The sequence below is a fragment of the Lolium perenne genome, chromosome 6 (assembly GCF_019359855.2).
Source record: "Lolium perenne isolate Kyuss_39 chromosome 6, Kyuss_2.0, whole genome shotgun sequence".
Taxonomy (NCBI): domain Eukaryota; kingdom Viridiplantae; phylum Streptophyta; class Magnoliopsida; order Poales; family Poaceae; genus Lolium; species Lolium perenne.
The window spans coordinates 87132304-87199922 of NC_067249.2; the positions used below are offsets into that span (position 1 = coordinate 87132304).

At 40.5% G+C, this 67619-nt stretch overlaps 3 protein-coding genes, 1 long non-coding RNA gene and 1 other non-coding gene across 6 annotated transcripts; 3 read left to right on the top strand and 2 right to left on the bottom strand.

Annotated features, from left to right (window-relative positions):
- Nucleotides 1-5375: 5375 nt before the first annotated feature.
- On the top strand, nucleotides 5376-9086 carry LOC139832242 (uncharacterized). Its single transcript, XM_071821898.1, has 7 exons — nucleotides 5376-5681; nucleotides 5784-5999; nucleotides 6576-6839; nucleotides 6953-7594; nucleotides 7672-8154; nucleotides 8258-8540; nucleotides 8642-9086. Exons 5-7 carry the CDS (start codon nucleotides 8108-8110, stop codon nucleotides 8855-8857), a joined length of 546 nt encoding a protein of 181 aa, XP_071677999.1. The 5' UTR covers nucleotides 5376-5681; nucleotides 5784-5999; nucleotides 6576-6839; nucleotides 6953-7594; nucleotides 7672-8107; the 3' UTR covers nucleotides 8858-9086.
- Nucleotides 9087-29255: 20169 nt separating this feature from the next.
- On the bottom strand, nucleotides 29256-31155 carry LOC127321063 (uncharacterized). Its single transcript, XR_007863829.2, has 2 exons — nucleotides 30751-31155; nucleotides 29256-29820 (listed from the first exon to the last, which is right to left on the bottom strand). It is a non-coding gene; the product is annotated as an uncharacterized lncRNA (long non-coding RNA).
- Nucleotides 31156-33303: 2148 nt separating this feature from the next.
- Nucleotides 33304-38652, top strand: LOC127321066 (protein HIGH CHLOROPHYLL FLUORESCENCE PHENOTYPE 173, chloroplastic). Of its 2 annotated transcripts, XM_071821899.1 has the most exons (17): nucleotides 33304-33462; nucleotides 33995-34210; nucleotides 34291-34452; nucleotides 34629-34679; nucleotides 35051-35185; nucleotides 35423-35446; nucleotides 35597-35708; nucleotides 36097-36222; nucleotides 36314-36363; nucleotides 36491-36649; nucleotides 36733-36828; nucleotides 36934-37049; nucleotides 37199-37322; nucleotides 37511-37624; nucleotides 37741-37821; nucleotides 37956-38150; nucleotides 38327-38652. In XM_071821899.1, exons 1-16 carry the CDS (start codon nucleotides 33397-33399, stop codon nucleotides 38100-38102), a joined length of 1779 nt encoding a protein of 592 aa, XP_071678000.1. In that variant the 5' UTR covers nucleotides 33304-33396; the 3' UTR covers nucleotides 38103-38150; nucleotides 38327-38652. The 2 variants fall into 2 exon arrangements, 1 of the variants encoding a protein (XP_071678000.1); XR_011747027.1 differs by lacking the exons at nucleotides 37956-38150; nucleotides 38327-38652 and having other exon boundaries at nucleotides 37199-37326; nucleotides 37515-37624; nucleotides 37741-37822.
- On the top strand, nucleotides 33815-33886 carry TRNAQ-CUG (transfer RNA glutamine (anticodon CUG)). The gene has a single exon. It is a non-coding gene; the product is annotated as a tRNA-Gln (tRNA).
- Nucleotides 38653-38935: 283 nt separating the features above from the next.
- LOC127321067 (uncharacterized) lies at nucleotides 38936-39806 on the bottom strand. Its single transcript, XM_051350109.2, has 2 exons — nucleotides 39342-39806; nucleotides 38936-39247 (listed from the first exon to the last, which is right to left on the bottom strand). The coding sequence occupies exons 1-2, from the start codon at nucleotides 39612-39614 to the stop codon at nucleotides 39230-39232; spliced, it is 291 nt and encodes a 96-aa protein (XP_051206069.1). The 5' UTR covers nucleotides 39615-39806; the 3' UTR covers nucleotides 38936-39229.
- Nucleotides 39807-67619: the final 27813 nt, after the last annotated feature.

Sequence of the window (67619 nt, forward strand, 5' to 3'; positions counted from 1 at the left end):
AGAATGAAATATTTGGTTAAAAATTGCCCAACCCATGGACTGACTACTTGGATGATCATCCAAACCTTTTATGCAGGACTGAATTTTTCTTCGCGGAACCTATTGGATTCAGCTGCTGGAGGTACCTTTATGTCCATCACTCTTGGTGAAGCAACAAAGCTTCTTGATAATATGATGATTAATTACTCTGAATGGCACACGGAAAGAGCTCCACAAGGTAAGAAGGTAAATTCTATCGAAGAAACCTCTTCCTTGAGTGATAAGATTGATGCTATTATGTCTATGCTTGTGAATGATAGGACTAATGTTGATCCTAATAATGTTCCGTTAGCTTCATTGGTTGCTCAAGAAGAACATGTTGATGTAAACTACATTAAAAATAATAATTTCAACAACAATGCTTACCGGAACAATTCTAGTAACAACTATAGGCCATATCCTTATAATAGTGGCAACGGTTATGGTAATTCTTATGGGAATTCTTACAACAATAATAGGAACACACCCCCTGGACTTGAAGCCATGCTTAAATAATTTATTAGTACACAAACTGCTTTTAACAAATCTGTTGAAGAAAAGCTTGGGAAAATTGATATACTTGCTTCTAAAGTCGATAGTCTTGCTGCTGATGTTGATCTTTTGAAATCAAAAGTTATGCCTCATGAAAATCATAATAATAAAATTGTTACTACAGCAAATGACATCCAAGTTAGAATTAATGAGAATATAAGATTGATGGCCGAATTGCGTGCTAGGTGGGAGAGAGAAGAAAATGAAAAAGAAGATAATATAGCTAAAGTTTGGACTATTACCACCACTAGCAATGCTAAAGCTCCACATGTTGCTGCACCTCCTACTAATAATGGTAAAAGAATTGGTGTTGGCAATGTTTCCACTTCTAATGCAAAGCGCGAAAAACTGCCTGAAACTGCTAAAACTGCTGAAACTGCTTGTGATAAAACTGCTGAAATTTTTTCCAACATTGGGGATGATGATCCCATTGCTTTAGATTATAATGGTTTGGATTTTGATGATTGCCATATCTCTGAAGTTTTAAATTTCTTACAAAAACTTGCTAAGAGTCCTAATGCTCGTGCTATAAATTTGGCTTTCACGAAACATATTACAAATGCTCTCATAAAAGCTAGAGAAGAGAAACTAGAACGCGAAACTTCTATTCCTAGAAAGCTAGAGGATGGTTGGGAGCCCATCATTAAGATGAAGGTCAATGACTTTGATTGTAATGCTTTATGTGATCTTGGTGCAAGTATTTCCGTTATGCCTAAGAAAATCTATAATATGCTTGACTTGCCACCATTGAAAAATTGTTATTTGGATGTTAATCTTGCTGATAATTCTACAAAGAAACCTTTGGGGAGAGTTGATAATGTCCGCATTACCGTTAACAATAACCTTGTCCCCGTTGATTTTTTTGTCTTGGATATTGAAGGCAATGCATCTTGTTCCATTATATTGGGAAGACCTTTTCTTCGAACTGTTGGTGCTACCATTGATATGAAGGAAGGTAATATTAGATATCAATTTCCTCTCAAGAAAGGTATGGAAAACTTCCCTAGAAAGAGAATGAAGTTACCTTTTGATTCTATTATTAGAACAAATTATGATGTTGACACTTCGTCTCTTGATAATACTTGATACACACTTTCTGCGCCTAGCTGAAAGGCGTTAAAGAAAAGCGCTTATGGGAGACAACCCATGTTTTTACTATAGTACCTTTATTTTATATTTGAGTCTTGGAAGTTGTTACTACTGTAGCAACCTCTCCTTATCTTAGTTTTGTGCATTGTTGTGCCAAGTAAAGTCGTTGATAGTAAGGTTCATACTAGATTTGGATTACTGTGCAGAAACAGATTTCTTTGCTGTCACGAATCTGGGTCTAATTCTCTGTAGGTAACTGATACGTCCAATTTGCATCACTATTTTATATCATAATTTGCTGTTATTCATTGATATATTTCATATTGGGACACAATACTTATGTTATTTCATCTATTTTGCATGTTTCATCATTATTGGAGGATCAAGCACCGGAGCCAGGATTCTGCTGGAAAAAGCACCGTCATAACGCAATATTTCGGAAGATCAACTGTGGAAGGAAATTATACCAAAAATCCTATTTTTCAAGATGACGAAGGAAGCCAGAAGGAGGGGCCTGGAGGACCCAGGGTGGGCCCACACCCTAGGGCGGCGCGGCCCATGCCCTGGCCGCGCCGCCATGTGGTTTGGGGGGCCCACGACCCCTTTCGCCTCCTTTTCTTCGCGAAATCCTTCGCCCCGAAAACCTAAGCCACAGAGGGTACCTCGCGAAGAGTTACAGCCGCCTCTGCGGGGCGGAGAACACCAGAGAGAAAAGAGCTCTCCGGCGGGCAGGAATCCGCCGGGGAAATTCCCTCCGGGAGGGGGAAATCGACGCCATCATCACCGTCATCGAGCTGGACATCATCGCCATCACCGTCATCATCATCTCCACCATCATCACCGCCGTCTCCACCGCTGGACACCGTCACCGCCGTAGCAATTTGGGTTTGATCTTGATTGTTTGATAGGGGAAACTCTCCCAGTATCGATCTCTACTTGTTGTTGATGCTATTGAGTGAAACCATTGAACCAAGTTTATGTTCAGATTGTTATTCATCATCATATCACCTCTGATCATGTTCCATATGATGTCTCGTGAGTAGTTCGTTTAGTTCTTGAGGACATGGGTGAAGTCTAAATGTTAGTAGTGAACTATGGTTGAGTAATATTCAATGGTGTGATATTTAAGTTGTGGTGTTATTCTTCTAGTGGTGTCATGTGAACGTCGACTACATGACACTTCACCATTTATGGGCCTAGGGGAATGCATCTTGTATTCATTTGCTAATTGCGGGGTTGCCGGAGTGACAGAAACCTAAACCCCCGTTGGTATATCGATGCAGGAGGGATCGCAGGATCTCAGAGTTTAAGGCTGTGGTTAGATTTATTCTTAATTACTTTCTTGTAGTTGCGGATGCTTGCAAGGGGTATAATCACAAGTATGTATTAGTCCTAGGAAGGGCGGTACATTAGCATAGGTTCACCCACACAACACTTATCATAACAATGAAGATTATTTAGCCGTATGTAGCGAAAGCACTAGACTAAAATCCCGTGTGTCCTCGAGAACGTTTGGTCATTATAAGTAAACAAACCGGCTTGTCCTTTGTGCTAAAAAGGATTGGGCCACTCGCTGCAATTGTTACTCTCGCACCTTACTTACTCGTACTCTATTCAACTGTTACATCAAAAACCCCTGAATACTTGTCTGTGAGCATTTACAGTGAATCCTTCATCGAAACTGCTTGTCAACACCTTCTGCTCCTCGTTGGGATCGACATTCTTACTTATCGAAGATACTACGATACACCCCCTATACTTGTGGGTCATCAGTAACTCAGAAAATTATGCCAATTTACATGAGTGATCCTCAGATATGTACGCAACTTTCATTCAGTTTTAGAATTTTCATTTGAGCAAGTCTGGTGCCTCTTAGAAATTCGTCTTTACGAACTGTTCTGTTTTGACAGATTCTGCCTTTTATTTCGCATTGCTTGTTTTGCTATGCTTGATGGATTTTTCGATTCCATTAACTTTCAGTAGCTTTGTGCAATGTCCAGAAGTGTTAAGAATGATTATGTCACCTCTGAACATGTAAATTTTGATTGTGCACTAACCCTCTAATGAGTTGTTTTGAGTTTGGTGTGGAGGAAGTTTTCAAGGATCAAGAGAGGGAGATGATACAACATGATCAAGGAGAGTGAAAGCTCTAAGCTTGGGGATGCCCCGGTGGTTCACCCCTGCATATTTCAAGAAGACTCAAGCGTCTAAGCTTGGGGATGCCCAAGGCATCCCCTTCTTCATCGACAACATTATCAGGTTCCTCTAGTGAAACTATATTTTTATTCCATCACATCTTATGTACTTTGCTTGGAGCATCGGTTTGTTTTTGTTTTTATTTTGTTTGAATAAAATGGATCCTAGCATTCTTTGTGTGGGAGAGAGACACGCTCCGCTGTTGCATATGGACAAATATGTCCTTAGGCTTTACTCATAATATTCATGGCGAAGGTTGAATCTTCTTCGTTAAATTGTTATATGGTTGGAAACGGAAAATGATACATGTAGTAATTGCTAAAATGTCTTGGATAATGTGATACTTGGCAATTGTTGTGCTCATGTTTAAGCTCTTGCATCATATACTTTGCACCCATTAATGAAGAAATACATAGAGTTTGCTAAAATTTGGTTTGCACAATTGGTCTCTCTAAGGTCTAGATAATTTCTAGTATTGAATTTGAACAACAAGGAAGACGGTGTAGAGTTTTATAATGTTTACAATATGTCTTTTATGTGATTTTTGCTGCACCGCTTCATCCTTGTGTTTGTTTCAAATAACCTTGCTAGCCTAAGCCTTGTATCGAGAGGGAATACTTCTCATGCATCCAAAATCCTTGAGCCAACCACTATGCCATTTGTGTCCACCATACCTACCTACTACATGGTATTTCTCCGCCATTCTAAAGTAAATTGCTTGAGTGCTACCTTTAAATTTCCATTCTTCATCTTTACAATATATAGCTCATGGGACAAATAGCCTAAAAACTATTGTGGTATTGAATATGTACTTATGCACTTTATCTCTTATTAAGTTGCTTGTTGTGCGATAACCATGTTCCTGGGGACGCCATCAACTACTCTTTGTTGAATATCATGTGAGTTGCTATGCATGTTCGTCTTGTCTGAAGTAAGGGAGATTTACCACTAAAATGGTTAGAGCATGCATAATGTTAGAGAAGAACATTGGACCGCTAACTAAAGCCATGATCCATGGTGGAAGTTTCAGTTTTGGACAAACATCCTCAATCTCATATGAGAAAATTAATTGTTGCTACATGCTTATGCATTAAAGAGGAGTCCATTATCTGTTGTCTATGTTGTCCCGGTATGGATGTCTAAGTTGAGAATAATCAATAGCGAGAAATCCGATGCGAGCTTTCTCCTTAGACCTTTGTACAGGCGGCATAGAGGTACCCCTTTGTGACACTTGGTTAAAACATATGCATTGCAATGATAATCCAGGTAATCCGAGCTAATTAGGACAAGGTGCGGGGAGGGGCGTTTTGGAACATGGGTCCATATGATCCCTATATCTTGACCATTGAATGTTGTCTTGGGATCCGCTACAGTCTGTTATTACGGGCAAATACAGCGTGCAGAAATTCGAAAGACAGAGAGGAATACGACGAACGGGACGGCCGGCGTTGGTTCAAGTTTGACGGCGGGGTTTGCTGTACCAGTGGCCCATGTTCTGGGGCACGGTGGAGGACCAGGACAAAAGTAGTCCAGATCGTTCGGTTTTGGATACCCCAGAGCAGAAAGTGACATTTCGAGAGAAATCTGGTGGCCGCCGCCGCCGGCCCCTCTGCGCAAGCCCCGGCCCCCGCCCACCGCCGCGCCGCCTCTGGCCTCTACGCAAGCCCCCGCCCGCGCATCGCCTCGCCGCGTCTGCGCGCCACCAACCCGCCTGCAGCCCCTCGAGTCTGTTATCTTCTTCCTCGCGCGAGGCTGTCGCCCGTCTCCCGGTTGCGCCAAGTTTTTTTTTTCGGACCCATGGATTTCCCCATGGATGCGGTGAGCAGGTACGCGAGTTTTTTTAGGCTTTGGCGTGTGATCTGTTGTTCGGATTCCATGTGATACATGGCCTACTGCTGATTTTACGATTTCCAAATTCTGGGTTGTAGTATGCCTATATACGTGCAGTATCCATCTGATGCAACGCTGATGAGCTTACAAGGGGAGGACTCGGTGAGCAGCAATGCTGGTCCGGCGGCGGCGGGTATGTCAGTTCTTGGAGACCTGGTGGCCGAAGGAGCTGGCGGTGTGGAGGATGCGGTACCCGCTGATTCAGCAGAGTCCACTGGGCACGGGAATCCCAGTTCGCCTGGCTGGACAAAAAGGTTAGATTCAGTAAAATCTTTTTTTTTTAGCCCACTACATGTGAACCGGTGAAAAATATGTGTGACTCTGTTTCGGAAGTGTGTCTCTGCAATAAAAAGGTGCACATATTTCCTAATGGGGAATGGAGCTGATACTTTTGGGCATGAAATGGATTACGAATAAGAATTAATTAGTTGGGGGTACGGCAAAGGCTGGATTGAATTATCTAGTTTTGTTGTGTACTAGGCTGAAGACATTATTCATTCCCCTTTTGGCACATGTTGAGGTAAGAACAGATTTTTTTTTTGACGGAGCCTCTGGAATGAACAATGATAGGAATCATGTGTGCATCATGAAAAGTTGCTAAATTATGTAGAGAAAATTGAATTTTTTCTGTGGGCGTATGCGAGCGCACCGTAGGAGTTACTGCTGTAGGTAACGAGTATTAGGATGGTCTGGCGCAGGAATGACAGGATACATATTGCCAGTTAGAGGGGCGCGGAGATAATACATGATCTTATTTAAGCAAAAAAAAGTGTCATTGCTGTTTTTAGAGGTGCTACATCTGATACCACGAGTCACCATTTTCTTTTCAGGTACGGGTCGGCTGTGCCCTGCCAGACAGAACTCATTGCGTGGACATGCAAAGCGCACTAGAGAAATTGGTCCGGTGTTATCCAGAGAAGTTGGGAGACAATGTCATTGACCCTTCGCTTGGTACAAGTTTCGACTCCCTGAGTGAAGCCTACGATTTTTATAACTTGTACTCCTGGGAGCATGGCTTTGGTATCAGATATGGAAAGAGCCGGTTAAACGCAGAGAAAACAAAATGCATGCTAGAAATCGTCTGCGGTTCCTCGGTAAGGGCCTAGAATAAAATTTTGCAGTGTTCGTAACAATTTTCTAATCTTGGTCGCGGGCTTGCGGCAAATGAGTAATAGAAATGCCAATTTGCTGTTGTTGTGCGCTGCAGGGGAAACCCACTGCGGAGAATACAAGGTCCTGTCGGTGTGAATGCCCTGCCATGATCCGGCTGCTGAGGTCCGTAGATAATGGTTGGCACATTACAGAGCACCGGGTCACTCATAACCTTGTGCTGACTGAGACGTGAACATAGACATGTTCAGAAAGGACTTGGTGAAACAGCTAAGAGCCAACAAACATTAATATTGGCAAGGTTTACAACATCATTGGTAGCTTCTTTGGAAGCGTTGACAACCTACCGTTCACGAAGCGATCACTTCGTAATTTGTGTGGCCAGCTTAGTCGAGAAGAGGCCAATGATGATGTAAGAAAAACAATTGAAGTTTTTGACCAGATAGGTGCGAAGGACCCAGATTTTGTGTTGAGAGTCCAGGCTGACACGGATACCAAGATCAAGAACCTCGGGGCGGCTGCAATATAATATTTTGGTGATGTCGTAACATTTGACACGACATATAGAACCAACCTGTGTGACATGCCTTTCGGTCTATTCGTAGGTGTTAATAATCACTTCCAGAGCGTGATTTTAGGAGGGGTGATGGTGAGGGATGAGCAGGTGGAGAGCTTCGAGTAGGTGTTTACAGAATTCATCCGCATGATGGGGGTGTGCCTCCAATGACCATACTCACAGGTGAATTCATTTTCGTTCATGTAGTGGAAATGGTTATTCTTATTACAACTTTCCTGATGTAGCGAGTCTTTGTGCAGACCAGTGTCGAGCAATGGATGTAGCCAGCAATGGATGTAGCCATAAAGAAAGTCATGCCGAAGAAAGCGAAGAAAGCACATCGTTGGTGCAAATGGCACGTGCTGAAGAAAGCGAAGGAGTGCCTGGGGCCATTATTCACAAGGTGGCATGCGTTTCGAGCAGAATTCCACAAAGTGGTAAATGAAATGTTGACGGTGGATGAGTTCGAGCAAGCTTGGGACTTGATGCTCGAGAAGTACCAGCTTAGGTCACATCCCTACATGACACAATTATATGAGATCAGAGAGAAATGGGCTAAGTCTTATTTCAAAGTGGTTTTCTGTGCAAAAATGACTAGCACGCAAAGAAGCGAGAGTGCGAACAGTATGCTTAAGAAGTACATACCCAAAGGTTGTTCGATGCACATGTTTGTCCGTCAGTACATGAGGTTGCTATATGACCGTGAAGCAGATGAAAGCTACGAAGAGAAGCGTACATAAGTTGTAAGTAACTTCTCCCGTTTTAGCAATACTTTCTACCTCTGTACGAAAAACTGAACTTAAGACGTAGAATTGTCATCTGATGATTGAACTTAACTGTGTATAGCGGGGCTGTCGTGCGATATAATTTTACAATTGAAAGACATGCCAGTAAGGTGTACACGAGATCAATGTTCGAGCAATTTGGGAAGATGATCTTCGAAGCATGCGCATACAAGGTGGAGGAGGTGGAGAAGAACAGACTTTACAGAACCACACACACAGATGCCTCCAGGCGGGAGAAGTGGAGCAGAGTATTTGATGTGAATATACTAGATGAGGGGAACAGTTCGATTGTGAGTGCGGAATGTTTGCACACATGGGGGATGCTTTGTGGGAATGCTGTGAAGGTATGTTCCATTTATCCTGATACCTAGACTGAAAAAAGTGGGCCAGTGTTTTGTATCGGTTTTGCCTAGAAAGCCTGCCTGATTCATTTTTTTTGTCTCAGGTGATGGATTATGTTGGAGCAACTGAGATATCTAAAAAGCATATCCTCAAGCGGTGGACGAGAGATGCAAGGGGTGTGCTTCCGGAACACCTGCGGCACTACCAGCGTGACCAGGCAGCAGGGAAACATTTCACAAAGAGGCATTCCATTCTATACATACAAGCAATGGAACTTGTTAGGCAGGAGATACAAGTGCCACAGCTTGTGACAAGTTAGCAGGCCTATCCAAGGAGAACCTTTTCTACCATGGCTTTCGAAGAAACAAGGGATGGCCTTGGCTTGGAGGACAGACCATCATGGGTGGGTCTATGTGTATTTTTGGGTATTCAGGTGAATACCCAAAAAAATTATTAAACTTTTCAAATTATATTATACAACTACCAATTATTATCTACATTGTATAAAATGCAATCCAAGTATTGACACTTGGTTTGTCTGTTGGCTAGAGGAAGATAGCATGCAACAACACGTCTTGGGTTTGAACCCTGATTTTCTCACTATTTTCCAACTTTTGTTTGTAATTATTTATTTATTTTGAATACCCATTTATGAAGTCCTCGGCCTGTCCATGTTGACTAGTGTGAAGGATGGTAAGCGAAAGGTTGGTGACTGCTCCATGGAGAACAGTGGATCAGTTTCTGGTCACGCAATGGCTGGTTTGACAGCTCAGAGAACAGTGGATCAGTTTGTGGTCACGCATGGTCCACTTCGTCGATGGACTGACGGACCTGGAGCGGGATAACGTCTGGTTTGCTTTAAATGAGGACACTGTGTGGCAGAGATGTACTGTTCAAAAACTGATATACGTTGTGGAATACTACCCACTATACTGTCTAGCACACAGATCACGACAAAAATGAATGGTCCAGATATAGGGATCATCTGGACCCGAGTTCCGTTTTGAATTTCCGAAGGTGCGGGCACTATTAGTATACTATGCATGAGGCTTGCAACTTGTAAGATATAATTTACATAACACATATGCTTTATTACTACCGTTGACAAAATTGTTTCTTGTTTTCAAAATCAAAGCTCTAGCACAAATATAGCAATCAATGCTTCCCTCTGCGAAGGGCCTTTCTTTTACTTTTATTGTTGAGTCAGTTCACCTATCTCTCTCCACCTCAAGAAGCAAACACTTGTGTGAACTGTGCATTGATTCCTACATACTTGCATATTGCACTTGTTATACTACTCTATGTTGATAATTATCCATGAGATATACATGTTACAAGTTGAAAGCAACCGCTGAAACTTAATCTTCCTTTATGTTGCTTCAATGCCTTTACTTTGAATTATTGCTTTATGAGTTAACTCTTATGCAAGACTTATTGATGCTTGTCTTGAAGTACTATTCATGAAAAGTCTTTGCAATATGATTCATTTGTTTACTCATGTCATTTACATTGTTTTGATCGCTGCATTCATTACATATGCTTACAATAGTATGATCAAGGTTATGATGGCATGTCACTCCAGAAATTATCTTTGTTATCGTTTACCTGCTCGGGACGAGCAGAAACTAAGCTTGGGGATGCTGATACGTCTCCGACGTATCGATAATTTCTTATGTTCCATGCCACATTATTGATGATATCTACATGTTTTATGCATACTTTATGTCATATTTATGCATTTTCCGGCACTAACCTATTAACGAGATGCCGAAGAGCCAGTTGCTGTTTTCTGCTGTTTTTGGTTTCAGAAATCCTAGTAAGGAAATATTCCCGGAATTGGACGAAATCAACGCCTAGGGGCCTATTTTCACACGAAGATTCCAGAAGACCGAAGGGAAGACGAAGTGGGGCCACGGGGCGCCGCCACACTAGGGCGGCACGGCCTAGGGGGGCCCGCGCGGCCCTAGCGTGTGGGGCCCCCGTGAGGCCCCCTGACCTGCCCTTCCGCCTACATATAGTCTTCGTCGCGAAACCCCCAGTACCGAGAGCCATGATGGCGTGTAACTCACACGTTCGTTGGGAACCCCAAGAGGAAGGTATGATGCGCACAGCAGCAAGTTTTTCCTCAGAAAGAAACCAAGGTTTATCGAACCAGGAGGAGCCAAGAAGCACGTTGAAGGTTGATGGCGGCGGGATGTAGTGCGGCGCAACACCAGGGATTCCGGCGCCAACGTGGAACCTGCACAACACAACCAAAGTACTTTGCCCCAACGAAACAGTGAGGTTGTCAATCTCACCGGCTTGCTGTAACAAAGGATTAACCGTATTGTGTGGAAGATGATTGTTTGCAGAAAACAGTAGAACAAGTATTGCAGTAGATTGTATTTCAGTAAAGAGAATTGGACCGGGGTCCACAGTTCACTAGAGGTGTCTCTCCCATAAGACAAACAACATGTTGGGTGAACAAATTACAGTTGGGCAATTGACAAATAAAGAGGGCATGACCATGCACATACATATCATGATGAGTATAGTGAGATTTAATTGGGCATTACGACAGAGTACATAGACCGCCATCCAACTGCATCTATGCCTAAAAAGTCCACCTTCAGGTTATCATCCGAACCCCCTCCAGTATTAAGTTGCAAAGCAACAGACAATTGCATTAAGTATGGTGCGTAATGTAATCAACAACTACATCCTTAGACATAGCATCAATGTTTTATCCCTAGTGGCAACAGCACAACACAACCTTAGAACTTTCATCATCGTCCCAGGTGTCAATGCAGGCATGAACCCACTATCGAGCATAAGTACTCCCTCTTGGAGTTACAAGCATCTACTTGGCCAGAGCATCTACTAGTAACGGAAAGCATGCAAGATCATAAACAACACGTAGATATAACTTTGATAATCAACATAACAAGTATTCTCTATTCATCGGATCCCAACAAACGCAACATATAGAATTACAGATAGATGATCTTGATCATGTTAGGCAGCTCACAAGATCCGACAATGATAGCACAATGGGGAGAAGACAACCATCTAGCTACTGCTATGGACCCATAGTCCAGGGGTAGACTACTCACACATCACACCGGAGGCGACCATGGCGGCGTAGAGTCCTCCGAGAGATGATTCCCCTCTCCGGCAGGGTGCCGGAGGCGATCTCCTGGATCCCCCGAGATGGGATCGGCGTTGGCGGCGTCTCGGAAGGTTTTCCGTATCGTGGCTCTCGGTACCGGGGGTTTCGTCACGGAGGCTTTAAGTAGGCGGAAGGGCAAGTCGGGAGGCGGCACAGGGCCCCAGGACCACGGGCCGGCGCGGCCAGGGGGTGGGCCGCGCCGCCCTAGGGTTTGGGCACCCTGTGGCCCCACTTCGTATCGTCTTCGGACTTCTGGAAGCTTCGTGGAAAAATAGGCCCCTGGGCGTTGATTTCGTCCAATTCCGAGAATATTTCCTTACTAGGATTTCTGAAACCAAAAACAGCAGAAACAAGAATCGGCACTTCGGCATCTTGTGAATAGGTTAGTTCCAGAAAATGCACGAATATGACATAAAGTGTGCATAAAACATGTAGATAACATCAATAATGTGGCATGGACCATAAGAAATTATCGATACGTCGAGACGTATCAGCATCCCCAAGCTTAGTTCTGCTCGTCCCGAGCAGGTAAAACGATAACACGAGATAATTTACGGAGTGACATGCCATCATAATCTTGATCATACTATTTGTAAAGCATATGTAGTGAATGCAGCGATCAAAATAATGTATATGACATGAGTAAACAAGTGAATCATAAAGCAAAGACTTTTCATGAATAGCACTTCAAGACAAGCATCAATTAAGTCTTGCATAAGAGTTAACTCATAAAGCAATAATTCAAAGTAAAAGCATTGAAGCAACACAAAAGAAGATTAAGTTTCAGCGGTTGCTTTCAACTTGTAACATGTATATCTCATGGATATTGTCAACATAGAGTAATATAATAAGTGCAATAAGCAAGTATGTAGGAATCAATGCACAGTTCACACAAGTGTTTGCTTCTTGAGGTGGAGAGAAATAGGTGAACTGACTCAACATTGAAAGTAAAAGAATGGTCCTCCATAGAGGAAAAGCATCGATTGCTATATTTGTGCTAGAGCTTTGATTTTGAAAACATGAAACAATTTTGTCAACGGTAGTAATAAAGCATATGCATCATGTAAATTATATCTTATAAGTTGCAAGCCTCATGCATAGTGTACTAATAGTGCCCGCACCTTGTCCTAATTAGCTTGGACTACCGGATCATCACAATGCACTATTTTAACCAAGTGTCACAAAGGGGTACCTCTATGCCGCCTGTACAAAGGTCTAAGGAGAAAGCTCGCATTGGATTTCTCGCTATTGATTATTCTTCAACTTAGACATCCATACCGGGACAACATAGACAACAGATAATGGACTCCACTTTTATGCATAAGCATGTAACAACAATTAATAATTTTCTCATTTGAGATTTGAGGATATATGTCCAAAACTGAAACTTCCACCATGGATCATGGCTTTAGTTAGCGGCCCAATGTTCTTCTCTAACAATATGCATGCTTAACCATAGGGTGGTAGATCTCTCTTACTTCAGACAAGACGGACATGCATAGTAACTCACATGAAATTCAACAATGAATAGTTGATGGCGTCCCCAGTGAACATGGTTATCGCACAACAAGCAACTTAATAAGAGATAAAGTGCATAATTACATATTCAATACCACAATAGTTTTTAAGCTATTTGTCCCATGAGCTATATATTGCAAAGGTGAATGATGGAATTTTAAAGGTAGCACTCAAGCAATTTACTTTGGAATGGCGGAAAATACCATGTAGTAGGTAGGTATGGTGGACACAAATGGCATAGTGGTTGGCTCAAGTATTTTGGATGCATGAGAAGTATTCCCTCTCGATACAAGGTTTAGGCTAGCAAGGCTTATTTGAAACAAACACAAGGATGAACCGGTGCAGCAAAACTCACATAAAAGACATATTGAAAATATTATAAGACTCTACACCGTCTTCCTTGTTGTTCAAACTCAATACTAGAAATTATCTAGACCTTAGAGAAACCAAATATGCAAACCAAATTTTAGCATGCTCTATGTATTTCTTCATTAATGGGTGCAAAGCATATGATGCAAGAGCTTAATCATGAGCACAACAATTGCCAAGTATCACATTACCCAAGACATTTATAGCAATTACTACATGTATCATTTTCCAATTCCAACCATATAACAATTTAACGAAGGAGAAACTTCGCCATGAATACTATGAGTAGAAACCAAGGACATACTTGTCCATATGCTACAGCGGGGCGTGTCTCTCTCCCATAAAGTGAATGCTAGGATCCATTTTATTCAAACAAAACAAAAAACAAAAACAAACCGACGCTCCAAGAAAAAGCACATAAGATGTGATGGAATAAAAATATAGTTTCAGGGGAGGAACCTGATAATGTTGTCGATGAAGAAGGGGATGCCTTGGGCATCCCCAAGCTTAGACGCTTGAGTCTTCTTAGAATATGCAGGGGTGAACCACCGGGGCATCCCCAAGCTTAGATCTTTCACTCTCCTTGATCATGTTGCATCATACTCCTCTCTTGATCCTTGAAAACTCCCTCCACACCAAACTCGAAACAACTCATTAGAGGGTTAGTGCACAATATAAATTGACATATTCAGAGGTGACACAATCATTCTTAACACTTCTGGACATTGCATAATGCTACTGGACATTAGTGGATCAAAGAAATTCATCCAACATAGCAAAAGAGGCAATGCGAAATAAAAGGCAGAATCTGTCAAAACAGAACAGTTCGTATTGACGAATTTTAAAATGGCACCAGACTTGCTCAAATGAAAATGCTCAAATTGAATGAAAGTTGCATACATATCTGAGGATCATGCACGTAAATTGGCTTAATTTTCTGAGCTACCTACAGGGAGGAAGACCCAGATTCGTGACAGCAAAGAAATCTGGAACTGCGCAGTAATCCAAATCTAGTACTTACTTTACTATCAAAGACTTTACTTGGCACAACAAAACACAAAACTAAGATAAGGAGAGGTTGCTACAGTAGTAAACAACTTCCAAGACACAAAATAAAAACAAAGTACTGTAGGTAAAAAAAACATGGGTTGTCTCCCATAAGCGCTTTTCTTTAACGCCTTTCAGCTAGGCGCAGAAAGTGTGTATCAAGTATTATCAAGAGACGAAGTGTCAACATCATAATTTGTTCTCATAATAGAATCAAAAGGTACCTTCATTCTCTTTCTAGGGAAGTGTTCCATACCTTTCTTGAGAGGAAATTGATATTTTATATTACCTTCCTTCATATCAATAATAGCACCAACAGTTCGAAGAAAAGGTCTTCCCAATATAATGGGACAAGATGCATTGCATTCAATATCCAAGACAACAAAATCAACGGGGACAAGGTTATTGTTAACGGTAATGCAAACATTATCAACTTTCCCCAAAGGTTTCTTTGTAGAATGATCAGCAAGATTAACATCCAAATAACAATTTTTCAGCGGTGGCAAGTCAAGCATATCATAAATTTTCTTAGGCATAACAGAAATACTTGCACCAAGATCACATAAAGCATTACAATCAAAATCTTTAACCTTCATCTTAATGATGGGCTCCCAACCATCCTCTAGCTTTTTAGGAATAGAGGCTTTGCGCTCTAGTTTCTCTTCTCTAGCTTTTATGAGAGCATTTGTAATATGATGTGTAAAAGCCAAATTTATAGCACTAGCATTAGGACTTTTAGCAAGTTTTTGCAAGAACTTTATAACTTCAGAGATGTGGCAATCATCAAAATTCAAACCATTATAATCTAAAGCAATGGGATCATCATCCCCAATGTTGGAAAAAATTTCAGCAGCTTTATCATGACGATTTCAGCTTTTAGCAGTTTCAGGCAGTTTCTCGCGCTTTGCATTAGAAGTGGAAACATTGCTAACACCAATTCTTTTATTAGTATTAGTAGGAGGTGCAGCAACATGTGTAGCATTAGCATTACTAGTGGTGGTAATAGTCCAAACTTTAGCTATATTCTTCTCTTTAGCTAGTTTTTCATTTTCTTCTCTATCCCACCTAGCACGCAGTTCAGCCATTAATCTTATATTCTCATTAATTCTAACTTAGATGGCATTTGCTATAGTAGTAATTTTATCATCTAAATCCTCAGGTTTAGCAGCCATTTTATTAATTAAAGAAGATTGTGATGCAGACATGTATGAGATTCGGGTTTCAGCATTAGCAAGTTTAGTTTGCAACCCCGAGATCTCCCTATTCAGATTTTCAAGTTGATTCCCTATATTCTTCAACAAGGTAGATTGCTCATTCATAGTTTTAGTAAACAATTTATTTTGCTCATATTGTGATTGCATAAAGCTCTTGGTGGATCTTTCAATTTCTAGCATCTTTTCTTCATTAGGTGAAGCATATCTACCATAAGAATTACCATTAGCAGGGTATGGCCTAGAATCATTGTGATTGTTATTTTTAATGAAATTCACATCAACATATTCTTTTTGAGCAACTAATGACGCTAACGGAACATTATTAGAATTAACATTAGGCCTACCATTCACAAGCATAGACATAATAGCATCAATCTTATCACTCAAGGAAGAGGTTTCTTCGACAGAATTTACCTTCTTACCTTGTGGAGCTCTTTCCGTGTGCCATTCAGAGTAGTTGATCATCATATTATCAAGAAGCTTTGTTGCTTCACCAAGAGTGATGGACATAAAGGTACCTCCAGCAGCTGAATCCAATAAATTCCGTGAAGAAAAATTTAGTCCTGCATAGAAGGTTTGGATGATCATCCAAGTAGTCAGTCCATGGGTTGGGCAATTTTTAACCAGAGATTTCATTCTTTCCCAAGCTTGAGCAACATGTTCAGTATCTAATTGTTTAAAATTCATTATGCTACTCCTCAAAGATATAATTTTAGCAGGGGATAATATCTACCAATAAAAGCATCCTTGCATTTAGTCCATGAATCAATACTATTCTTAGGCAGAGATAGCAACCAATCTTTAGCTCTCCCTCTTAATGAGAAAGGGAACAATTTTAGTTTAATAATATCACCATCTACATCTTTATATTTTTGCATTTCACATAGTTCAACAAAATTATTAAGATGGGCAGCAAGATCATCAGAACTAACACCAGAAAATTGCTCTCGCATAACAAGATTCAGTAAAGCAGGTTTAATTTCAAAGAATTCTGCTGTAGTAGCAGGTGGAGCAATCGGTGTGCATAAGAAATCATTATTATTTGTGGTTGTGAAGTCACACAACTTAGTATTTTCAGCGTTGGCCATTTTAGCAACAGTAAATAAAGCAAACTAGATAAAGTAAATGCAAGTAAACTAATTTTTTTGTGTTTTTGATATAGCAAACAAGATAGCAAGTAAAGTAAAACTAGCAACTAATTTTTTTGTATTTTGATTTAGTGCAGCAAATAAAGTAGTAAATAAAACTAAGCAAGACAAAAACAAAGTAAAGAGATTGAGAAGTGGAGACTTCCCTTGCAGCGTGTCTTGATCTCCCCGGCAACGGCGCCAGAAAATATGCTTGATGGCGTGTAACTCACACGTTCGTTGGGAACCCCAAGAGGAAGGTATGATGCGCACAGCAGCAAGTTTTCCCTCAGAAAGAAACCAAGGTTTATCGAACCAGGAGGAGCCAAGAAGCACGTTGAAGGTTGATGGCGGCGGGATGTAGTGCGGCGCAACACCAGGGATTCCGGCGCCAACGTGGAACCTGCACAACACAACCAAAGTACTTTGCCCCAACGAAAGAGTGAGGTTGTCAATCTCACCGGCTTGCTGTAACAAAGGATTAACCGTATTGTGTGGAAGATGATTGTTTGCAGAAAACAGTAGAACAAGTATTGCAGTAGATTGTATTTCAGTAAAGAGAATTGGACCGGGGTCCACAGTTCACTAGAGGTGTCTCTCCCATAAGACAAACAACATGTTGGGTGAACAAATTACAGTTGGGCAATTGACAAATAAAGAGGGCATGACCATGCACATACATATCATGATGAGTATAGTGAGATTTAATTGGGCATTACGACAGAGTACATAGACCGCCATCCAACTGCATCTATGCCTAAAAAGTCCACCTTCGGGTTATCATCCGAACCCCTCCGGTATTAAGTTGCAAAGCAACGAGACAATTGCATTAAGTATGGTGCGTAATGTAATCAACAACTACATCCTTAGACATAGCATCAATGTTTTATCCCTAGTGGCAACAGCACAACACAACCTTAGAACTTTCTCACATCGTCCCGGTGTCAATGCGGCATGAACCCACTATCGAGCATAAGTACTCCCTCTTGGAGTTACAAGCATCTACTTGGCCAGGAGCATCTACTAGTAACGGAAAGCATGCAAGATCATAAACAACACGTAGATATAACTTTGATAATCAACATAACAAGTATTCTCTATTCATCGGATCCCAACAAACGCAACATATAGAATTACGGATAGATGATCTTGATCATGTTAGGCAGCTCACAAGATCCGACAATGATAGCACAATGGGGAGAAGACAACCATCTAGCTACTGCTATGGACCCATAGTCCAGGGGTAGACTACTCACACATCACACCGGAGGCGACCATGGCGGCGTAGAGTCCTCCGAGAGATGATTCCCCTCTCCGGCAGGGTGCCGGAGGCGATCTCTGGATCCCCGAGATGGGATCGGCGTTGGCGGCGTCTGCGGAAGGTTTTCCGTATCGTGGCTCTCGGTGCGGGGGTTTCGTCACGGAGGCTTTAAGTAGGCGGAAGGGCAAGTCGGAGGCGGCACAGGGGCCCAGGACCACGGGCCGGCGCGGCCAGGGGGTGGGCCGCGCCGCCTAGGGTTTGGGCACCACTGTGGCCCCACTTCGTATCGTCTTCGGACTTCGGAAGCTTCGTGGAAATATAGGCCCCTGGGCGTTGATTTCGTCCAAGTCCGAGCATCTTTCCTTACTAGGATTTCTGAAACCAAAAACAGCAGTAAAACAAAGAATCGGCACTTCGGCATCTTGTTAATAGGTTAGTTCCAAAATGCACGAATATGACATAAAGTGTGCATAAAACATGTAGATAACATCAATAATGTGGCATGGAACATAAGAAATTATCGATACGTCGAGACGTATCAGCATCCCCAAGCTTAGTTCTGCTCGTCAGGCGGTAAAACGATAACACAGATAATTTCTGGAGTGACATGCCATCATAATCTTGATCATACTATTTGTAAAGCATATGTAGTGAATGCAGCGATCAAAATAATGTATATGACATGAGTAAACAAGTGAATCATAAAGCAAAGACTTTTCATGAATAGCACTTCAAGACAAGCATCAATTAAGTCTTGCATAAGAGTTAACTCATAAAGCAATAATTCAAAGTAAAAGCATTGAAGCAACACAAAAGAAGATTAAGTTTCAGCGGTTGCTTTCAACTTGTAACATGTATATCTCATGGATATTGTCAACATAGAGTAATATAATAAGTGCAATAAGCAAGTATGTAGGAATCAATGCACAGTTCACACAAGTGTTTGCTTCTTGAGGTGGAGAGAAATAGGTGAACTGACTCAACATTGAAAGTAAAAGAATGGTCCTCCATAGAGGAAAAGCATCGATTGCTATATTTGTGCTAGAGCTTTGATTTTGAAAACATGAAACAATTTTGTCAACGGTAGTAATAAAGCATATGCATCATGTAAATTATATCTTATAAGTTGCAAGCCTCATGCATAGTGTACTAATAGTGCCCGCACCTTGTCCTAATTAGCTTGGACTACCGGATCATCACAATGCACTATTTTAACCAAGTGTCACAAAGGGGTACCTCTATGCCGCTTTGTACAAAGGTCTAAGGAGAAAGCTCGCATTGGATTTCTCGCTATTGATTATTCTTCAACTTAGACATCCATACCGGGACAACATAGACAACAGATAATGGACTCCACTTTTATGCATAAGCATGTAACAACAATTAATAATTTTCTCATTTGAGATTTGAGGATATATGTCCAAAACTGAAACTTCCACCATGGATCATGGCTTTAGTTAGCGGCCCAATGTTCTTCTCTAACAATATGCATGCTTAACCATAGGGTGGTAGATCTCTCTTACTTCAGACAAGACGGACATGCATAGTAACTCACATGAAATTCAACAATGAATAGTTGATGGCGTCCCCAGTGAACATGGTTATCGCACAACAAGCAACTTAATAAGAGATAAAGTGCATAATTACATATTCAATACCACAATAGTTTTTAAGCTATTTGTCCCATGAGCTATATATTGCAAAGGTGAATGATGGAATTTTAAAGGTAGCACTCAAGCAATTTACTTTGGAATGGCGGAAAATACCATGTAGTAGGTAGGTATGGTGGACACAAATGGCATAGTGGTTGGCTCAAGTATTTTGGATGCATGAGAAGTATTCCCTCTCGATACAAGGTTTAGGCTAGCAAGGCTTATTTGAAACAAACACAAGGATGAACCGGTGCAGCAAAACTCACATAAAAGACATATTGAAAATATTATAAGACTCTACACCGTCTTCCTTGTTGTTCAAACTCAATACTAGAAATTATCTAGACCTTAGAGAAACCAAATATGCAAACCAAATTTTAGCATGCTCTATGTATTTCTTCATTAATGGGTGCAAAGCATATGATGCAAGAGCTTAATCATGAGCACAACAATTGCCAAGTATCACATTACCCAAGACATTTATAGCAATTACTACATGTATCATTTTCCAATTCCAACCATATAACAATTTAACGAAGGAGAAACTTCGCCATGAATACTATGAGTAGAAACCAAGGACATACTTGTCCATATGCTACAGCGGGGCGTGTCTCTCTCCCATAAAGTGAATGCTAGGATCCATTTTATTCAAACAAAACAAAAAACAAAAACAAACCGACGCTCCAAGAAAAAGCACATAAGATGTGATGGAATAAAAATATAGTTTCAGGGGAGGAACCTGATAATGTTGTCGATGAAGAAGGGGATGCCTTGGGCATCCCCAAGCTTAGACGCTTGAGTCTTCTTAGAATATGCAGGGGTGAACCACCGGGGCATCCCCAAGCTTAGATCTTTCACTCTCCTTGATCATGTTGCATCATACTCCTCTCTTGATCCTTGAAAACTCCCTCCACACCAAACTCGAAACAACTCATTAGAGGGTTAGTGCACAATATAAATTGACATATTCAGAGGTGACACAATCATTCTTAACACTTCTGGACATTGCATAATGCTACTGGACATTAGTGGATCAAAGAAATTCATCCAACATAGCAAAAGAGGCAATGCGAAATAAAAGGCAGAATCTGTCAAAACAGAACAGTTCGTATTGACGAATTTTAAAATGGCACCAGACTTGCTCAAATGAAAATGCTCAAATTGAATGAAAGTTGCATACATATCTGAGGATCATGCACGTAAATTGGCTTAATTTTCTGAGCTACCTACAGGGAGGAAGACCCAGATTCGTGACAGCAAAGAAATCTGGAACTGCGCAGTAATCCAAATCTAGTACTTACTTTACTATCAAAGACTTTACTTGGCACAACAAAACACAAAACTAAGATAAGGAGAGGTTGCTACAGTAGTAAACAACTTCCAAGACACAAAATAAAAACAAAGTACTGTAGGTAAAAAAAACATGGGTTGTCTCCCATAAGCGCTTTTCTTTAACGCCTTTCAGCTAGGCGCAGAAAGTGTGTATCAAGTATTATCAAGAGACGAAGTGTCAACATCATAATTTGTTCTCATAATAGAATCAAAAGGTACCTTCATTCTCTTTCTAGGGAAGTGTTCCATACCTTTCTTGAGAGGAAATTGATATTTTATATTACCTTCCTTCATATCAATAATAGCACCAACAGTTCGAAGAAAAGGTCTTCCCAATATAATGGGACAAGATGCATTGCATTCAATATCCAAGACAACAAAATCAACGGGGACAAGGTTATTGTTAACGGTAATGCAAACATTATCAACTTTCCCCAAAGGTTTCTTTGTAGAATGATCAGCAAGATTAACATCCAAATAACAATTTTTCAGCGGTGGCAAGTCAAGCATATCATAAATTTTCTTAGGCATAACAGAAATACTTGCACCAAGATCACATAAAGCATTACAATCAAAATCTTTAACCTTCATCTTAATGATGGGCTCCCAACCATCCTCTAGCTTTTTAGGAATAGAGGCTTTGCGCTCTAGTTTCTCTTCTCTAGCTTTTATGAGAGCATTTGTAATATGATGTGTAAAAGCCAAATTTATAGCACTAGCATTAGGACTTTTAGCAAGTTTTTGCAAGAACTTTATAACTTCAGAGATGTGGCAATCATCAAAATTCAAACCATTATAATCTAAAGCAATGGGATCATCATCCCCAATGTTGGAAAAAATTTCAGCAGCTTTATCACAGGCAGTTTCAGCAGTTTTAGCAGTTTCAGGCAGTTTCTCGCGCTTTGCATTAGAAGTGGAAACATTGCTAACACCAATTCTTTTATTAGTATTAGTAGGAGGTGCAGCAACATGTGTAGCATTAGCATTACTAGTGGTGGTAATAGTCCAAACTTTAGCTATATTCTTCTCTTTAGCTAGTTTTTCATTTTCTTCTCTATCCCACCTAGCACGCAGTTCAGCCATTAATCTTATATTCTCATTAATTCTAACTTAGATGGCATTTGCTATAGTAGTAATTTTATCATCTAAATCCTCAGGTTTAGCAGCCATTTTATTAATTAAAGAAGATTGTGATGCAGACATGTATGAGATTCGGGTTTCAGCATTAGCAAGTTTAGTTTGCAACCCCGAGATCTCCCTATTCAGATTTTCAAGTTGATTCCCTATATTCTTCAACAAGGTAGATTGCTCATTCATAGTTTTAGTAAACAATTTATTTTGCTCATATTGTGATTGCATAAAGCTCTTGGTGGATCTTTCAATTTCTAGCATCTTTTCTTCATTAGGTGAAGCATATCTACCATAAGAATTACCATTAGCAGGGTATGGCCTAGAATCATTGTGATTGTTATTTTTAATGAAATTCACATCAACATATTCTTTTTGAGCAACTAATGACGCTAACGGAACATTATTAGAATTAACATTAGGCCTACCATTCACAAGCATAGACATAATAGCATCAATCTTATCACTCAAGGAAGAGGTTTCTTCGTAATTTACCTTCTTACCTTGTGGAGCTCTTTCCGTGTGCCATTCAGAGTAGTTGATCATCATATTATCAAGAAGCTTTGTTGCTTCACCAAGAGTGATGGACATAAAGGTACCTCCAGCAGCTGAATCCAATAAATTCCGTGAAGAAAAATTTAGTCCTGCATAGAAGGTTTGGATGATCATCCAAGTAGTCAGTCCATGGGTTGGGCAATTTTTAACCAGAGATTTCATTCTTTCCCAAGCTTGAGCAACATGTTCAGTATCTAATTGTTTAAAATTCATTATGCTACTCCTCAAAGATATAATTTTAGCAGGGGGATAATATCTACCAATAAAAGCATCCTTGCATTTAGTCCATGAATCAATACTATTCTTAGGCAGAGATAGCAACCAATCTTTAGCTCTCCCTCTTAATGAGAAAGGGAACAATTTTAGTTTAATAATATCACCATCTACATCTTTATATTTTTGCATTTCACATAGTTCAACAAAATTATTAAGATGGGCAGCAGCATCATCAGAACTAACACCAGAAAATTGCTCTCGCATAACAAGATTCAGTAAAGCAGGTTTAATTTCAAAGAATTCTGCTGTAGTAGCAGGTGGAGCAATCGGTGTGCATAAGAAATCATTATTATTTGTGGTTGTGAAGTCACACAACTTAGTATTTTCAGCGTTGGCCATTTTAGCAACAGTAAATAAAGCAAACTAGATAAAGTAAATGCAAGTAAACTAATTTTTTTGTGTTTTTGATATAGCAAACAAGATAGCAAGTAAAGTAAAACTAGCAACTAATTTTTTTGTATTTTGATTTAGTGCAGCAAATAAAGTAGTAAATAAAACTAAGCAAGACAAAAACAAAGTAAAGAGATTGAGAAGTGGAGACTCCCCTTGCAGCGTGTCTTGATCTCCCCGGCAACGGCGCCAGAAAATATGCTTGATGGCGTGTAACTCACACGTTCGTTGGGAACCCCAAGAGGAAGGTATGATGCGCACAGCAGCAAGTTTTCCCTCAGAAAGAAACCAAGGTTTATCGAACCAGGAGGAGCCAAGAAGCACGTTGAAGGTTGATGGCGGCGGGATGTAGTGCGGCGCAACACCAGGGATTCCGGCGCCAACGTGGAACCTGCACAACACAACCAAAGTACTTTGCCCCAACGAAAGAGTGAGGTTGTCAATCTCACCGGCTTGCTGTAACAAAGGATTAACCGTATTGTGTGGAAGATGATTGTTTGCAGAAAACAGTAGAACAAGTATTGCAGTAGATTGTATTTCAGTAAAGAGAATTGGACCGGGGTCCACAGTTCACTAGAGGTGTCTCTCCCATAAGACAAACAACATGTTGGGTGAACAAATTACAGTTGGGCAATTGACAAATAAAGAGGGCATGACCATGCACATACATATCATGATGAGTATAGTGAGATTTAATTGGGCATTACGACAGAGTACATAGACCGCCATCCAACTGCATCTATGCCTAAAAAGTCCACCTTCAGGTTATCATCCGAACCCCCTCCAGTATTAAGTTGCAAAGCAACAGACAATTGCATTAAGTATGGTGCGTAATGTAATCAACAACTACATCCTTAGACATAGCATCAATGTTTTATCCCTAGTGGCAACAGCACAACACAACCTTAGAACTTTCTGTCCTTTGTCCTGTGTGTCAATGCAGGCATGAACCCACTATCGAGCATAAGTACTCCCTCTTGGAGTTACAAGCATCTACTTGGCCAGAGCATCTACTAGTAACGGAAAGCATGCAAGATCATAAACAACACGTAGATATAACTTTGATAATCAACATAACAAGTATTCTCTATTCATCGGATCCCAACAAACGCAACATATAGAATTACAGATAGATGATCTTGATCATGTTAGGCAGCTCACAAGATCCGACAATGATAGCACAATGGGGAGAAGACAACCATCTAGCTACTGCTATGGACCCATAGTCCAGGGGTAGACTACTCACACATCACACCGGAGGCGACCATGGCGGCGTAGAGTCCTCCGGGAGATGATTCCCCTCTCCGGCAGGGTGCCGGAGGCGATCTCCTGGATCCCCCGAGATGGGATCGGCGTTGGCGGCGTCTCTGGAAGGTTTTCCGTATCGAGAGATATCATAAAATAGATGGAGACACCAACCGGGACTAAAGGGATTGCGGCAGGTCCCATCGGTGCGAGGCTTTTTAGTCTCGGTTGGTGTCCAAACTGGTACTAAAGGTCCCGGTTGGAGACATCCTTTTTTAGTTTTGTAAAATACAAAAGAAAATGATAGTAAATTAAAAATTAAAAATCCTTTTAGATGTAGGTAGGTTAGGTGATCTAGTTTCATGAAAAATAACAAACATGAAGTTTGACTTATTTTGCAAAAAAAACTATATTTTTTTGGTAAAATGGCAATATATTTTGCATACAAAATCGAAAGAAATGTTTAATATATGAAAATTTATCTACAAAAAAAAGTTACATCCGATTTCACCGAGCTATGCCCTGTTAGCCAAAAACTCCCAAAGGGAAATATGAAAAAAAAAATCAGATTCTAGGTTTTGCAAAAAAAATTATTTATTTATTTATTCAGAATTATTATTACATCATTTTTCTTTTGTTTTTTCAAGGAACTATTTGAAATTCAGACAATATAGAAGTGTGATTCGATATGATATTAATATCAATAACGTGCGCGCAAAGCACTTGAAAGCGGGATGGAAGGAATTCAGAAGTTAAGTGTGCTAGTGCTGTAGCAATTTGAGGATGGGTGACCGATCGGAAAGTTTGACCACGAGTAGATAATTTAACTACAGATTAAGTGTAGTTAGAGACTAAACTAGTTAAATAACTGAAATACTATAAATTCTGAAAAACATTGAAAAAAAGAGAAAGTGGAAAAAATTGAAAAAAATTGAATAAAAAATAGACATCATGACCTTTAATCCCGTTTGGTGTTACAAACCGGGACTAAAGTTCCTCCGCACCGGCGCACGTCCACAGCCCACGTGAAGAGCCTTTAATCCAGATTTGTAATGGGACAAGGACTAAATAAGGGAACTTTAGTCCTAATTTCGTAGTTTCGTTTGTAAAACCGAGACTAAAATCCCTTACCAACCGAAACTAAAATCTCATCTTCTACTAGTCATAGTATCTATTTTATGATATCTCTCGACCAACGATGGCATTAGCACGTCAGGTGGCTAATACACTTTGGGCGTGTACTATAAGAGCAAGTACAATAAGTCCTAGTTAGCTGGCTATAAGCATTAAAATAATATATTGTTGCCTAGTTGGAGGAGAGAGAGGAGGAGAGAGAAGAGGAGTGGGTTCTTATGCAAGAGCCAGCTCTAGCACGTGCTCCTAGGAACTATGTGAGAGTGAATGGTGGGCCATGCCCTAATAAAGTAGTACAATTTTATAGCTCACTATTGTACATGTTGGCTCTAAGATTACTATAGATGACATGGCACTTGGCTTATAGCCAACAGTTGGCTCTACTATTAAACTTGCTCTAACCAAAGGATATGGAGTTCTGAGTGAATGCTAATAATGTATTGGGTACATATATTTCATGAGACTTACAATAACATAGCAGGCTTATTTCCTAGTAGATGATCATCTCGTCGAATCAGTTCCACGTTACGGGACTGCTCCCTCGCGTGACCTGAGGGCGAGGCTCATGTGATCCAGGTCCCAGCCGTCGCCCCCACCGCCTCTACCTTCGTTCCTCGCCGCCATCGGAGGAAGTCACCGCACGAAGCCTGCACGGCTGACGGCAGGGGACCTTCATCTCATGGCGCAGAGGGTCCTCAAGGGAGGCACAACGCCTGGTTTGAGGGAATCGGCGCGGCTAAGCCCCTCATTTCCGCGTGGTGCAAGTGGTGGTGGAAGTGTCCGCTGAGATTTCTGGTCTCTTGTTGGAGCCGGTGGGCGACAGTGTGGGGGCATCGTTTTTTCCTAATAAAGGCAACAGTCCTAGGATTTCTCTCGTGCCAAGACGAAGATCTAATGGATGCTTGTCCTCCTTGAGTTGGCCAGAGTATCGAGTTCTGAAAGGCTCACCGATGAACTACCTTGGGAACCTCATGCCCGAATATTGCTGTATCGGATGGAATTCGGTTGAGTGTGCACCCGTGTTTTTTCCGGTTGTTTGGTTCCAGGAGGGAGCAACGTGAAGCTCTGCTATCTGTTGCCATCATGGCACATGTCTTTTCGTTCCACGGTGAAGTTAGAGACGAAGAATGGTATTTAAGACGAGATCTGAGAATTATTCTGTGCAATGATGAGAATTGTTTGGTGATTCGGGCGGCATGCAAGTGGGGGTGACAAACTGACAATACAGGAGAAGCAAAGTCTTACCATTCATGGTGAAAATTTAAGGTATGACCTTAATTAGTTGTGTGTGTGTGGTAATGACCTTGTTGAAGACATTGTCGTAAGAGTGGGGACTTTCTTAGGGTGTAAACCTAATACCTATGATTGTGTGATGAAGACGCGTGTGCACTATTTTCTTCTTAGAGGTGTCGCTTTTTGAGAACTTGGACTCCATGAGTTGTCTTGGTGGTCTTTGTGATGCTGCTACAAGGACTGAAACACTATAGCGAGACGCGCCTTCTTCTTTTTTTGTTTGTGTGGATCCGTATTTGCATTAGGGTATTTGCGTCATTGAACCGACTTGATGTAATTCGTATTTTTACAATATTAATATATTCCCTTTATCAAAAGAAGATGATCATGAGGTCATGTTTCATAACATGTACTCCCTAATTTGGTTATTTATACATGTCATGGTGTATGTTTTTCCTAGTATTACATGAATTCCATGGTGACCATATGATCCCATAGGTTGTTTTCTAGCATCATCCGTGTGTTCTAGTTTATGCTTTGGTTGATTCCTTGTATTTGTGTGGTGCTCAAGTGCGACACCAGCTTCTAGACAGATCATATACTCTATTGTTGATGTATCAGTAATGAAATATGGTTGCCGGATATCTAGTGATCATCAGCTCAAGCGATATGATTATCAACTCTATTTTCCTACCTATTTTATGTTTTCTCTCTATCTCTCCTGCTAAATCTGATAAGCACAAATTGTTGCACTAGCCTAGCCACTCTTTCTCCTCCTGCTTTTAGGCCTCCATGATGATCTTCTGAAGCTTGTCCTTTAAGATTTTCAATAAAACCTGCTTCTTCTGGTTTACCTGCTCTTTGTAGCTACTTAAGTTGGTTGCCTATTTGTTCTTAGTATTCCCGATGTTCTATGAACAATGAATATGGTGTTGGTGATGTGCTACTGTGGCTGGCTGATGTATATATGTTGTTGGTTATTTGTTGTGGTATCACACAATCTGATGACTCATCTATTCTCCACTACCTCCATTTCAGTAAAAAAGACATATGAATCTAGATAAAAATGAACATTCTCTAAATTCAACTAAGTTTAGCGACAAAATATGAACATTTACAGTACCTAATCTATACCAATAGATCCACCATATGTTTTATTTTCTTAGTGTAATTACCAACTATTATAAATATTGTCATTTTTATGTATATCTTCAGTATGTTTTGGATTTTGATTAAAAATATCTGCTTTTTTTTGAAATGGAGGTAATAGATGAGTAAGGTACTTCAATGCCTTCTTTTCCAAGGCTACAAGTTCCAAGTTCTTGTGTCCATCATTTGTAGATGAGGTCGGATGCACTTGTTAATACCCTCCTTTGGCTTTCTTCATGACACGTGTAAATTATCATTAATGGGATGGAATAACCTTGTGTGATTATACTCAATAACAGCGCTAGGCATCGGAAGCCGATATTGGCTTCCCATCGAACCCCTCTTTGGCCGTAGGATTGGAATGAGCCTGACCGTATGATTTTCAACCAGCCACCGTCTAGTTATTTGCGTGATTCTAGGAAACAGATTGCATGCTTCCATTTGAACTGTCCTGTTGACTCTTTTCGTGATTTAAGGAAACAAATCACACGCTTCCATTTTAACTGCTCCATGATTCACATCATATCTATTTAAAATAATCTATTTTTTTAGGAAATAATTTTAGGAATTATGAGTTGTTTCCGAGTAATAAAATACAAGAAATTAATTACGCCTTTTTTCAGTCGCAACATCATAGTTTTCTGCCACGGAAGCATTGGTTTTCAACATTGAATTTCTAGGAAAACTATCATTGTACTATTTCTTGGAATAATCATCACAAAATAACCAATTGTTGTTTTTAACTGTCACTTTTTTGGAGAGCGACACTATCACAATTTTTTCCCAGTGGAACATAACTTTGCTTCCTACCAATAATAGTTTGCTTCTCTCGGCCAGCTAGATGCTTCGAAGATAATTGGAGGAATGGAGGTTGTCACCTTTAGTCTATTATTTCCCCATAGTAAAAATGCAACGAATATTCATTTGTACCAACAATACTTCTCCAACAGATTTTATAATTTGCTTATAAAGCAATAATGTTTGCTTCCAATGTACAAACATTTTTTTCCATCAACATTGGTTTCCAAAGAGAATATAATTTGATTCCGGGGGAAGTAGTATATGCTTTGGATGATACAAATATGTGTTTCTAACATCAATGCTTCCTACAGAGGACATATTTTTTCTTCCAAATAAATAGCTTTTGCTTCCAACACTCTTCTGAATTTGCTTCCTCATACAATAAGAATCGACAATATGGTTTGTGTCGTCTAGCATATTGGCATCCGCCCACCTCTCATCGCTATGGCGCATGCGTGTGGACATGGAACATTAGAGACTTGTCGGTGAGTTACAACACATGTTGGTCAACCATGCTACTCTTCATAACCCTCCATGCCTCCTGGAGTGCCGACATATGCTTGTGTAGGGCATGGAGGTACTAGGAGTAGCACACCTTTCCAACAGCATGAAGAAGTCGGTCACCCGCCGGTGGTGCTTCAAACAAGACACGTTGACCATCATAATCTTGATCTTGGCGTGCTCATCATCAATGACATTGTAGCTGGATGATAGCAGCCATTGCAAAAAAAACATAATAATCTTGAATGTGTTGACTTGAATCATGAGCAACATATATGATAATTTTACTAAGCATGGAGCAATGTTTCAAATACAACTCTACTCAAAATTTAAACAACAAATTCAAAAAAGGTAGAAGCATTGTTCTATTAATGCAAACTTTTAGGAAGAAACTCATCTTTGCTCTGGAAGCTACAATGTAGAAGTTTTCAGCATGAAACATAAATAGTAGAGGACAACACTAAAATCTATGTAGTAGAATGCATCTTTGAAGTTTGTAAAATACAACGGTTGCCATCAATTTGAACCATAAATCTGACACACCATAAAAAAGATGCAAGCAGTACATGGAAACATGTAAAATAGTTCAGAAAAAATGATCATCGGTAATACAATTCTTACATTGTATGAAGCAGCAATTTGAATCCCAACGTAGTTGCAAGATTATATTAGACCATATATATTTCAGATCATATGTGACTCAAATATATGACAACATGGAAAATCTTCTGGGTACGTGGATCGGACGAGAATTTGGAAGCATTGAAAATACAGAAATAACACTCTGTTTGGAAGAAGCATCTTATAATCACCGTAGAAGCAGTATAGTTTGAAATGTAGAATGTAACAATGATTCCCGCCTATTGTTAAAAACTGTACCAACTTCATCATCGTCAGTGCATAATCCTCTTTACACGAATCATGAACAAGCAGTAGGTGAAAACATATAAATTACTATTGTTGCTGCGTAAAATATCTAGAGACTAGCAGATACATCATATGATCAGGAAAAAATCTCTCACATTACTAAAACAATTCTACTGGAAACAATTGAATCCATGCTTCCATATGGTAATCTGCAAGATCTTGAAAAGTTCCAGAATTAAAAAAGGAGAGGCGTAGGTGACATTACCTTCTTCCCAGGTTGCGTAGCTGCTGAAGGGGCCGAATCAGTAACTGCGGTCGGTGGAAGCAGCCTCCAGCTCTGAGCTTCGTCCAAATCTGAGAGCCTCCAACCCCTACTTCGTCCGCCACCAGTCAATGAAGCCGGAGGAAGCCCATGCGTGTCGGACGGTGAGGGAGAAATCCAGCGACAGCCGCCGGTGATAAACCTGGAACCTAGATTGCGATGCGATTGCAGGATTTAATCGAGGGGAGGAAAGCTGTGGCCGACGGGGAGCGGTTCGACGAGGATGGGAGGGTCACACGGCGGTGGGGATGAGTTCGCTCGCAAAACGCAATTACTGGAGGCGTTACGGGTGGCAGGTGAGTAACTGCAGACATTAAGTGCCAACAATTTGGGGATTTTTTTCAGCAAACCGTGATTGCTTGCGTGTAAAAAAAACTGAAGCCAACCGTTCGATGGGAATCCAAATCGACGACCACGGAGAGGTCCGACGAAAGAGCTCCCATCGGACTCCGTATTATAGTATTTACCATAATTTTAGGCTTGAAACTACTCCCCTCCGACCTCAAAAGAACATAGGTCTGAGTTTTTCAAGGCACATTTAGATTTTTTTTCTTGGGAAAGTATCGCCCACCATCTCTCACATCTTCAATTTCCCCACATCCACCCCCCCCCCCCCCCCCCAAAAAAAAATCTCCACATCCAGTGAGCTAATTAATGTACAAAATAAGAAAATCATGTGGTAAATATTATCGGTCTTGATACCCGTGGGATGAGAGAGAATCATGTTTCCTACTTTAAAGTGTGTTGAAAAAGAGAGGTACACTCTTTTATGGAAACATCTACTTATTTGAGGAGGACGGAGGGAGTATATGAGCTTCAATATTTTGCTATCACTTAATTAACAATGTGGGCTTGATTCATATTGGCCATTTTATATCAATATATATAATCTATTTTTAGTTAAACACAAAAGTTGCCTAAGATGGTCGAATGTTGCCTAGCGGCCCAACTCGATCCAATTGATCAGACACTTGATGCCATCTGCCTTGTGGCCTTAGCCCTTGATTTCCACATTCTTGCCAAAAATGAAACAATAAAGATCTGCTTGTTTTCCTAGATAATACCTTCGAACTCAAATTAATCCCTATAATCCACGTGAGTTAAGATAAATCTTAATATTACTAATTTAATTTTAAACATTAAATGGTCTCACCAATGGTGATGTCAAACACTTTAAAATTAACTACTACCTCTGTCCATAAATAGATGCCAAAAGTTTGTCTAAATTTGAATGTATTTAGCCACAATTTAGTATATAGATACATCCGAATTTGAATAAATCTTTGACATCTATTTATGGATGGAGGGAGTACTTGTTTTCCGTTATCTTGGTTTGTTTTCTTTTGCATGCAAAGAAGAAGAAGATCGCGATTAGATTAAGTGTATTCCTTTATTTCTCTTAATTTGTAATCATCTTTTATTTAATTTGTAATTGTGTATAGTTCATTTAATTGTTGTAAATAATCTCAAATATTTAATAAAGCAACGAGATATTTACTTATTTGTTTTCCCATTTTGCAGTACTTATTTACTTAGTTTGTACTATTCATGAATTACTAAGTATTATATATTTAGAATTAAATTTCCAACTTTATTCCCACTTGTGATTGAGGTGATGCCATAGTGATTTTTACACTAATTTATTTATATTATTTCAAATATTTGAATTTTTCTTCAAGTTTAAAATTTGACAAAGATCATGTCAAATCTATACCATTTAATCAACGAACTAACCCTAGTTAGTCAAGTTCAACGAAACTTTGATCCATTTGACACTATTTTTGAAAGGGTTTTAAAATTTTCCTGCTTTTAGATGCATGAATATCGTGCGCACTTAGAATCTACCTATTTCGTTTATCTAAACTACGGGATATGACACCTCGGATATGATTATTTATTCCACAACAACCTTGACGACGGTACTCGTTTCAGTGTTGTGTGCGCAGTTTGTGTTGGTAGCTAGGTTGGCTGCTCAAGGTAGTCATGTTCCATGATGGTTAATTCTATTTGTTTTTACATAAATGAGGCGATGTTGTCCGCTTTTGTTTTGTTTTTGATTCTAAGTGGGTTCCTTGCAACTATCTATGTGGGAGCGATAAAACCCTCTTTTCCTTGGATAAAACATTTTCTACTAAAGCTAGAACTAACTGCAGATGTAAACATTTACCAAAAGATTAAGAAAACTCGCATCACCATGCTTAACATTAGAAATGCCTTTTTGCTAGTCAAGACCTACACTAGCGGATTTGCATTATGATTTGTGCATTTATGAGTAAATTAAGTAAGAAATAAGATTTTTTTATTTACAAATGAGATTGTACCTAAATAATTTCTCGGATTATTGAATTTACTTCGCGGTTCGTGTTAACTGAAAACTGACAATTAGTAACACCATTTCTTTGATCTCTGTGAGATGAACCGAACCGCAGGGGCCGAGCCACGTGGTCTCACCAGGCCACGCGATTTTGTGTGGCCGCGGGGGTACTCTCCTCTTCCCAGTCCAAGCCTCCAGTAGCATCGGCATCGCCATCATCGCCGTGCGATAAGTACCCAGCTGCCCTCAGTCGTCGCGGCGTCCACGAAGGGAAGATGAACTGCCCCTCCTCCGCTTCCTCCTGCTGCGGCGTTTCTCCTCCGGTTCTCGCCAATCCCCGGGTGAGTAAACTCTCGCCCTCCTCGAGCCATCTTCTCTCCTGACCTGCGTAAGTTCTGCAGAAATCTGTCGGCCAGATTTTCCTTCTTCTTAATCCATTGCATTTCACTAGTTGATAAAAAAACAAAAACAAAATCATTTATGTGACAGTGTGCGTCCTCATGCCTGAATATTTTCCAGTTCTCGATGATGAGAGAAAAATTAGAACCCGGAGAGTAATTTCCGAAGTTAGATCGTCAGGGGATTTGGCGACTCAGTGGCCAGTGCTAGTAGATAAACTGGGCCACGTTTTACCATTCACGAGGTAGTGAGAGGAATGTTATAGTATGTCTGCTAGACTGAGTGAACACCAACGGTCCCATGGTCTAGTGGTTAGGACACTAGACTCTGAATCTAGTAACCCGAGTTCAAGTCTCGGTGGGACCTCATTTTTTGCATTATTTTTCTCAGCTCAGGAATGCAAATCAATGCTTACTACTGGAACAAATTATATCATTGCGAAGTGTTACTGATTTTTTTTTTTGTCATTATTAGGGGGAATTCGCTGCTAGCTGCTCCACAAGAACAAGTCAGAAGGTGCATTTCCTCGGTTCAAGGCAATTCCCTCGGGTCATCCACAACCCAGCAAACCGTGCATCCTTGCGTTTGTCGCGGAGAGAGGTAATTGCTTTTGCCGGGAAGCAATCTTGGGATATCGGCAGGTTCGCCAAGACTTTGTTTTTCTTCAACGGGCCTCCAAACCCTCTCAAGGTATTTCCACTGATTTAACATTGTTCTTCCTTTGTCGGTATGTTATCTTTGTTCTGTGCTTATGGTTTCTTCCGTTCTAGGTTGTGGAGTCCATACTGAGCAGTCTCACAGCCTCTGCTCCTACTGAGGCTCCAAAGAAAATGGAAACATCTGATGTGGTACTTGTCACTGGAGCTACCGGTGGTGTTGGACGAAGAGTTGTCGATGTCCTACGGAAGAAAGGGCTGCCTGTTCGAGTATTGGTATTCCACCTACTTTCTGTTTTTGAGAACTATCCTTTATGGCATTTGATTGCATGAACACTTTCCTCTTTGTTTTTACTACTCTCTAGGAGGGTGTTGCTCCCCTGTTTCATTTCATTTTTTCTCTTCTCTTACAGCTCTGTCTCTGAAATATTGATTTCATTTTTTTATTTCAGGCTAGAAATGAAGAGAAGGCAAGGAAAATGCTGGGGCCGGATGTGGACTTGGTAGGTCACTTTTTTTAGCTGAATTCTGGATTATGTTTTTGATGTGGGTTTTTTCCATCTACCACGGTTAGTTCAGAGAGACCAAGCAACAATCTGAACTATCAGAGAAAATGTAGGCAAGGAAAATGTTACAGGTTCCAAAAAGCTGTTAGTTCGTTTTGTGGCGCTGAGAAGCTATTAGTTGTTGATAATGGAACCTAAAGTCCATGGTCCTGATATTCTTTCTTTAGCAATGGATATAAATATACATGATGCATGTATCTACAGCGTATACTCTGAATTCTCTGGCTATGGTATATGTTGTTCTTGATATTATAGTCAATACTTAAATGCGAACCATCATGTCAGCCAGATCTAAATTTGCATTTCAGATTATAGGAGATGTTACAGAGGGAGATACACTTGATCCTAAGTACTTCAAAGGGATCAAGAAAGTAATCAATGCAGTTTCAGTCATTGTAGGGCCAAAGGAAGGCGATACACCGGACAGGCAGAAGTACTCTCAAGTAAGTCGTCTAGTAAATAGCTAGATCCGTGCTTCTGTGAGTCTCCATAGGTTGAATTGGACGAATTTAGAAATACAGTAAACTGGGCACCTTCTGCTTCTGATTTCCAACCATCTACTGCTCTAGTGCTATCCACATGTTGTCACAAGAATTGTTCTGCTAATTAGATTACAAAGTGCCACATGTTTGTCAGCGTATCACATGTACACAGAATGACATTTTATCTCATTCATGCAGGGCATCAAGTTTTTTGAACCCGAGGTAGCGTCATCAATCGATCTTCTCGTCTCATGTATAATAAGCAACACTTAATTTATGGCATCCTTATCCTTCAATATACAGCCTAAAATATTAGATTTATTTGCTCTCTTAAAAATTCGTGTTCACTATGTTATTTGTTATACCAATCAGATCAAAGGACCTTCCCCTGAAATGGTAGAGTACCTTGGTATGCAAAACTTGCTTAGTGCTATAAAGAATAGTGTTGGACTGAGCGAAGGGAAACTGCTATTTGGGTTCAAAGGTATACCTTTTATTGTTTGATCAAAATGAATTGTTCGTTCAAGTCATATTCTCCGTAGTCTGGCACTATCGTGGTAGCAAAGGTCTCTAATATCAATGAAAGCAACGCTGGTTGCCTTTCGTCAAAAAAAAGTGTGTGTCATATGGTGAAATTGGTTATTTGGCTATTCTTTTTTGGCGTAATATTAGTAAAGTCTTGTGGTGTAAAAGGTGCAAGAAATCCACCATTTGTAATATACGCAGGCTATATTAATAAATAAGATTTTTTGCAAATGAATCAGCTGTAAATTCATTTAAACGGCACTGTTTCCTGTCTTACATCAGTGTGTTTATTTTCTTCTTGAATATGTTTCTATCACAGTTGTTACATGTTAGTCGTCTCAACGTAGGCAATTTATCGGGAAAGTTTGTGTGGGGAGCACTTGATGATGTTGTAATGGGCGGTGTTAGTGAAAGTGCATTCCAAATCCAACCAACAGGAAGTGAAACTGGTGAAGCAACTGGATTATTCAAAGGTGATTTGTTTTCTTTATGCTTACTTTTATATAAATTTTAGTTCCTTTGGTTAATCTCCAGCCTAAGCTGACCTGTGCACTGACTTTGTAGGCACTGTGTCCACTTCAAATAACGGTGGCTTCACTAGTATAAGGACAAAGGTATTTACTGCCATATATTTTTCCAGCAAAGGAAAATTACTGATACATATGTATCGTTGTTAATTGTGTGTTATGCCGTTGGAAACGAACAAGTATTTTATCTGAACTGGTCTGTGTAACTGTGTAGAATTTTACTGTGCCTGAGGACCTCTCAGCATACGATGGTGTTGAACTAAGAGTTAAGGGTGATGGCCGGAGGTACAAACTTATCATACGAACTAGCTACGAATGGGATACTATTGGCTATACTGCAAGCTTTGACACTACAAAGGGAGAATGGCAAAGTGTATGTTGTATCAATTCATTGTGGTGCAAATATATTATTTGTTGTTTCAGTGACTACAACTGTATTCCATATCTCTGTATCAGGTTAAAATACCTTTCTCTTCACTGATACCTGTATTTCGTGCCCGTACTAAACTTGATGCGCCACCCTTTGATGCAAGCTACATCACTGCAATACAGGTATCTTATTCTTCTTTCTCTCTTTTGTTTGTATGTGTGCTGTGTAAACTTTTGAGGAATTACCGTAACACTGGTCTAAATTAATCTGGTTTGACAATTTTGTAGCTCATGTTCAGCAAATTTGAATATGATGGAAAGCTCAACCCAACATTTGTGGAAGGTCAATTCGAGCTTCCTTTTTCAATTATCAAAGCATACTTAAATGAGCCAATTACTCCAAGGTTTGTCTTTGGAGCAACCTGTTTCCATTGAACTCCAGGGTTTGTTTATGTACTAGCTTTGAGTAAATATCAGGACATTAAAATAGGTGATCAATTTATTATTCAATTCTCTTGAACTCATCAAGACTAATTGATCTTTTTTTTGGTAGGTTCGTTCATGTGAGCTCTGCCGGAGTTACAAGACCTGAAAGACCAGGGCTGGATTTAAGCAAGCAACCTCCTGCTGTCCGCATGAACAAAGAGCTTGGCTCCATTCTAACATACAAGCTAAAGGCATGTAACTTATCTTAATTGTTAAAATATATTTAAAGGAATCTTCTTTGGTAAAGTTAAAAGACTTGCACAGCTGCACATGTAGTTCCGTATCATTTCTTACATGTGCAAAGAAATTATGCTTGCATGTAAATGCTTACACATGGTTACAATGAAGGCCTTCTATAACCTTTGTAGTGTCCTTTCAGGGAGAGGATTTAATTCGGGAAAGTGGTGTTCCCTACACTATCGTGCGGCCATGTGCTCTGACCGAAGAACCAGCTGGAGCAGACCTCATATTTGAACAGGGGGATAATATCACTGTAAGTAGAGGCAGCATCGTGCCATTGCCATGAACAAACTCCATGACACTCTTTTCCTCCTCTGTTACATACAAAAAAAACAAATTATATGTTTAAAAATTACTGTAATATTTCAGGGAAAGATATCACGGGAAGAAGTTGCACTCATTTGTGTCGCAGCTCTAGAAAGTCCAAGTGCAGTCGGCAAGACTTTTGAGGTTAAATTGCTGTAATTAACTTGTGAAAAATTACGTATGACACTAAAATTTCAGAAGGCAAAATAAGAACAATGTGAAACATTATTCATTTATCTCAGGAAGAAATCCAACTAATGTAGTTCCTTCGTGATCAGGTCAAGAGCACTGTTCCATTCAGTGAACCTTTTGTGATTGATCCTTCAAACCCTCCTCCTGAGAAGGACTACGAAGTGTACTTCAAAGAGCTGAAAGACGGCATCACGGGTAAAGAGGCGCTTGAAGGAACACCTGCTCTAGTCTGAAGATTATGTCGAATGCAGAATGCCCTCTGCTTCAGAAATCCTGACAGGGTAATTATCCTCTCTCTAAGTCATAATGACAACCAGGAAATATGTGATGTTACAGTTTTCATGTATAAGTAGTGCTACATTTTCTTATCTGAACTGAAACCTGTAGTTTGAGACTGCAGTGTCATTAGCTCTAGTGTTTGATCTGTACCATAATCTTAACAGTGTGTTCTTTGCAGTATGACAGTGTAATATAAGAGGGGTGCTTGTATGCAGAAGTGCAGTGCTGGATGAACCACTGGCGACTATATTCTCTCAGTTTGCATTATATTTGGTGCTCAGTACATACAAACGAAAAGAAGTTGCGTGAAAGTGCAGAGGACTTGTGAAGGTAGATCTAGGTTATGGAATTGCCATAGAGCAGCTTTCTGGTATTTGCGCTGAATTCTGTTTCTAGAAGATGTTTCGCTGAAGCTTGTAATGTAGGTAATGTGTCTAGGTAGACCATTTTTCACAATGTGAAATGCGAATCATCAGTACATAGAATAAGGAGGTTTCCAACTTCTGCCCTTTCTTCTTTCAGAGCATACTCAATTTTTATGCATGATTTTTGGTTGCACAACTTGGAAGCGTATTGAAAAAGGAGGTTTACAACTTCTGCCCATCTTTCTGATTTCACTTTCAGAGGATACTTTTTTTTTCCTGCATAATTTTTGGTTGCACAACTGGGAAGCGTGGATTCTAAGACTAATGTCCTCAGAATAGGGGGAAAAATGGGAGCTTGAAAACAGAGATAGTTGATGCCAGTCAAGTTTCAAACGACAAAATAGTTACTCCAGCCTCCTTTTTTTCAAAAATAAAAATAGTTACAGCAGTACATTCAGAAGTTTCGGACTTGACTAAACTGCACATGAAAGAATCAACAGCACATACATGAATTCGTATGCTTACATTTACCCATCGAAGTAAAGGGTGAAATTGGGTGATCATTTGTGGCCCAAAGTACACCAGTGCTAAACTACCTAATAATTTCTTACAGAAAAAACGTATAGTCATGTTCGCATTTTTTTTGACAGTCTTCCCTAAACTGCAGAAGGATCCATGAGCCTACTCTTGCTCAAAGCACCCATGCACGCTGCCGGTTACCAGCAGCAACACATCTGCATCAGTAAAAAAAAAACCAAAACGGTCAGGATGAGCAAGCGAGAGAAACTGCCATACTCTCCGAAGCTTGCACTTGCAGTGCCAGCCTACCTTCCTCCTCCAGCTCCGGCGGCGGCGCTTCGCCTGGCCCGCGGCGAACGCGAGGACCTCCGGCCGCAGCGCCAGCGGGGACCAGAGGCCGCTCCTGTCGTAGTCGAAGCCGAACTCGCTGGTGTCCATGAACTTGCCCATGAGCTCCTCGGAGACGTCCACCGGCACCACCTGCACCACCGTAGGTGATATCGCCGGCGATATTGAATCGTGAGGGGGAGAAGGCGGAGGAGGGAGGCTCAGGAGGTCCAGGAGCGATGGTGACGTCGCCATATGCAGAATTTTCTTCCGATCGAGATAGACGAATGCATGGGGGTGCAAGATGGATGGATAGGTAAGGTAAGCTAAGGTAAGATAGATAGGTGAGACGTTGTGTTTGCTTGGATGCAGGGCAATGTGCCACTACCCAGGGCGTGCGAGTGTGAGGACTAGTGGGGCTGGGAGTGAGAAAACAGGAAGAATCTCTTTGCTGCAGTGTGTTTTGGGCTTGCGGTTAAGAGGGGAAAAGGACCTGATTTGGATGCATCTGTTTGTTTATCTCAGTTTTTGATGGTTTGGTGCATCATGGGTGTGTGTGTGACGCGCGATGGCTGCATGATTAGTTCGGACAGGGAATTAGGTTACATGTCTATTTAACTCCTACCTTTTATGACTAAGCAGACAGTCATGGAGACATGGACCTTTCTTACGTTCTTTATGTGACGCATCGCTGTGAAGAAAGGGAGAGACCCCTGAATCACGTGATGGCGATGGCAGATGCGAGAGCATTGGTTGCATTTAAGATGCAACCGTACAGTTAAGGCATGACACGGATAGACCGATGCAAAAAAAAAGGCTTCCTCGCGGGTTCATGTTAGTCCCAATTTTCTTTGCATCGCGTGGGTCCACCGTGTCAGGTTCTTTTTTTTTTCCTCTCCCGTGTCTGATGCCTCCCTTCCCTTCTCCGGTCGAGGCATTCCGAGGCGGCGGGTAGAGGAAACCGATGCGACAACATACGGTGGAGGAGGAGGGCGAGAGGAAGAAAACAGTTGGATGCATGTGTCGTGGCGAGAAAGAAACCGTAGTGTGGTTGCTACACGGGAGGAGCAGGAGGAGGGCATCATATGACGAAGAGGATGAGGACGACGTTGTGGCGACAAACGTCGTTCTACGTGTTGAAGTGTATATGTGAATTGTTTAGGGAAGGGGACTTTTGGCTCTCGGGTGCCACACACCTCCATACACCCAAAAAAATATAGTAATTTCAAAAAGAAAAAAAAATCTCCGTGAAAACCAAGAATGATAAAGTTTGTACTCGTAAAAAAATATTTGGAAAAGAAATTATTCACGTGGTCTTAAGAAAAAAAAATTATGACGAATATAAAGTGAATAGTGCTTAGTCATGGGGCGTTTCGACTTTTTTTACCTAGGATACAATAAAAGTAATTTCCTAGGGAATATTTTTATACAAGTACAATGTCTGATCATCTTTGATTTCAAAAAAAAATCAATTTTTTAACCATTTTTTATTTTTCCAAGTATGGGGGTGTGTGGCACCCGAGAGCCACCCGATTGTTTAGCCCTTTTCATTTATTCATATTTTTGATTTTGTTGATCAGTGCATGAAGCTTCACATGGTATTAGATATGTCTTGAGTTTGACATCTATGTGGCACGATTTATCCTAAAATTATTAGTGCACCCTCCATCCATGTATAAGACCTCTTGAGTCTACCTCTAAGTTTACACGTGTTGGCTTGACTCACCTTCTACGTTACATGTGAGAAGTGTTTAATTGTATATGTTGATTGCCTAATTCTTTTCATCAGTTCAAACTTGTAATTACGTTGGCTACTATATAAAGTTTGACACTAGTAGATCGAGCAGACCCGCTTCGCTCCCCTCCGACAAGGTGTAACGCTAGTTGGCGACGGAGGAACGATTCCGGTGTGACAGAAGGCGCGGCTAGTGGGCAGCGGTGGTGACATACGAGAGAGTAGTGATGAGGGAGACACATGAGGAAATTTTATAAAACCTAGTGAAAAACAGAAGATTCAATTTTAAGGACTAGGTCTATAATTCACACCACAAAATATTAGTGTGGACCAAGCAGAAATAAATAAACCACAAAGATCAGCAATGGTGACTAGTCCAGAAAGGATATCGTAGTTAGAGAGATGCTATTTCAGTGCCTATTACCTGACAAATACATTATACACGTCATAAAAAACTTAAGACGTATGTCACCAAAAAAAATGATGTCAACATGTGAAAACAATATCCTCTTAACAACTATATATATTTTTCTATTTTTTATAATATATATTTTTCTATTTGAGTATACCTATTTATGAACTAGAAACCTCCATCAATAATCGTATATCATACAATTCAGAGATCTCTACCAGGATATATAAGAATGCGCACATAGACATATATATAATCTATGCTCATGCAAGTGACATAAATTAGTCCGAGGACACGTTGGAGAGGATTTAATTTGGTTGGAGAGGATTTAATTTGGTTGAATTATATATTTCTAAGTTTCAATGTATGAAAACTAATGAAACTTTCGAAAAAAATACAATTTAACTTTGGAAACCATATAGGCCATGCCTATGTATAAACAAAAAGGTGAGTTATAGACAATATTTTAGTATAAATAGTTATATTTATCTTTGAAAAGCCTAGCCGTGAGATTCTAGATGGACTAACGGGGTGTGCCAATTGTGTGCCTATGAGCAACGGAGCCGGTTGTGTGTTCAATCGTGTGGGTTATGGTGACTGTGCTTTGGGGAAGATCTGGTGTTACATAGGAAAATCAGATATAATTGGTTGTGTAAATTTATGTTCTGGTCCTTTCAAGATTAAGCAAACAACATACTAGTTATATTAGTTATACTTATAATTAACAAGAGCAATAAAAGTAAAGACATGGTAGAAAGTCTATTTTATGAGTCACCTGTTTAGGGTCCTCGCTAGAGATGCCGACCATATCCGTTCATTAATTTGATTATATCTTCGAATATTTTTTGATTTGGATTAAAAATACATATGAGGCTTAACTTGATACTATAGAAACAGACTAAATAATTTTTGCTTATTCGAACAATTTGTGTGTTTAATTTGGTAAATGTCACAAGGTTAATTCATACTCTCCTATTTCTTTGTAATGATGACCTGATAACATTATCAAGATTTGGATTTTTTTGTACCATATTGTGTATAATTAAGTTGATAGGGCCTGAAGATGACATATATTTCATATGTTGAATGTAGCAAGATAGAGTGTTGATTTGGAACTTCCTCTCCTGGCAACTAGGCAGACAATGGTGGCGTGTTGAATCTTCATGAGAATGGGCATGGGGTAGAGGTAGCAATATGTAGATGGGCATGGAGTATTTCAAGGGCTCACTTCACCACCGACATCGCGATTCATTCGAATAGGAAGGGGCCATGTACTAGGAGGGGAGCCTCCCTCATTATTTCTCCCCCATGGGGGATCCAACTTGGAGTAGGCCAACACCATTCCTGGATGCCTTGGAACCGGATGAAAGGATCGTATGCCGCACCTAGAGGGGGGGTGAATAGGTGCTAACCAATTTTTAGTTCTTTTTCAATTTAGGCTTGACACAAAGGTAAATTCTCTAGATATGCAACTATGTGAATTTACCTATATGACAAGGTCAACGACTAAGCAAGATATAGCTACGCAATATATAGAGGAGATAAAGGATAGAGGTAACCGAGAGTGGAGCACACGGAGACACGGAGTTGATTCCCGTAGTTCCCTTCCTTTGCAAGAAGGTACGTCTACGTTCGGAGGAGTGTGGTCGCTACGAAAGCCAGACCAACAGCCACGAAGGGTTCACTCAGGTCTCCTGTGAGCAATGCCACGAAGGCCTAGCCCACTTCCACTAAGGGTTTTCCTCGAGGCGGAAACCGGGCCTTTACAAGGTTCTTGGGGCACACATCCACAACCAAATTGGAGGCTCCCAAATCTGTAACAACACAACAATCAACAACAATACATCAACAACAATCAACAACAATACATCAACAACAAACAACTAGGGATCCAAATAGGAACACTAGCAAGAGAGCCCTCAAGCATATGAGGGGGAAATGTAAATCGCTTCGGTGAGGATGTAGATTGGTGTCTTCTCCTTCAAATCTCCAAAGATCAAGAGCTTTGGTTGGGTGAGGGAGGAGATCTTGCAAATCTTGAGTTCTTGAGGTGGCTCTAATGGTGGTGAGGCTTGACAGAATTTCTTCAATGATTGAGCAAGGAGGAAGGTAGGAGAAGGGGGGTATAAATACCCCCTCTCAAAATCCAGCCGTTGGTGACTTTCGAGGGCCGGATTATCCAGCCTAAGTTGGGGCCGGATAATCCCCCCCCCCCCCCCCCCCGAAAAATCCGGCCCTGGAGAAAAACCGGGCAAATGTCCGGCCAAAAATCTGGCCCCATGCCAGGGAAGTACTGAGCCGCGTCGCCTCTGGTCCTTAGCCAAATTTTGGGGGCCGGATATTTCACAAATATCCGGCCCGGATTATCCGGCCTGGTGATATATTTCCAGCTTCCTTTTGACTCCTTTTTCCACACAAGTCACTCATATACATGCATCTATATAATTCATGCACCACTTCATCAAACATTAGTGTATCGCATACATTGACATCAAACACACAAAACATATTGTGAGAGATGTTCTTTCAATCTCCCCCTTTTTGGTGTTTGATGATGATACGCGTACAGCACGCGTCCGTTGGGAACCCCAAGAGGAAGGTGTGATGCGTACAACAGCAAGTTTTCCCTCAGTAAGAAACCAAGGTTTATCGAACCAGTAGGAGCCAAGAAGCACGTTGAAGGTTGATGGTGGCGGAGTGTAGTGCGGCGCAACACCAGGGATTCCGGCGCCAACGTGGAACCTGCACAACACAACCAAAATACTTTGCCCCAACGTAACAGTGAGGTAGTCAATCTCACCGGCTTGCTGTAACAAAGGATTAGATGTATAGTGTGGATGATGATGTTTGCAGAGAACAGTAAGAACGAGTATTGCAGTAGATTGTATTCGATGTAAAGAATGGACCGGGATCCACAGTTCACTAGTGGTGTCTCTCCGATAAGAAATAGCATGTTGGGTGAACAAATTACAGTTGGGCAATTGACAAATAAAGATGGCATGACAATGCACATACATATTATGATGAGTAGTGTGAGATTTAATTGGGCATTACGACAAAGTACATAGACCGCTATCCAGCATGCATCTATGCCTAAAAAGTCCACCTTCAGGTTATCATCCGAACCCCTTCCAGTATTAAGTTGCAAACAACAGACAATTGCATTAAGTATGGTGCGTAATGTAATCAACAAATACATCCTTAGACATAGCATTGATGTTTTATCCCTAGTGACAACAGCACATCCACAACCTCAGAACTTTCTGTCACTGTCCCAAATTTAATGGAGGCATGAACCCACTATCGAGTAAAAATACTCCCTCTTGGAGTTACAAGTAACGACTTGGCCAGAGCCTCTACTAATAACGGAGAGCATGCAAGATCATAAACAACACATAGATGATAGATTGATAATCAACATAACATAGCATTCAATATTCATCGGATCCCAACAAACGCAACATGTAGCATTACAAATAGATGATCTTGATCATGTTAGGCAGCTCACAAGATCCAACAATGATAGCACAATGAGGAGAAGACGACCATCTAGCTACTGCTATGGACCCATAGTCCAGGGGTGAACTACTCACACATCACTCCGGAGGTGATCATGGCGATGAAGAGTCCTCCGGGAGATGATTCCCCTCTCTGGCAGGGTGCCGGAGGCGATCTCCTGAATCCCCCAAGATGGGATTGGCGGCGGCGTCTCTGGAAGGTTTTTCGAATCGTGGCTCTCGGTACTGGAGTATTCGCGATGAAGACTTTAAGTAGGCGGAAGGGCAGAGTCGGAGGGCTGACGAGGGGGCCACACGCTAGGGCCGCGCGGGCCCCCCTTGGGCCGCGCCGCCCTAGTGTGGCGGCGCCTCGTCACCCCACTTCGTTTCCCTTTCGGTGTTCTGGAAGCTTCGTGGAAAAATAAGCCCCTGGGCGTTGATTTCGTCCAATTCCGAGAATATTTCCTTACTAGGATTTCTGAAACCAAAAACAGCTAAAACAAAGAATCGGCTCTTCGGCATCTCGTTAATAGGTTAGTGCCGGAAAATGCATAAATATGACATAAAGTGTGTATAAAACATGTAGGTATTGTCATAAAACAAGCATGGAACATAAGAAATTATCGATACATTGGAGACGTATCAGCATCCCCAAGCTTAGTTCCTACTCGTCCAGAGTAGGTAAACGATAACAAAGATAATTTCTGAAGTGCATTCTATCATAATCTTGATCAATACTATTGTAAGCACATGTAATGAATGCAACAATCCAAAGCAATGGTAAAGACAATGGTTAAACAACTGAATCATATAGCAAAGACTTTTCATGAATAGTACTTTCAAGACAAGCATCAATAAGTCTTGCATAAGAGTTAACTCATAAAGCAATAAATTCATAGAAAAGGCATTGAAGCAACACAAAGGAAGATTAAGTTTCAGCGGTTGCTTTCAACTTGTAACATGTATATCTCATGGATATTGTCAACATAAAGTAATATAATAAGTGCAATAAGCAAGTATGTAGAAATCAATGCACAGTTAACACAAGTGTTTGCTTCTAAGACAGAAAGAAGTAGGTGAACTGACTCAACATAAAAGTAGAAGAATGGCCCTTCGAAGAAGGAAGCATGGATTGCTATATTTGTGCTAGAGCTTTTAATTTGAAAACAAGAAACAATTTTGTCAACGGTAGTAATAAAGCATATGTATTATGTATAAGATATCCTACAAGTTGCAAGCCTCATTCATAGTATACCAATAGTGCCCGCACCTTGTCCTAATTAGCTTGGATTTACATGGATTATCATCGCAATACATATGTTTTAACCAAGTATCACAAAGGAGTACCTCTATGCGCCTGTACAAAGGTCTAAGGAGAAATCTCGCATTGGATTTCTCACTTTTGATTATTCTCAACTTAGACATCCATACCGGGACAACATAGACAACAGATAATGGACTCCTCTTTAATGCATAAGCATTCAACAACAAATAATATTCTCATAAGAGATTGAGGATTGTTGTCCAAAACTGAAACTTCCACCATGGATCATGGCTTTAGTTAGCGGCCCAATGTTCTTCTCTAACAATATGCATACTCAAACCATTCAACTCATGATAAATCACCCTTACTTCAGACAAGACGAACATGCATAGCAACTCACATGATATTCAACAAAGCGTTGATGGCGTCCCCAAGAACATGGTTATCGCTCAACAAGCAACTTAATAAGAAATAAGATACATAAGTACATATTCAATACCACAATAGTTTTAGGCTATTTGTCCCATGAGCTATATATTGCAAAGACAAAGAATAGAATTTTAAACGTAGCACTCAAGCAATTTACTTTGGAATGGCGGAGAAATACCATGTATAGGTAGGTATGGTGGACACAAGTGGCATAGTTTTTGGCTCAAGGATTTTGGATGCATGAGAATTAATCCCTCTCAATACAAGGCTTAGGCTAGCAAGGTTATTTGAAGCAAACACAAGTATGAACCGGTACAACAAAACTCACATAAAAACATATTGCAAGCATTATAAGACTCTACACTATCTTCCTTGTTGTTCAAACCCTTACTAGAAAATATCTAGACCTTAGAGAGACCAATCATGCAAACCAAATTTTAGCAAGCTCTATGTATTTCTTCACTAATAAGTGCAAAGTATATGATGCAAGAGCTTAAACATGATCCTTATGAGCATAACAATTGCCAAGTATCAAATTATTCAAGACATTCTACCAATTACCACATGTAGCATTTTCTGTTTCCAACCATATAACAATTAACGAAGCAGTTTCAACCTTCGCCATGAACATTATGAGTAAAGCTAAGGACATATTTGTCCATATTCAACAGCAGAGCGTGTCTCTCTCCCACACAATGAATGCTAGGATCCAACTTTATTCAAACAAAACAAAAACAAAAACATACAGACGCTCCAAGTAAAGCACATAAGATGTGACGGAATAAAAATATAGTTTCACTAGAGAAACCTGATAATGTTGTCGATGAAGAAGGGGATGCCCAAGGCATCCCCAAGCTTAGATGCTTGAGTCTTCTTGAAATATGCAGGGATAAACCACCGGGGCATCCCCAAGCTTAGAGCTTTCACTCTCCTTGATCATATTGTATCATCCTCCTCTCTTGATCCTTGAAAACTTCCTCCACACCAAACTCAAAACAACTCATTAGAGGGTTAGTGCATAATCAAAATTCACATGTTCAGAGGTGACATAATCATTCTTAACACTTCTGGACATTGCACAAAGCTACTGAAAGTTAATGGAATGAAGAAATCCATCAAACATAGCAAAACAGGCAATGCGAAATAAAAGGCAGAATCTGTCGAAACAGAACAGTCCGTAAAGACGAATTTTTTAGGTGCACCAGACTTGCTCAAATGAAAATGCTCAAATTGAATGAAAGTTGCGTACATATCTGAGGATTACTCACGTAAATTGGCAGATTTTTCTGAGTTACCTACAGAGAACACTGCTCAAATTCGTGACAGCAAGAAATCTGTTTCTGCGCAGTAATCCAAATCTAGTATGAACCTTACTATCAAAGACTTTACTTGGCACAACAATGCAACAAAATTAAGATAAGGAGAGGTTGCTACAGTAGTAACAACTTCCAAGACTCAAATATAAAAAAAAAGTGCAAAAGTAAAATCATGGGTTGTCTCCCATAAGCGCTTTTCTTTAACGCCTTTCAGCTAGGCGCAGAAAGTGTGAATCAAGTGACATCAAGAGATGAAGCATCAACATCATAATTTGTTCTAATGATAGAATCAAAAGGTAACTTCATTTTCTTTCTAGGGAAGTGTTCCATACCTTTCTTGAGAGGAAATTGATATCTAATATTACCTTCCTTCATATCAATAATAGCACCAACATTTCGAAGAAAAGGTCTTCCCAATATAATGGGACAAGATGCATTGCATTCAATATCCAAGACAACAAAATGAACGGGGACAAGGTTATTGTTACCGTAATGCGAACATTATCAACCCTCCCCAAAGGTTTCTTTGTAGAATTATCAGCAAGATTAACATCCAAATAACAATTTTTCAATGGTGGCAAGTCAAGCATATTATAGATTTTCCTAGGCATAACGGAAATACTTGCACCAAGATCACATAAAGGATTACAATCAAAGTCATTGAACTTCATCTTAATGATGGGCTCCCAACCATCCTCTAACTTCCTAGGAATAGAAGTTTCAAGTTTTAATTTATCTTCTCTAGCTTTTATGAGAGCATTTGTAATATGTTTTGTAAAGGCCAAATTTATAGCACTAGCATTAGGACTTTTAGCAAGTTTTTGTAAGAACTTTATAACTTCAGAGATGTGACAATCATCAAAATCTAAACCATTATGATCTAAAGCAATGGGATCATTGTCCCCAATATTAGAAAAAAATTCAGCAGTTTTATCACAGGCAGTTTCAGTAGTTTTAGCAGTTCCAGGCAATTTTGCAAGCTTTGCTTTAGGAGTAGAAACATTGCCAACACCAATTATTTTACCATTGATAGTAGGAGGTGTAGCAACATGTGAAGCGTTAGCATTACTATGGTGGTAATAGTCCAAACTTTAGCTACATTATCTTTAGCATCTTCTTCTTTTTCCCACCTAGCACGCAATTCGGCCATCAATCTTATATTTTCATTAATTGTAACTTGGATGGCGTTTGCTGTAGTAACAATTTTATTATCAATATCCTCAGGTTTAGCAGCCATTTTATTAATTAAGGAAGATTGTGATGCAGACATGTATGAGATTTGGTTTTCAGCATTTGAAATCTTAGTTTGCAAACCCGAGATCTCCATATTCAAATTTTCAAGTTGATTTCCTATATTTTTCAACAAGGTAGATTGTTCATTCATAGGTTTAGTAAACAATTGATTTTGCTCATATTGTGATTGCATAAAGCTCTTAGTAGATCTTTCAATTTCTAGCATCTTTTCCTCATATCTACCATAAGAATTACCATAATCGTTACCATTATTATAAGGATATGGCCTATAGTTGTTACTAGAATTGTTCCGATAAGCATTATTGTTGAAATTATTATTTTTAATGTAGTTCACATCAACATGTTCTTCTTGGTCAACCAATGAAGCTAACGGAACATTATTAGGATCAACATTAGTCCTACCATTCACAAGCATAGACATAATAGCATCAATCTTATCATTCAAGGAGGAGGTTTCTTCGACAGAATTTACCTTCTTACCTTGTGTAGCTCTTTCCGTGTGCCATTCAGAGTAATTAATCATCATATTATCAAGAAGCTTTGTTGCGGCGCCTAGAGTGATGGACATAAAAGTACCTCCAGCAGCTGAATACAATAGGTTCCGCGAAGAAAAATCCAATCCTGCATAAAAGGTTTGGATGATCATCCAAGTAGTCAGTCCATGGGTTGGGCAATTTTTAACCAAAGATTTCATTCTTTCCCATGCTTGGGCAACATGCTCATTATCCAATTGTTTAAAATTCATTATGCTACTTCTCAAAGATATAATTTTAGCAGGAGGATAATATCTACCAATGAAAGCATCCTTACATTTAGTCCATGAATCAATACTATTCTTAGGCAAAGATAGCAACCAATCTTTAGCTCTTCCTCTTAATGAGAAAGGAAACAATTTTAATTTTATAATGTCACCATCTACATCCTTATACTTTTGCATTTCACAAAGTTCAACAAAATTATTAAGATGGGCAGCAGCATCATCAGAACTAACACCAGAAAATTGCTCTCTCATAACAAGATTCAGTAAAGCAGGTTTAATTTCAAAGAATTCTGCTGTAGTAGCAGGTGGAGCAATAGGTGTGCATAAGAAATCATTATTATTTGTGTTTGTGAAGTCACACAACTTAGTATTTTCAGGAGTACCCATTTTAGCAATAGTAAATAAAGCAAACTAGATAAAGTAAATGCAAGTAACTAATTTTTTTGTGTTTTTAATATGGAGAACGCAAACAAGATAGTAAATAAAGTAAAGCTAGCAACTATTTTTTTGTATTTTGATATAATGCAGCAAACAAAGAAGTAAATAAAATAAAGCAAGACAAAAACAAAGTAAAGAGATTGGAAGTGAGAGACTCCCCTTGCAGCGTGTCTTGATCTCCCCGGCAACGACGCCAGAAAAAGAGCTTGATACGCGTACAACACGCGTCCGTTGGGAACCCCAAGAGGAAGGTGTGATGCGTACAACAGCAAGTTTTCCCTCAGTAAGATACCAAGGTTTATCGAACCAGTAGGAGCCAAGAAGCACGTTGAAGGTTGATGGTGGCGGAGTGTAGTGCGGCGCAACACCAGGGATTCCGGCGCCAACGTGGAACCTGCACAACACAACCAAAATACTTTGCCCCAACGTAACAGTGAGGTTGTCAATCTCACCGGCTTGCTGTAACAAAGGATTAGATGTATAGTGTGGATGATGATGTTTGCAGAGAACAGTAAGAACGAGTATTGCAGTAGATTATAATCGATGTAAAGAATGGACCGGGATCCACAGTTCACTAGTGGTGTCTCTCCGATAAGAAATAGCATGTTGGGTGAACAAATTACAGTTGGGCAATTGACAAATAAAGATGGCATGACAATGCACATACATATTATGATGAGTAGTGTGAGATTTAAGTGGGCATTACGACAAAGTACATAGACCACTATCCAGCATGCATCTATGCCTAAAAAGTCCACCTTCAGGTTATCATCCGAACCCCTTCCAGTATTAAGTTGCAAACAACAGACAATTGCATTAAGTATGGTGCGTAATGTAATCAACAAATACATCCTTAGACATAGCATTGATGTTTTATCCCTAGTGGCAACATCACATCCACAACCTTAGAACTTCTGCCACTGTCCCAGATTTAATGGAGGCATGAACCCACTATCGAGCATAAATACTCCATCTTGGAGTTACAAGTAACGACTTGGCCAGAGCCTCTACTAATAACGGAGAGCATGCAAGATCATAAACAACACATAGATGATAGATTGATAATCAACATAACATAGCATTCAATATTCATCGAATCCCAACAAACGCAACATGTAGCATTACAAATAGATGATCTTGATCATGTTAGGCATCTCACAAGATCCAACAATGATAGCACAATGAGGAGAAGACGACCATCTAGCTACTGCTATGGACCCATAGTCCAGGGGTGAACTACTCACACATCACTCCGGAGGCGATCATGGCGATGAAGAGTCCTCCGGGAGATGATTCCCCCCTCCGGCAGGGTGCCGGAGGCGATCTACTGAATCCCCCGAGATGGGATTGGCGGCGGCGTCTCTGGAAGATTTTCCGTATCGTGGCTCTCGGTACTGGAGTATTCGCGACGAAGACTTTAAGTAGGCGGAAGGGCGGAGTCGGAGGGCTGACGAGGGGGCCACACGCTAGGGCCGCGCGGGCCCCCCTTGGACCGCGCCGCCCTAGTGTGGCGGCGCCTCGCCGCCCCACTTCGTTTCCCTTTCGGTGTTCTGGAAGCTTCGTGGAAAAATAAGCCCATGGGCGTTGATTTCGTCCAATCCCGAGAATATTTCCTTACTAGGATTTCTGAAACCAAAAACAGCAGAAAACAGCAACTGGCTCTTCGGCATCTCGTTAATAGGTTAGTGCCGGAAAATGCATAAATATGACATAAAGTGTGTATAAAACATGTAGGTATTGTCATAAAACAAGCATGGAACATAAGAAATTATCGATACGTTGGAGACATATCAGATGACAATATAGGGATTTGCAACAAAATCACTATAGAGAGAAAGCATGTTGGCAAAACATAGAGGCACTCCCCCTACATGTGTGCATACAAGTAATTTGCATTTGAATACAAATACACAACACATAGGTGCGAGGTGCCTCAACACAAGAGGTATCCAACATGGGTTCAAACAAGAGACATAGACATATGAAGTTGAGACAAGGTGATAGAAATCATACCCATATGGCGATACATAATACCGGATATATAACATCACACACCATATAATAAACCTTGGTCTCAATATATAGAAATCCGAAATCCTTAGCATAATGTCTCACATCCACACATAACACATAGTTTTGAACGAGCAAACCAACAAGCCAAATAGTTCAAATAAACGACATAAAGGAGGACACACGCAATAAAGGAATGATAAAACGCATATGCTTGTGCCCCAACCATGCAAATCCCCGTAGAGAAGTCCTAATAGAACACTTCTCCCCCTTTGGCTTCGAGGGACGCCAAAAAGGGGAAAAGCGCGATGCTACTCGCCCTAAGGAGATCACTCGGATTCCTCTTCGGTCCGATACTCATCTTCATCTTCTGTGTCAGCTGCAGGAGGAGAGTTGCGAGTGTAGACGGCCCGCTGGATGCACTGCTCAAGATCATTCCACGGAACCTGTGAAGAGTGCCACCCACTGTAACCTGGGTGAACTGGAGGCTGAGGCGGAGGTCCTTGCTCACCACTGAGCTTGTGAAGAATGACCGCCTGAGTATGTTGAATCTCAGAACGCTGACGGCTGGCCTCAAAGTTTTCCTTGTGAATCTCAATGTTCATGCACAGAATGTTGCGTTGAAACCAACTAAGCTTCTTCACATGCTTCTGCATCACAGGAATATCGACATGACGAGCAGGGGCAAAACCACTAGAACGAGCATCTCCCATAAAGGAGTCAGGAGCAGGTGCAGCATGGGGAACTGGCTTCTTCTTGTAAGCCTTCTTGACAGTGTTGCTCTCCTTTGGGAATCTACCCAAGTTTTCAGTCATGGTAGCAGTGTTGTTGATGAGCAGCTGGATATATGGAGCATAGGGCATGGAGATAATGCTCATAAGTCATGCATTGGATACAGTAATGTACTCTAGAAACATACTATCAGTTGATAAAAGTTTAGACATGAAAGATTGAAACAAGACTGCAGCAGCAACAAAGCTCCAGGCTGGATAATCCGGGGTCCCCGAGGGGCGGATAATCCGGCCCGGCCGGATAATCCGGTGGGCGCGGGGGCCGGATAATCCGGCCCTGCGAATCTGCAGAGATCTCAAGCAAAACTAGTCTAAAAACCAGATCGGCCTCATAGCATGCAAATGGAGTATAATACACGTGATTTGGAATAACTAAACACCATCTCCACCAAGAAAATAGCACATATAAATCACAACACCTAGGGTTAGGGATTGTGAGTCATACCCGCGTCCATTGGGGAAGCCGCTTGGAGGAGATGAGAGCTAGGGAGGAGGAGCACCTGATCCACCCAAAAACTCCGAGAGGGAGCGGACGGGGCGGCTCCAGCGAAGAGGAGGAGCTCTGACGGCCTTGAGGGAAGAGAGAGGAGAGAGAGGCATGTGGGGGCTGGTTGTGAACCGTTCACCCCCGCGCCCTCGTCCTCAAGACCCTTCAAGACCTACCCAGGCCGGATAATCCGGCCCTAAGTTAGGGCGGATAATCCGGCCGGGCCGGATTTTCCGGGGTGCCCAAGGGCCGGATTATCCGGTTTTCTGGAAAATTCCAGAACACCGGAAATCTTGCCTATCTTTTGTTGGTTATATGCATAAGCCCATATGTGATGCAATAATGTATCACGTCACATATAAGATGCACATTTACCAATAAGATGGGCAACCTAGATCATCCGATCGAAATCCCTCAAACTCCAAGTTTTTACCCAAACATGACAAATGAGCAAGATGGAAATGGCTTATAGATGAGTGTAGGCTTGGGTTTAGAAAGCTCAAACTGTTAATAGTACATGATCACTCAAGTTTGCAAGATACGAGCGAATAAGGCCAAACTAGAGTGATTTCCCATAAGAACAAGGAGTTGTCAAATAAAAAGCATTAAGATCCAAATAACTCCAACTCTTCACAAAGAAGAGTGTGGTGGCCTAGGCCACCATATATGAGTGTTATGGCATGGCACCGCGAAGATATATCTTGGGCCCAAACAACTACTCATCATTGAAGCTCACATATCAACATATGATATAAAGAGAATGATTTCTTAATGTTGGCATTGTGGGGGGAGGGATAGCTCAATAATTTAAACCGCACTCCCCCTGTTTCCATGCCCACATCTAAACCAAATAAAGTTTTGAGATAAAGGTGTGTTTGCAAGATGGTCAAGCTATACTCCTTGAATCAATGATATTTAGCTCATTCCTCAAATAGGAAAACCTTGCTTCATCAAGAGGCTTCGTGAATATATCGGCAAGTTGATCTTTGGTACGAACATAGATAAGTTCAATATCACCACGGCAACATGATCCCTAATGAAATGATTCCGGATCTCAATATGCTTCGTTCTTGAATGTTGCACCGGATTAAAGGCAATCTTGATGGCACTTTGATGTCTATGCACGCTTCTATTCCTGTAGATAGTGTTGGGCCTCCAAGAGCAGAGGTTTGTAGAACAGCAGCAAGTTTCCCTTAAGTGAATCACCCAAGGTTTATCGAACTCAGGGAGGTAGAGGTCAAAGATATCCCTCTCAAGCAACCCTGTAATTACGATACAAGAAGTCTCTTGTGTCCCCAACACACCTAATACACTTGTCAGATGTATAGGTGCACTAGTTCGGCGAAGAGATAGTGAAATACAAGTAATATGGATGATTGTAAGTAGTAATCGCAATCTGAAATAAAGATGGAAGCAAGCAAACATGTAATAGAACATTAAATAAACGGTGATTCGATATTTGGAAACAAGGCCTAGGGATCATACTTTCACTAGTGGACACTCTCAACATTGCAATCATAATTGAATATAAATATAAGCACTTCATCATACTACTCTCTTATTGGATAGAGAAGTCAAATTCATTGGGCAAGTGTGCAAAAGCACACCTCAAAGGCGTATTCCCAAGTACTAATAAACACCCCACACCGTCACCGTGAGCATTCATAGGAGGTACTAACACACCACAATTCATAAGGGAGTTACACACGGCGCACACACTGTCACCATTACACCGAGGTCACAGTAACCCCAAAGTTCACATAATTAAGCACTTGAATAGCATATGACATCTAGATTACAAAGCTAATCATATGGATCTCAATCATGTAAGGCAGCTCATGAGATCATTGTATTGAAGTACATGGGAGAGAGATTAACCACATAGCTACCGGTAGAGCCCTCAGCCTCAGGGGAGAACTACTCCCTCCTCATCATGGGAGACAGCAACGGCGATGAAGATGGCGGTAGTGTCGATGGAGATGACTCCGGGGGCAATTCCCCGTCCCGGCGGCGTGCCGAAACAGAGACTTCTGTCCCCTGAAATGGAGTTTCGCGATGGCGGCGGCGTCCCTGGAGTCTTTCTGGAGTTTCGTCAATTGGTGTCGAGTTTTTAGGTCACGAGGGGTTATATAGGCGAAGAGGCGGAGCCGGAGGGGCGCCAGGGCGCCCTCCCCATAGGCCGGCGCGGCCAGGGAGGCACCCGCGCGGCCCTGTGGTCTGGGGGCCCTGGGCCTCCTCTCCGGATCCCCTTCGGTGTCCTGGTCCGTCTCGGTGAAATATGATGTTTGGCCTTTGTTTCGTCAAATTCCGAGAATATTGCCCGAACAGCCTTTCTGGAACCAAAAACAGCAGAAAATAGGAACTGGCACTTCGACATCTTGTTAATAGGTTAGTTCCAGAAAATGCATAAAATCATTATAAAGTGTGAGCAAAACATGTAAGTATTGTCATAAAACTAGCATGGAACATAAGAAATTATAGATACGTTTGAGACGTATCAAGCATCCCAAGCTTAGCTCCTACTCGCCCTCCAGTAGGTAAACGATAACAAGGATAATTTCTGAAGTGACATGCTACTTACATAATCTTGATCAATACTATTGTAAAGCATATGAGATGAATGAAGTGATTCGAAGCAATGGTAAAGACAATGATTAAACAACTGAATCATATAGCAAATACTTTTCATGAATAGTACTTTCAAGACAAGCATCAATAAGACTTGCATAGGAGTTAACTCATGAAGCAATAGATTCTTAGTAGAAAGCTTTGAAGCAACACAAAGGAAGATATAAGTTTCAGCAGTTGCTTTCAACTTCAACATGTATATCTCATGGATAATTGTCAACACAAAGTAATATGATGAATGCAAATAAGCAAATATGTAGGTAAACTGACTCAACATAAAGGAGAAGAAAGGCCCTTCGCAGAGGGAAGCATGGATTGCTATATTTGTGCTAGAGCTTTTATTTTGAAAACATAGAAACAATTTTGTCAACGGTAGTAATAATTCATATGTGTTATGCATAAGACATCCTATAAGTTGCAAGCCTCATGCATAGAATACCAATAGTGCTCGCACCTTGTCCTAATTAGCTTGGATTTCCATGGATTATCATTGCATAACATATGTTTCAACCAAGTGTCACAAAGGGGTACCTCTATGCCGCCTGTACAAAGGTCCAAGGAGATAGATCGCATTTGATTTCTCGTTTTTGATACATCTCAACTTAGGACATCCATACCGGGACAACATAGAAAACAGATAATGGACTCCTCTTTAATGCTTAAGCATTCAACAACAGATAATATTCTCATAAGAGATTGAGGATTAATGTCCAAACTGAAACTTCCACCATGATACATGGCTTTGGTTAGCGGCCCAATGTTCTTCTCTAACAATATGCATACTCAAACCATTTGATCATGATAAATTACCCTTATTTCAGACAAGACGAACATGCATATCAACTCACATGATATTCAACAAAGGTGTAATAGTTGATGGCGTCCCCAGAAACATGGTTACCGCTCAACAAGCAACTTATAAGAAATAAGATACATAAGCTACATATTCTTTACCACAATAGTTTTTAAGCTATTTTCCCATGAGCTATATATTGCAAAGACAAGGAATGAAATTTTAAAGGTAGAACTCAAGCAATTTACTTTGGAATGGCAGAGAAATACCACATAGTAGGTAGGTATGGTGGACACAAATGGCGTAGTTTTGGCTCAAGGTTTTGGATGCACGAGAAGAATTCCCTCTCAGTACAAGGCTTTGGCTAGCAAGGTTGTTTGAAGCAAACACAAGTATGAACCGGTACAACAAAACTTACATAAGAACATATTGCAAGCATTATAAGACTCTACACTGTCTTCCTTGTTGTTCAAACACCTCACCAGAAAATATCTAGACTTTAGAGAGACCAATCATGCAAACCAAATTTCAACAAGCTCTATGGTAGTTCTCCACTAATGGGTGCAAAGTACATGATGCAAGAGCTTAAACATGATCTATTGAGCAAAACAATTGCCAAGTATCAAATTATTCAAGGCAATATACCAATTATCACATGAAGCATTTTCTGTTTCCAACCAAATAACAATAAATAAAGCGGCTTTCAACTTTTGCCATGAACATTAAAAGTAAAACTAAGAACATAAGTGTTCAAATGAAAAAGCGGAGCGTGTCTCACTCCCACACAAGCATGATAGGATCCGATTTATTCAGAGAACTAAGATAACAAAACGAAAATAAAACACACAGACGCTCCAAGTAAAGCACATAACATGTGACGGAATAAAAATATAGTTTCACTAGAGGTGACCTGATAAGTTGTCGATGAAGAAGGGGATGCCTTGGGCATCCCCAAGCTTAGATGCTTGAGTCTTCTTGAAATATACAGGGATGAACCACGGGGGCATCCCCAAGCTTAGACTTTTCACTCTTCTTGATCATATTGTATCATCCTCCTCTCTTGACCCTTGAAAACTTCCTCCACACCAAACTCAAAACAAACTCATTAGAGGGTTAGTGCATAATCAAAAATTTACATGTTCAGAGGTGACACAATCATTCTTAACACTTATGGACATTGCTCAAAGCTACTGAAAGTTAATGGAACAAAGAAATCCATCCAACATAGCAAAACAGGCAATGCGAAATAAAAGGCAGAATCCGTCAAAACAGAACAGTCCGTCAAGACGAATTTTTTAGAGGCACTTAACTTGCTCAGATGAAAAAACTCAAATTGAATGAAAGTTGCGTACATATCTGAGGATCACTCACGTAAATTGGCAGATTTTTGTGAGTTACCTACAGAGGGGGCTACTCAAATTCGTGACAGCAAGAAATCTGTTTCGGCGCAGTAATCCAAATCTAGTATCAACCTTACTATCAAAGACTTTACTTGGCACAACAATGCAATAAAATAAAGATAAGGAGAGGTTGCTACAGTAGTAACAACTTCCAAGACACAACAAAACAATAGCAAAAATAAAAACATGGGTTATCTCCCAAGAAGTGCTTTCTTTATAGCCATTAAGATGAGCTCAGTAATTTTAATGATGCACTCGCAAGAAATAAGAGTTGAAGCAAAAGAGAGCATCAAAAGAAAATTCAAAACAAATTTAAGCCTAACCCACTTCCTATGAAAAGGAATCTTTTAAATAAACAAATGCATGAAGAGCAAAGTGGCAAGCATAGGAAGATAAAACACGAGTAACTTCAAGATTCTCAACATAAAGAGGGGAAACTTAATATTATTAAGATGCATATAACCATGTTTCCCTCTCTCATAATAACTTTTAGTAGCATCATGAACAAACTCAACAATATAACTATCACATAAAGCATTCTTATTCACATGCATAAAAGTATCATTAATTTTGGCATAAGAGGAACTCTTCTCATTAATAGTAATTGGAGCAGGATCATTGTCAAGAATTTGAACATGGTAAACAAGTTGCATACTAAGGGAATTGTTTTTGGCAATCCCATCATAACTATGGCAAGTTTCATAAGGATAATTATAACCTATGTCATAGAATTTTTTATAATAATTGTCAAAGATTGGAGGCATAGTATTATCATAAGAAATAGAATAGTTATCTTCCACAGTATGTTCATCTGTAACCATACCATCATTGTTACTAGAAGGAGATGTATCAAACATATAATCATCAGTAGCAAAAGGATTTTCAAACACCTCATCCCCAAGCTTACAGCTTTCTATATCATTATGGGAGGAAGCATGGATAGTACTGATACTATGACAATTATTAACATCATAATTTTCAGAATTAGTTTCCCGGAGATTTTCAATATCAAAAGTAGTGTGATCTTTCAAATCATGATCACTAATGTAGGTAAAGGGCATAGGAAGATCATTGTACTCAGATTCATTATCATAATAATTATTAGGAGCAACATACTTACGGTTACCTATTGTTATCTCATACACACGGGGATATGCCGTTACCTCTTTCTTTTTATTCCCCTCTTCTTCTTCTTGTTCCCTTCTTTGGGAGGAAGAGGCTTGAAGAGAAGCTCCTCCACATAACCTGATTTATTTCCGGAAACAATAGAAGAAACTTTGGAGGATTCCTCCTTTTCATTAATAAGTTTAAAACACACAGCGGTCCTATCATATTTTGGCAAAGTGTCATCTTCTAAAATATTTCGTATGTAAATATTTGTATGGCAATTATCAATGCAATAAGAAAGACACCCATGCAGGACACTATTAATATCAAGATCATTAATATCTAACAAAGAAATTTTTCTTGATAACTCTTCACAATTCAAAAATAAAGTAAGTTCATCATGCTGATTAGGAGTAATTTCATCATCACAATACAAAATTGCAGCACTCATGGGGTTCGAATTATCATTGGAGGAGCATTGAAAATTAAAATGACCCACTCTATGGCAAAGTTCACAAATAAAAGGATAAAGGGCACAAAATTTTTCACCAAGATCATCTAGAGCCCTAAACTACTTTCTAGTTTTTTCATTCCTATGATGGATACAATATTCATCTTCGATTTGATTAATTCCACAAGGTCTATGCATTCCACAAAAATTAACATGCTTATAAGAAATAGAATTTTCAGAAGTTTGGGCATGTTTTTTTGCAATCATTAATAACAGTTTCATCCTTCATGCAAGCATCTTTAAAAGGTTCATGATACTTATCAAAATTCTTCCTAGGCAATTCAAAATAAGAGGCAAAAGCTTTATAAAGATTTGCAACAACTTGAAAGTCAAGACCATAAGTAGCACTCATATTTCGAAATTTATCAGTATCCATAAAAGTTTCAATGCATTCATAATCATAATTTATACCCGATTCTTTACCTTTGTCGTTCTCCCAATCTTCAGTATTCTCCTGAATTCTTTCAAGAAGATCCCATCTAGCTTCAACCTCCTTGCTTGTGAAAGATCCCTTCAAACAGGCATCTAGATAGTCCTTGTGGTGTCCTGAAAGCCTTGCATAAAAATTATTAATAATAATATTACGGGGAAGCTCATGAATGGGACATTTGAGCATTAGTGACTTCAATCTCCACCATGCTTGGGAAATACTCTCTCCATCACGAGGATAAAAGTTATAAATGTAATTCCTATCAATATGCACTTCATGAGGAGGATAAAATTTAGAATAAAATAGAGGCATAATATCCTCCCAATCAAGAGAATGCCTATTCTTCAGCAATTTATACCAATCCGCCGCTTTACCAGACAGCGTTATAGAGAATAGTTTCTTCCTCACTTCATCCATAGAGATACCTGCACACTTGAATAACCCGCATAATTCATGCAAAAACAGTAAATGATCTCCAGGATGGACAGTTCCATCCCCTTCATAGCGGTTATCCATAACACGTTCAATAATTTTCATGGGTATCTTGAAAGGAATACTTTCAGTAGGTGGATTTAAAATATCACAAGAATCATTAGAGTTATCGCCTATGGGAGATAAAGTATTATCAGAGCAAATTTTCTCCCCTAAAGATGGGAAGCTAAAAAGATCATAAAAACTAGCTTCCCCAAGCTTAGACTTTTCCATAACATTAGCAGTAATTGCGTTCATACTAATAACATTGCTACTAGCATGCAAATAAGGTTCCATAGGTTTTTTAATTTTCGCATCACACAATTCATGTCTTAACTCAGGAAATAAATTAAAAAGCTCACTGTTGTTTTCCATTATGCCTAACTAGTGAAAAATAAAAACAAGAAACAAAAAGATGCAATTGCAGGATCTAAAGGAAATAGTTTCGAGCACTCACACACCGGCAACAGTGCTAGGAAATAGCTTAGTAGTCGGAGAATGTGAATACCTTTTACCTTACCTCCCCGGCAACGGCGCCAGAAAATAGCTTCATGTCTACGCACGCTTCTATTCCTGTAGACAGTGTTGGGCCTCCAAGAGCAGAGGTTTGTAGAACAGCAGCAAGTTTCCCTTAAGTGAATCACCCAAGGTTTATCGAACTCAGGGAGGTAGAGGTCAAAGATATCCCTCTCAAGCAACCCTGCAATTACGATACAAGAAGTCTCTTGTGTCCCCAACACACCTAATACACTTGTCAGATGTATAGGTGCACTAGTTCGGCGAAGAGATAGTGAAATACAAGTAATATGGATGATTGTAAGTAGTAATCGCAATCTGAAATAAAGATGGCAGCAAGCAAACATGTAACAGAACAGTAAATAAACGGTGATTCGATATTTGGAAACAAGGCCTAGGGATCATACTTTCACTAGTGGACACTCTCAACATTGCAATCATAATTGAATATAAATATAAGCACTTCATCATACTACTCTCTTATTGGATAGAGAACTCAAATTCATTGGGCAAGTGTGCAAAAGCACACCTCAAAGGCGTATTCCCAAGTACTAATAAACACCCCACACCGTCACCGTGAGCATTCATAGGAGGTACTAACACACCACAATTCATAAGGGAGTTACACACGGCGCACACACTGTCACCATTACACCGAGGTCACAGTAACCCCAAAGTTCACATAATTAAGCACTTGAACAGCATATGACATCTAGATTACAAAGCTCATCATATGGATCTCAATCATGTAAGGCAGCTCATGAGATCATTGTATTGAAGTACATGGGAGAGAGATTAACCACATAGCTACCGGTAGAGCCCTCAGCCTCGGGGGAGAACTACTCCCTCCTCATCATGGGAGACAGCAACGGCGATGAAGATGGCGGTGGTGTCGATGGAGATGACTCCGGGGGCAATTCCCCGTCCCGGCGGCGTGCCGGAACAGAGACTTCTGTCCCCTGAAACGGAGTTTCGCGATGGCGGTGGCGTCCCTGGAGTCTTTCTGGAGTTTCGTCAATTGGTGTCGAGTTTTTAGGTCACGAGGGGATATATAGGCGAAGAGGCGGAGTCGGAGGGGCGCCAGGGCGCCCTCCCCATAGGCCGGCGCGGCCAGGGAGGCACCCGCGCGGCCCTGTGGTCTGGGGGCCCTGGGCCTCCTCTCCGGATCCCCTTCGGTGTCCTGGTCCGTTTCGGTGAAATATGATGTTTGGCCTTTGTTTCGTCGAATTCCGAGAATATTGCCCGAACAGCCTTTCTGGAACCAAAAACAGCAGAAAACAGGAACTGGCACTTCGGCATCTTGTTAATAGGTTAGTTCCGGAAAATGCATAAAATCATTATAAAGTGTGAGCAAAACATGTAAGTATTGTCATAAAACTAGCATGGAACATAAGAAATTATGGATACGTTTGAGACGTATCACACTTTCATTGTCACATAATAGAGGCACTTTGTCACAAATGACACCGTATTCCTTTAAAGTTTGCCTCTTCCATAACAATTGAGTGCATCCACTTGCGGCGGCAACATATTCGGCTTTGGTGGTGGAGAGAGATATACAATTTTGCTTCTTAGAAGACCAACACACCAATGACCTACCAAGAAATTGGCAAGCCCCGGAAGTTGATTTCCTATCATCCTTGTCCCCCGCCCAATCCGCATCGGTGTATCCATTGAGAATAAAACTTGAGCCTTTGGGGTACCAAATACCATATCTTGGGGTATCAACTAAATATCGAAAGATTATTTTGAGAGCCATCATGTGACTCTCCTTAGGAGAAGCTTGATACCTTGCACACAAACCAACACTCAACACTATGTCCGGTCTAGATGCACAAAGGTAAAGCAAGGATCCAATCATGGAGCGATATACCTTTTGATCCACCTCTTTACCATTGGGATCAAGTGCAAGATGACATTTAGTAACCATAGGAGTGGCTACACCCTTCAACTCGGTCATCTTGAACCTCTTGAGCATGTCTTGGAGATATTTTGCTTGATTGATGAAGGTTCCTTCTCTCAATTGCTTGATCTCAAAACCAAGGAAGAACTTCATCTCTCCCATCATAGACATCTCAAACCTATCGGTCATAAGCTTTGAAAATTCATCATTGAAAGCTTTCTTAGTAGAGCCAAAGATAATATCATCAACATATAATTGGCAAACGAAAAGCTCCCCATTGACCCTCTTAGTAAAAAGAGTGGGATCGATTAGCCCAACATCAAACCCACGGTCTACCAACAATTCTTTAAGGTGCTCGTACCAAGCTCTAGGAGCTTATTTGAGACCATAAAGTGCTTTATCAAGCTTGTAGACATGGTTAGGAAAGTTGAGATCCTCGAATCCCGGGGGTTGCTTAACATAAACCTCTTCATGCAAAGGACCATTAAGAAAAGCACTTTTCACATCCATTTGTTGTAACTTAAAGTTATGATGCGATGCATAAGCAAGAAGGATACAGATGGACTCAAGGCAAGCCACGGGAGCATAAGTTTCTCCAAAGTCAATTCCTTCAACTTGAGAGAACCCTTGAGCCACCAATCTTGCCTTGTTCCTCACAACATTTCCAAACTCATCTTGCTTGTTCTTGAAAATCCATTTAGTGCCTATAACATTGCGGCACCCCTTTGGTTTCTCTACTGAAGTCCAAACTTTATTGCGCTTGAAGTTATTGAGTTCATCGTGCATAGCTTCCAACCAATCCAAATCTTCAAGGGCTTCAAACACTTTCTTGGGTTCCACTAAGGAGATATAAGCATGATGATTGCTAAAGTTGGCCAATTGCCTTCTTGTGGAAACACTTGCCCTTAAATCACCAAGGACCTTGTCATGAGTGTGTTCACGAATTTCAAGGTTCCTTTCTCTTCTTGCTAGACAACGGGCCTCGATCTCCTCCTTGGTTCTTCTTGGCCTTGGAGGTTTCACTTGATCAACTTAATCATTTGGGTCCCCGTCTTGACCTTCAACTTGAGCTTCCTCAATTTCTTGAGATTGCTCATCCTCATGTGCTTGATCTTGAACATTATTCGGTGAATAACAAGAATTGAATGGATCCTCATCGGAGCCATCATGAACCTTTGGTTGATCTTGTTCTTGATCTTGCACACAAGAGGGAGGGTTTTGTTCTTGTTCTTGGGTTGGTGCATCATTTGCTTCAAGATATGAGGTTTGTTGATGTTGAGAAGATGAGGGCTCCACCGTGGTAGAGCATAGTCCTTCCCGAGACGCCACACCGTGTCCCTCAATGGGGCGGAAAAATCCCACACCCATTCTTACTATGGCATCTTGAGGTATTTCATCACCTGCACATACATCAACTTGTCCCACTTTGGAGCCATCATTTTCTTCGAACTTCACACTACAAGATTCAATGATAATCTTGGAAGATATATCAAAGACTCTGTAAGTGTGAGATTCGGCACCGTAACCAACAAATATACCCTCCAAAGCTTTAGGAGCAAATTTAGATAAACGAACTCCTTTGATTTTATAAAAACACTTACAACCGAACACCTTGAAGTATGAGATATTGGGCTTGTTGTCGGTGAGTATTTCATATGGAGTCTTGTTCAAGCCCTTGCGGAGATAGAGCCGGTTAGAAGAGTGGCAAGCGGTGGAGATAGCTTCGGCCCAAAAATTATAGCGGGATTTGTATTCCGCTATCATAGACCTTGCCATATCCAAGAGAGTCCGGTTCTTCCTCTCTGCAACACCATTTTGTTGAGGGGTGTATGCAATGGAATATTGATGTCTTATCCCCTCATCACTAAGAAAATCATTGAGTGTGTTGTTCTTGAACTCGGAGCCATTGTCACTTCTTATTGCCATAATGGGGAGATTGTGTTGGCGTTGCACCTCGGTAGCAAAGTCAATGAAGATTTGTTGAGTCTCATCTTTCTTCTTGAGAAAGTAGACCCAAGTGTATCTTCAATAGTCATCAACAATTACCAAGCAATATTTCTTCGCACCAAGACTTGCATGAGAGGTAGGACCAAAGAGATCCACATGAAGGAGCTCCAAGATCCTCTTGGAGGAGATGATAGTCTTGCTTGGGTGCGGAGAGTCATGCATTTTGCCTTCAACACAAGCCCTACAAACACGATCTTTGGCAAAAGAAACATTTTCCATTAGTCCCACAATATGGTTCCCCTTGTGAAGACTATGCAAAGTTCTCATGTTGACATGGGCCAATCGTCGATGCCACAACCAACCCACATCCGCCTTTCCAAATAGGCACATCGCACTTGAGGTGGTGGTCCCCGAGAAGTCCACCACATACAAGTTATGTTCGCGATACCCAACGAAAGCGACTTTTAGAGTCTTGCTCCACAAGAGGACCACAATATCATTATCAATAAAGACGGCGAAACCCATCTTGCCAAGGGCAGAAACGAAAAGTAAATTGTAACCAAGGGCTTTGACAAGCATGACATCCACAAGTGTAATGTTGTGTGCAACCACAACCTTGCCAAAACCCAATACCTCGGATGTAGAATTATCGCCAAAGGAGACGGTGATATTATTTATATTGGGCCTCAACTCCTTGACGAGGTTCTTGCCGCCGGTCATATGACTTGTACATCCACTATCAAGTACCCATTTTGAACCTCCGGCGGCATAGTCCTACATGAGATCAATTCTTGGATTTAGGTACCGATTTCTCAATGGGTCCTCTTTTGTTAGCAACAAGGGTCTTTGGGACCCAAATAGACCAAGCAACATAACCATCATATGGGCCAACATATTTAGCATAAACATCACCATAATAATCTTTAAATAGAACATAGTGAGGGTTAGCAATTCCCGCATCATCATCATTAATGGTTTTGCCCTTAGGGGCTTCACCATTAGTGATAGCTTTCTTCTTTTCTTGTGCGGGTTTGGCCTTTGCTTGTTTGCCTTCTTTGCCTTGGAATTAAAACCAAGGCCCTCCTTCCCATTGTTTGACCTTTTCTTACTCAAAAGGTCATCCAAGGAAAGTTTACTTTGGGGAGAGGAGGCCTTAGCAAGTTCATCCTTCAACCTAGCATTTTCCTCAATAATATTTGCATGATCACATGAAGGAGTAGAGATACTAGGTATGTCATATGAAGCAAGCCTAATTTGAAGTTGCTCATTAGACCTGGAGAGGAGAGAGTATTCACTCTTCAAAGCTTTATGAGCCTTGTCTAGTTCATCTAGATCCTTCACAAGTTTCTCATGATCAACACCAAATTTGGCCTTTTCCTTTTTAAGCACTTTAGTCTTAGCTCTAGCAAGATCTCTAGCTTTAGTGAGCTTGTTAATTTTATCTCGAGGCTCTTCAATAGTTTCTAGCCTCTCTTCAAGAGAAGCTATGGTTTCTTGACTTTCCTCAAGAGCATTTTTAAGAGCATGTATTTCAAGAGAGTCTTCTCTTTCTATTTGACATTTTTCTCAAGAGTATCATTTAGTTGTGCTAGACGAATCATGAGATTGGAAACATGCTTTCTAGTGTCACCTTGTAAGTTAAGAATGAATTCATCAAACTCTAGCATTTCTTGTTTCACTTTTAGACTAGCAAGATCAACCCCTAGATCATTTGATATGTTAGGCATAGAGGGGTTAGGAGATGATACCTCGGAAGATTTAGCCATGAGGCAACTTTCTTCCTCCACGTGAATGACCTCATTGGGGGATTCACTTGATGATGAAGAGTTAGTGGAGAGGGAGGAAAGAGCAACCAATCCATTAGAGGTTGCATCTTCTTCATCATCAACATCATCATCTCCGGAGGTATATTCTTCTTGAGTTGATAGCACAATAGATGTGTCCAAGGTGGACCTTGTCATGAAGCAATGTGCATTCTTGATATGAGGATTCTCATTTGGGGATTCAAAGAGAGATGTGAAGAGGGAATGTTGGTAGTGACAATGTCGGCCACTTCCTTTGAGCTTTCTTCTTCATCATCATCACTAGAGCTTTCAACTTCATCGGAAGAATATTCTTCCCTAGTCACTAGCACAACTCTTGAGGGCCTCTTGCCCTTCTT

Bases quoted from the DNA above. Each gene is read 5' to 3' on its own strand.
- LOC139832242 (XM_071821898.1), top strand. From the start codon at position 8,108: ATGACCGTGAAGCAGATGAAAGCTACGAAGAGAAGCGTACATAAGTT. The intron at 8,155-8,257 runs GTAAGTAACTTC...AACTGTGTATAG, and splicing joins AAGAGAAGCGTACATAAGTT to CGGGGCTGTCGTGCGATATA. The intron at 8,541-8,641 runs GTATGTTCCATT...TTTTTGTCTCAG, and splicing joins TTTGTGGGAATGCTGTGAAG to GTGATGGATTATGTTGGAGC.
- LOC127321066 (XM_071821899.1), top strand. From the start codon at position 33,397: ATGAACTGCCCCTCCTCCGCTTCCTCCTGCTGCGGCGTTTCTCCTCCG. The intron at 36,650-36,732 runs GTATGTTGTATC...TCTCTGTATCAG, and splicing joins CAAAGGGAGAATGGCAAAGT to GTTAAAATACCTTTCTCTTC. The intron at 37,323-37,510 runs GCATGTAACTTA...GTGTCCTTTCAG, and splicing joins TTCTAACATACAAGCTAAAG to GGAGAGGATTTAATTCGGGA.
- LOC127321067 (XM_051350109.2), bottom strand. From the start codon at position 39,614: ATGGCGACGTCACCATCGCTCCTGGACCTCCTGAGCCTCCCTCCTCCG.